Genomic DNA, 72089 nt, shown 5'->3' with positions numbered 1-72089 from the left:
ACCCCCGCTATCAGTGCTTGGACACAAATCATTCTTCCATTTGTGTCTTTAACTTGTTTGATCAATGAAAACTGAATATTTCTTTTGATAATTACCCCATTGTGAGCAGTTGAATGAGAGCTGGGAAAAATATTTCCTACCCAGCCTGTTTTAAACTTGGACTCTTCCCCCTCATTTAGGTGAGTTTCCTGAAGAAATATTGTGTCTGCTTGATTTGCCCTTAAATAAGACAGTATTTTGTGCCTTTTAGTTGGATTTCCACATCCATAATATTCCAGGATGTAAATTTTATATATTTCCCAGTCATTACAGATTACCAATTGATGCATGTTTTAAGCCTGTAACCACACAGTTTTAAACAAATATTGCTGTGTCCCTGTCCCCTAAACAAAAACTTACACTTTAAGTGCACCCAGCCAAAATAAAAGCAATTTACATGGGTGATGTATATTCCCATCACGTAAACGAAAAGACGACCTTATCAGGTCCGTGGAACACTGCGTCGCTCCCTCTGTGATGACAGGTGGCGGGGGATCCGTCCTCCGACAGTCAAACACAGCATCCATTGTGGGGCTCCTGGAAATCACATCAGTTGGTTGTATTTGGGATCTCCTCCTGCTGCTCATTCTCCTCTTGATTCTCCTCGTTGAAAAACTTCTCTGCTGCCTTCACTGAGCTGAAGTTTACATTTTTGCCCTTCCACCTCACACGCAGTGTCACTGGAAATGACAGGGTGTATTTAACGTTGCGCTCCTGCAGCTTTCTTTTCACAGCTGTGAAAGCCTTCCTCTTCTCCGCCAACTCTGTAGTCATATTCGGAAACACTGACAGCCTACAGCCCCGCCACACAAACCCGGGTTTCTCCTTAGTACCCACAATAACTTTATCCCTCGCTGCCTGCCTCAGGAACCGGATGAGCACCGGCCTCGGGGCTTGGTTAGGAGCAGGAAGCAACGCGAGGGCCCGATGGGCTCGCTCAATTTCAAACTCGGCATCATCTCGAATTCCGAGCCCCTCGGTCAGCATCTTCCGCACACGGCTCAAAAGTGTCCCATCAGTAACAAAAGTCTCTTTCAACCCAATAAATCTCACATTATTCCTCTTACTGTGGTTTTCGAGGACTTGCACGCGGTCCCACATAGCTTCCATCAGCTTACTTCTCTCGCCATCTGCTGTGTGCAGCCGCTCCGAGGTGTCTTCCAAGCGGGAGATACGTGTCTCCGTTAGCCTTTCCTGTATTGCTGCCACTGCTGTATTCAGTTCCGACATCGTCTGCTTTATTGTAGAAACATCCACAGCCACATTTTGTAGCACATTACACATTTTGACAACTTCAGCAAACAGACTCGCCAGATTAGGAGGAGGAGGTGTTTCTCCCTGTTCTTCCTCCTGTGGAGGGCTGCTACGGGTAGTTATGTGGCCTGTACCCTTGGGGTGCTTCAAGGTGGCCACTGCAGGATTAAATTACTTAAGAAAAAAGCCAACAAACCAATAATACTACCTCACTAAAGGAGAATGACACTTAAAAGGAGCCTCTTATGCAGTCTTGTCAACTAGTTACATGTCGTGTACGGAGAGCACCTAACCAGCTGCCATCTTGTTCGGCGTGCCCACGTGACTCCTCAGTAACATTCATTCTTAATCCAGAGGCTTTAATATGATGTGGGCCCACGCTGTGCTGCTGTAACAGCTTCAGCTCTTCTGGGAAGGCTTTCCACAGTTTTAGGAGTGTTTATGGGAATTTTTGACCATTCTTCTAGAAGCATGTCTGTCTTCCAGGTATACTTCCAGCAGCAGCTTCTGATGCTGCACACTGTGTGGATGAAATCAGTTATTTCATAAATCTGTCTTCAGATCAGCACAAATCAAATTCATTTTCTTCTTCTGAACAAAATTGTCCATGTTGAGCATTTCCTCTGGAAACATTTGTATCCATGCTGCAGGGTTCCTGTAAATACAGCCGTTTCATTGACTTCTTCCATTTAAGTATTTCTGCACTCCATCAGATTTGTTGGAGTTTAATTAAGCCCTGATGCATGTGTGTGTTCTTTTACACAAAAAGGATTCAAACGACAATGGAATAAAAATCAATAACTTGAATTTAATCAGCCAAGACTCACACAAGTGACAGACCGGTCTGGGTGAGACTTGCAACCTATCTGAGCCAATACAAATCAGCTGGTTCAGGGCATGAAGTCTGAACCCCTCTCTGGCTAGACCCAGACATATAATTTTTGGTAATCCCATTATATTACATCATTAAAAAAATGTCTGAAATATGCTGTAGTGTCTGAAATGCCTATGTGAAACTGCATGTATGTTGTCTCCTAAACATATAGGAACATTCCAGCAAGGGGCCTCTCAGTTTGGGAGCTCATCTTCACTCTTTATCTTTACCAGGAAAGTTGTAAAACCGAGGATTCTCTGACCCCCCAAGAAAGCTGGTTTGAACCAGTCTGTGTGGCAGCGTGTCTACCATATGTTAAAGCCTATATAAGGCTGTAAGTTTCTTTGTTCGGTGTGCAGAAGATCATTGGCTTTCTCTCACCCAGATGTCTCGAGCATCTGTTTTGACATTGTCTTTTTTGTAATAAACCTTATGTTGTTCATTGAGACTGTGTCGGCGAAGGATTTCTTCAACACAAAACCAGAACAACACGCAACAACAATGCAATGGTGGTTCAGGCTGGTTCCCATCAGCTGCTGGTTTTGGGGACCTTGGATGTTCCCATTATCGTTCTGTTTGTCTCCTCAGGCGCCTCAGTCGGCCTTTGCTGCCTTGGCCAGCACTTTCTGGACTCTGTTATGACAAACACAGAGACACAGAAGGCCCAGCCTGTCTGTGCTACCAAAGAAACACAAAATGTACTTCTTCTGTGGTGATTAGCAACACTTTCTTCATTTCTCTCTTCTAAGGCAGTTTAATACATTTAAATCAGCAAAGGCAGAAATGCATAAAATAATTATATTTGGGATTTTCATAAAATTACTTCCTTCAACACATAGGCGACACTCATCCTGGAGTATCCTCCATCACCGAGGCTTATCGCATACAAAGAGATTAAAGAGGCAAAACAATATAATTTATATATCAATTATAGCGCTATAATCAGAGGTTACCGTGGGCCGAGTGCCGATATCATCAGTACAGAAAGTCAAATGCCTCTGAAACCTCACAGGTTAAGAACAGTATTCCCTGTCTTATGTCCGGCCTAATAATCAGCTATAAACATAGCATGCTGCTATCGCCATGGCAGCTGTAAACTCACACAAAGTTTGCTTCATGTTTTCAAATCTGCTCTCCAAATGGTAGATTCTATATTTGTCATTAGGATGGTCTTTTTCAGCAGGATGAATAAAGCATTGATCTTTCTTTGTATCGATCAAATAAACTCAAAGTTCAAAGGTCACAGATCAGTAGTTTCTAATGCCTTACTGTAAGCATGGCAGAGCCCCACAGACGGGCAGAGGGAACTACCAGCATGAGCACTGCTATCTTCTTAAACACTAAGGATTGCTCAAAAGCCTTTAATCATTACAGATATGTAGGTGTACAGCTGTCACACACTTTGATCATTTAGCACACTGAAGGAGACGTTTCTGTATTGTCCCACCTTCCATTCAACACTCCTGTGTTTGATTGAATCCCAGGTCCTGATGGTTCATCCTCGCTTTGTTTTGGACAAATAAACTTCAACCATCTTTGTACTTAATGAGCAGAATCACTGCTTTATTTTTCCTCCTGAAAGGATCCATATCAGCTTTCATCACCATAGCTTAGATCTTCTTACTGGTGCCAAAAGAAAGCCTCTAAAGTCAGAGCAGAAAGATCCACTGGGAACATCACAGGTTAAAATATTGATTTTATGCTCCACACTAAAACTGAGCCTCTTCTTCTTCTCGGCATTGTTGTGTTTACCTTCATAAGGAGCTGAGGAGGGAGAGTGGCTCCATTGGAGCTGCTAGGCAGGAGAAACAAGAGGAAGACCTCAGAGTAGGTTCATGGATTTGGTGAAGAAGAAGAATACGAGCCACAGGCTGATATAGATGTGATAGAGATACAGATCTGCTGCAGACAAGAAGGCGGAGCCAGCCCTGAGCTCCACCCCTGAGCTCCACAGAGGAAGTTGTTCTTCTTGGTGTGATTATTCTGCGTGATGTAGTCGCAGATTTCAGAGCCAATTTTCCATTTTGAGTTCATTCCAGCTTCAAGTCTTTTAACAACCTTCTGCAGTTTGCAGATCTTCTAAGTTCTCAGCTGGGAGACAAAAGCTGCAAATTCCCTTAAATGAGTCATTTTGAATTGATGTTCAAATGAAGATTCAAATGTTGTTCCAGTGTGAAAACAATGTGTAACTGGAAGATCCTGTGAAGCACTGCTGAAAGACAAAGAGCCCAACACGTGGACATCCTCTGTTCTAAAATCATTTCAGCTGTTGGGTTAAATCCTCGTGACTTTTGTGTCTTTCTGACTGTATAAACGACACTCCGAGACAAAAACAGGCCGAGGAAAACAATCTGATGGTGCTGCAGACTAATCCACAGGATCTGATCTCCTTGATTGATGGATCATTTTCCTATACTTGTCATATTCAAAGGTCAGACATCTTCAAGTGTGTGTGTGCCTCCGAAGCACAGCTGTGACTCTGTCACTTCTTTTCCTCTACTTAATGATGGAGAAGAAGTTTGATGAGACCAGTGCTGCATTTGAATGCTTTCTTTCTCATCAACAACATCCAGACTGAAAGCTTCAAAGAATGAACTCCAAAGTGTTCAAACAGGCTCCCACTGGCCATCACTGCCTCTGCCTGTAGCCGGGTCAGACCTGCAGCTGCAGGGTTTTGATGCTGATCTGAGAACAGTTCAATGATCCAGTCATCCCTCGTGGTGCTCACAGCTTCACTTTCATTGGCCCTAAAGGGAAATTAGCTGTGCAGCTGAGCAAGAACAAAAACATGTAGAAAACAGAGACGCAGACACTCAGAGGAAGACAGGAAATAACCTCTGACCCCCCTCTTCCTTTCAGGGCAGAGCCTGTGGACTGTCCTGCTGGCACTCTGTCCTTCTACAGAGTCTCCTCTCACACTCTGATCCACCTCCACACCTTCAACTCCACATTCACTGAACCTCTTTATCCTGGGTTTGGAGTCTGGTCTCCTGGTTCATCAGTGTGTCTGTGCTGAGCTGAGTGTAAAGAGCGTCCTCCTGTTAGAGAAACACTCTGACTGTTGAACAGATAGTTCAGTCTGTACATGTCTGTCTCTTTCACTCACAAACACGTTTTCACATTCATGGATTCAATCAGTTGATGTTTGAAACTGTTCTCAATGATTCCTTGTAAACTTCTTCCTCTTCAGTCCTTTAAAGATGGAAGCTGTGATTATTCCAGGATCCACATGTTGTTTTTCTGTCTGTTTCCACTCAAAGCTTCACAGTGAATATCAGGATGTTGTGTTTCTCTGAAGCTCACTTCACAACCAGCTCCTCTGCATTTTCAACAAGTCTGAGCGCATTCAAATCAATCCAAATCTTTGATTTCTCTTTCTTAATGGCATTTTTCCAACCTCTCCACATGCTCTTACTGTTTGACTCCTTTTTGGAAGCTGTGATGGAAGCAGGACAGGAAGGAAGCTCTCAGCAGGAGCACTTTTTCACAATAAGTTTTTCTAATTGGACTGCTGACTGCTGTTAACCACACTGAGACCAACACTGATGTCTTCAACACAAACATTGATGTGGATGAACAGTCACTAAAGACTATTAATGTATATTTGTGTCTTTAACTTCTTTCTGTTTTTCACAGAGAAACTCTGGATTTGATTTCTGGATCTTTGCTCTTTTCCCTGCAGTTCGTTCCCACAATGACTCCATGATGGAAATCTCTAATAAACTCATCAAATGAACAGCATGTCTCCCAGTTTTTGTGTGTCCTTTCTGCTCTTCTCCTTGTATCCAGTCTCTGCTGCTGTGTGCTGTGCTGCACTCACTCACAGATCAGAGTACATGTACAGTTATCCCACCGACACCAGGAGGAGACAAATGTTTGGCTTCATTTACAAACAGCAATCTCAGCTATGGATTCAAACAGCAGCAAATATGGAAATGAATCCTATTCAAGCTCCACCTTTGACCTTTTCTTTTCCTTGCAAAGATCGGAGCACTGGGAAGCGTAATGTTGGCTTTATTAAAAATCAGCAGCTTGAAGCTGTCAGGGAGAGTCTCAGGGTCAGGGTGCTGTCTCACTGCAGAGTCTTCAGGCTGAATCCTCCTGAGCTCACACACACAATTATTTCTAGATTATATTTAGCTGATATTTTAAAAACAAAGCTCCACTGGAGTGAACAGAGATGAGGCCACTCTGACTGTTTGAGATCTCTGCAGTTGTTCCAACTTCCAGCTGATCTGAGAGCAGTGAAAGCAGAGCAGCAGCAGCTTGTCTCACACGCTGGTCTCCATCAAAGACTGCAGGTTTATCCACAATGAACAAACAACCAGAGAAAAGCTGCTCCACCCAACAAGCTCCAGCCACCTCCAGCTTCTTAACAGCACACACACACTGAAGCTTCAGTGACAATAGCCAACTGTGGCCACAAGACAGCAGTAATGTAAAGGATGGATGCAAACAGGTGAGGGTGCTGTGGGAGTCAGGTGACTGAAAGCAGGAGGAGAGTGTGAGGACACCTGGTGGCTGGATGGAGAGTGAAGAGGTGAAAACAGCACAGGCCTGAGACAGGAACACAGACAGGGGGCGCTACTAGACGGGGATCTGACCCCAAACAGAGCAGAGACTTCATGTGGGTCTGAGGATGGCCTCACGCTGGAGAAGGATGAAAGAGTCTGACCTCTGACCCCCTTCACCTGTTTTCTAACTGCTATGCTCCCTGTTTCACACCAACCTAATCATAGCATCAATATAAGGAATCATAATCTCTGCAAAGCTCTGCAAAGACCCCCTGCAGAGTCTGAATCAAGCCTCAGAGTCTGGTTGTGGTGGAAGGCCTTTCAGATCAGAGCCTCCTCACCTCTCTGAAGCTGAGAAAAAGGGAGAACTTGGCAGCAGTCGGCAGTGGTGGACCTGAGGCCTGAGCTGCAGAGTGAGCTCAGAATAGTTTATGTTTCTGTTAGCTGGATTAATTTAACCTAACATGGAGTCAGGTGAAGCGGGCTGTCAGCTCCCTCAGTGAACCCGTTTAAAGTTTGGACTCTCTGAGGTCTGAGAGCAAAGATTCAGTCTAAAAACAGCATTCAAACACAGGATCAGTCTGCGTGTGGATCTGATCTCAGGTCAGCAGTGTAGCTGTCCTGTTTCAGGATCGTGTGACTGAAGAACAGAAACCTGCAGCCAAACAGCAACACTGTGTCTGAGAATGTGTCTATTGTGCTGAGAATCTACCTTGTTGATGCCAGGTCAGAGGTGAAAGGTCAGGCTGCTCTGAGCTGATATAAAGTCAACAGTAATTCAAATACCACTCATTGTAACCAAGGTATGCAGAAGAGCATCTCTGAGCACACGTCAAACATTGAAGCAGACTGGCTGCAGCAGCAGAAGACCACACCGGGTACCACTGCTGTCAGCTAAGAACAGGAAACTGAGGCTACAGTTCACACAGACTCACTAAAAGTGGAAAACAGAAGGTTGGAAAAATGTTTCCTGGTCTGATGAGTCTCAGTTTGTGCTGCAACATTCAGATGGTAGGGTCAGACTGTGGCATCAATAACATGAAAGCATGGATCCATCCTGCTTGTATCAGAGGTTCAGGCTGCTGGTGTTGGTGTGATGATGTGGGGATATTTTCTTGGTACCCTCTGGGCCCCTCAGTACCAGCTGAGCATCATTGAAACACCACAGCCTACCTGAGTGTTGTTGCTGACCATGTCCATCCCTTTATGACCACAGCGTACCATCTTCTGATGCTGCTTCCAGCAGGATAACACACCGTGTCACAAAGCTCAGATCATCTCAAACTGCTTTACTGAACCTGACTCTGAGTTCATTGCAGTCAAACGGCCTCCACAGTCACTAGATCTCAATCCAACAGAGCACCTTTGGGATGTGGAAGAACGGGAGAGTCTCATCGTGGATACGCAGCCAACAAATCTGCAGCAACTGTGTGATGCTGTCAATATGGACCAAAATCTCTGAGGACCTAATAAAGTGGCAGTCAGTGCAGATTAAACAGAAGTTGATAACAAAGGAACAACTCTGAGCAAGTAAAACAAAAACCAGCATTAAAACCACAACTTTAAGAAATTATTTCAGTATAATTGAAAGGAAGCCTGTTCAGTGTGAGTGGAGAGCAGCCAAGTCTCCTCCTCTGATAAACCTCCATCTGTGCCACTGAAAACAGTTCATCTGACTGCAAACATGTTTCCATTTGGCACTTCAGTCTTTACTCTGAAATTCAGCCTTCTTACCAGAACTTGTAAAACAGAACATCTCTCCTCTGTTCTGGGCTCCCTTCACTGGCTTCCTGTGTTTTAGGATTCATTTTAAGATTTTATTCTATGTTTATAAAATCTCTTAATGGGTTGGCTCCATCATATCTGGCTGAACTAACACCTTATGACCCCTCAGGGTCACTGAGATCAACTGACCTGCTCCTCCTCAGTGTTCCTAAACCTAGATTTAAGAACGGGGGGGTGCGGGGTGTCGAGCTTTCTCAGCCGCGGCCCCTAAACTGTCGAATGAGCTGCGCCCTCATGTTAGGTCAGCTCCACTCTGCATGTTTTTAAAGTTCACCTTAAATCTCATTTTTATTCTTTGGCTTTACGCTGGAGTGAGAGCTATTTGAGGCTTTTATATTATCTTTGATATTTTTGGGACTTCTTACATATATTTATTGATGTGTGTCCTTGGTAATTTTATTTTACCATGCCCATCACTTTGGTCAACCTTGTTTTAAATGTGCTTTATAAATAAAATTGAAATGGAAGTGACATCATGGCTCAAATGATTAAACTGTTTCTTTTCATTTTAAATATTTTTATTTAACCTTTGCAGGATTTGACAACACAAACAATGAAACAGCAACAAGATGAGGATAAAACAGATTCAGTACAAACTAGGGTTTAAGCCCGGGATCCGGGATTCCCGGGAAATGCGATCAGAACCATTTCCCGTTTCCCGGGAAACGTAAGACGGGAAACCGGGAAAAAAGTCGCGCACGTCGATTTGTTGTCATACGGTAACATTGATGGGGTGATGAGTCAACAGTACTTACGGTATTGCGGTAACTCAGCAGAAGCGAGGCGCATACAGGCAATGATGTCTACGAACAGTTTTGTGTGGGGGCATTTTACAAAAATAGATAATGACAGCGCCAAATGTATGTTGTGTGACCGAGTCGTCAAATGTTCTGGTGGATCAACAAGCGGACTACGCAGACATTTAGAGTCCAAACATGACAAACACGAAGAAAGGCCATCATGTTCAAAACGTGCTAAAATGCTGGATGGCTACTTTAGCCGAGTTAGCAGCAAGTCTCTTGAAGAAATACTAGCGGAGATGGCAGCTTTTGATGGATTCTCCTTTAATAGTATGGCGAAATGTGAGTATCTGAGATCAGCACTCAAGAGGGATGGCTACACTCTCCCAAAGAATCCCACAGAAATCTCCAAGCAGGTTAGAGTGTTTGCGAACGAGGAGAAAATTAAACTGGCCGAAATGTTCCAAGACATGGTGAAGAAAGGGTTGCGTTTTTCGTTGACCATTGACGAATACACTTCTTCCCAACATAAGCGGTACATGAGCATAAATGTGCACGGTGCGCAAACTTACTGGAATTTAGGTGTCATACATGTCCGTGGAACAATGCCAGCAGAAAAAGTGAAAGCATTGGTTGACGATCAGCTTCAATGTTTCAAGCTTGACATGAACCAACACATTGTGTGCTGCACTATGGATGGAGCATCAGTGATGGTGAAGTTTGGGAGACTGGTGCTGCCGGAATTACAGCTGTGCTATGCCCACGCAGTTCACCTGGCTGTCACAGATGTGCTCTACCACCGTGCCACCTCTGATGGAGAGAGCAAAGCAAGTGAAGAAGAGGAGGAGAGCAGTGAAGACTCTGATGACGAGTTAGCTGTGTGCGAGGATGGGTATCGGTCAGTGAGAGAGGACATGTACAGGAGCGTGGAGCGAGTGCGTAAAATTGCGAGGCACTTCCACAAATCCCCAGTCAGCAACGACAAGCTGAGGGAATGTGTCAAACAAGACCAGGGGAAAGAGTTGGCACTCATCTTGGATTGTCGCACCAGATGGAACAGTTTGGCTGACATGCTGGACCGCTACATTGCACTACACAGACCAGTGACGAAGACCCTCGTTGATATCAACAATGCACTAATCATCACCAACGAAGAGCTTGCACTCATTCAGCAACTCAGCTCCTGCTTAAAGCCGGTGAAGATGGGAGTCGAATCGCTTTGTAACCGTGACACCACCCTCGTTAAAGCTGATGGGATTTTCATCTTCATGATTGACCAGTTGACAAAGCAGGACACCCCCCTGAGCCTTGAAATGAGGGATGCGATTGAGAGGAGATTCATGGAACGGAGACAGAAGAACTTGGTATCTTTGTATAGGTGAGCATTATTATTATTATTATTATTATTATAGTAGTAGTAGTAGTAGTAGTAGTAGTAGTAACGTAGCCTATTAATTTTGTGATCGGAGAATGAGGCCTTGGTCAATCCGCTCATTTTCATTACTATATTTTTTGGCAGGTACCTTCTGGATCCCGGTGTTCTAGTCGCACCAGCACCAAGGCCCACTGAGATTTTCACCATGCCATCAAGACAGATGCTGATACGGACGGCTAAGGGACTTGTGGAGCGTCTTTTCCTCGGCCGTTTCTCCGAAGAGAGCGCGAGCGAGGGTGATGCAGATGCCAGACCTACATCACCGACTGAAGACGTCTCAACTGAAGGGAACCTCAACCTAGCATTGGATCTGCAGCAGGCCATTTCAATGACCACTACGCCGGCGTCAGATGAAATCAAAGAGGGTGACCTCATGAAAGTTCTGACCAAAGAGTTTTCTCTGTTCGAAGCTACAAACAGGAGACCGCCCCACCTGCAGCAGTTGTTTGATGCCCTGCATTCTGTTCAGGCTACATCCGTGGAGGCGGGAGAGAGCATTTTCTATCTGCGGCCAATCTGTCACTAAACTCCGAAATCGCTTAAGCGCAGAATCTCTCGATGCTCTCTGCTTCTTAAAAGCACACTTTCAGAAAAAAAGAAAGCTTCCGAATGTTAAAGTTAAGGAAATATTGACAGAAGGGTTCGTTTAATGCGAAAGCATTACTTTTCATTTCAGGCACGTTCAGCCTCCGTTTCAAGCGTTTTAATACACAGTTGTACTTCTTTCCTCTTTAATTTGTTGTTAATTTTATATTATTATATATTGTTATCTTGCATTATATAGCCTATAGTATATGCCTGAACAATAAAGAAATATCTGTTAACTTCGAGTGTTTCTTTTCCTCGTTTGCAGCCACTTACTAACAATCATGAATTAGAATACGGGCCTAATGTGTGAAGAAGGTCTCATGAAATAGATTACTTAAACATATTTCGCTTTTAAAATGGAGTTGAGTAAAATATCTACAATATCAAAATAGGTTAAGCCAGACACAGGCTACAGAAGGCCTAATTAAAATAAAAATAAATAAAACCCACTTTTTCCCGGGATTCCCGGGAAATTGCTCGTCTTTTCCTGGGATTTGATTCATGCCATTTTCGGGAAAAATATTAAACCCTAGTACAAACTAACATGTAAGATAAGAACTGATTTTTAATCTGACTGCTGGAGAAAAGCTTATCACTAACACGAACTCTAACAGCTAAAACACTTTAAATCCAGGAAAAAGGTTTCCTCAAACATTTCAATCTTATGGATCTTTTGTCTCAGATGTGTTAAATTCAGGGTTGTCAAACATAAGGCCTGAGGCCCACCAAAATATTTCTGTCAAATGCTCCCACACCTTTGACAGTCTGTTTCCATTTTCTCCACCCTCCTCTCTGTTCCACTAGGGGTGGGACTCGATTAAAAAAAATTTAAAAAGTAATCTAATTAATTAGGAGCTTTGTAATTAATTAATCGAAATTAATCGCATTTTAATCACATTTAAATATTTAACATGATAAATATTAATTTAAGTTTGGTTGAAGAATGAATCAATATACATAAGGTTAAGCTTCAAAATTTTGTTTATTTGTTTATTCCCATTATTGCGCTCTTCTGAACAGAGATCTCGGATGTTGTTCTAGGAATCTGCTGGAGCCACTCTCCCAGTTTGGGGGTCACTGCCCCGGGTGTTCCGATTACCATGGGGACCACAGTTACTTTCATCTTCCACATCCTTTCAGCTCCTCTCTGAGCCCTTGGTAGTTGTTGAGCTTCTTGTGTTCTTTCTTCTTGGTGTTCCCGTCACTTGGTATTGTCTATCACCATGACTTTCTCCTTTGTTTGTTCACCACTACAATGTCCGGTTGGTTAGCCACCACAAGTTTGTCTGTCTGTATCTGGAAGTCCCACAGGATCTTAGCTCTGTTGTTCTCAGCCACCCTTGGGGGCGTGTCCCATTTTGAGCTCGGGACTTCCAGGTCATACTCGGCACAGATGTTCCTGTATACTATGCCGGCCACTTGGTTATGGCGTTCCATGTATGCCCTGCCTGCTAGCATCTTGTACCCTGCTGTTATGTGCTGAATTGTCTCAGGAGCATCTCTGCACGGCCTGCACCTGGGGTCTTGCCTGGTGTGGTAGACCCCAGCCTCTATTGATCTTGTACTTAGAGCTTGCTCTTGTGCTGCCATGATTAGTGCCTCTGTGCTGTCTGTCAGTCCAGCCTTGTCCAGCCATTGGTAGGATTTCTCTATGTCGGCCACTTCTTCTATCTGCCGGTAGTACATGCCGTGCAGAGGCCTGTCCTTCCATGATGGTTCCTGTCCTTCCATGATGGTTCCTGTTCTTCGTCCTCTTCTTTCTCAGGTTCCTGCTGCCACTAAGCACATAATCCTTTGTGGCCATCTTCCTGATGTATTCATGGATCTTCATTGTTTCATCTAGGACAGTGGTTCTGACACTCACCAGTCCTCAGCCACCTTCCTTCCGTTTAGCGTACAGTCTCAGGGTGCTGGATTTGGGGCGAAACCCCCCCCCCCCCCATGCATGGTAAGGAGCTTTACTTGTCTTAACATCAGTGGCTTCCATCTCCTCCTTTGGCCAGCTTATTATCCCAGCAGGGTATCTGACAATTGGCAGGCCATAGGTGTTGATAGCCCGGATCTTGTTCTTCCCATTCAGCTGACTCTTCAGGACTTGCCTTACTCTCTGCAGGTACTTGGAGGTTGCAGCTTTCCTAGCAGCCTCTTCATGGTTCCCATTTGCCTGTGGGATTTCAAGGTACTAGCTGTCCTCGATGTCTGCAATGTTGCCTTCTGATAGCCAAGCCAAGCCAAGCCAAGTTTATTTATAAAGCACTTTAAAAACAGTAACCACTGACCAAAGTGCTGTACATAAAACATATCAGGACAAGAGAAGATAAAATTTAAAAATGTAATTAAAAAAATGATAGTGTAATCCCCTCAGTTCTGACTACTTTTCCCCTCTCTTAGTTACCATCCGAATAAACTTCTTCAGTCCGAATTCGATTCCAATATCATTGCTGTAGATCCTGGTGGTGTGGATCAGTGAATCGACATCTCATTCACTCGTAGCATACAGCTTGATGTCATCCATGTACAGGAGGTAATTTGAAGTTCATCTCTAGTGTTGTTCTCCACATACCCATTGAGTTCTTGATGAAGGCTCTTAGGGTCCTGTTGATCTCATACAGTTCTAGACCACTAGACCACTGCTACAGCACGATAAGCGGGGCTTATCACGCACTCGGCCTCTCTGACCACGACATGATCCACCTGATCCCCGCGTACAGACAGAGGCTGAAGCTCTCAAAACCTGTGGTGAGGACAACAAAGCAGTGGACCCGTGAGGCTGTGGAGGAGCTCCGCACATGCTTCGAAACTACAGACTGGGACTCAATGAGGGCTGCCTGTGACATTCTGGATGACTACACGGACACTGTAACCTCGTATATCCACTTCTGCGAGGACAGCATTGTGCCATCACGCACCAGGGTGTGTTATAACAGTGACAAACCCTGGTTTACTCCCAAACTGAAGCAGCTGTGGATAGAGAAGAGGGAGGCTTTTAAAAGTGGGGACAAAGACTGCTACAAAGAGGCCAAGTACAGGTTTAGCAAGGAAGTGGCCACTGCTAGATCACATCACTCTGAGAATATACAGCAGCAGATCTCAGAGAACGACGCGGCCTCTGTATGGAAAGGTTTTAGGCAGATTACCAACTACAAGCCTAAAACCCCCCCACTCCACAGACGACCTACAAACGGCAAATAGACTGAACGAGTTCTATTGTCGTTTTGATGATCAGTTCAGCAGCCTTCACACCTCCACCAGTCCCAACTACAATACAGCCAACACAAATATTCACCCCCCAACCTCCCCCACTCCCCACACCTCAGAGAAGCCCACATCATCAAGGACTCCCACCCCAGAGTCCCCCTCCTCCCCCACCCCCACAGTCTTTTGTATTCAGGAGGACCAGGTGCTAAAGCAGTCCAGGAGTGTCAAAGCTCGCAAAGCTCCAGGTCCAGATGGTGTCTCACCTGCCACACTGAGACACTGTGCTAACGAGCTTGCCCCATTGTTCACGAACATCTTCAACTCCTCACTGGAGGCTTGCCACGTGCCTGTCTGCTTTAAAACCGCTACCATTGTTCCTGTCCCCAAGAAGCCAAGGATCACTGGACTAAATGACTACAGACCTGTGGCACTGACTTCTGTGGTCATGAAGTCATTTGAGCGTCTGGTGCTGTCCCACCTCAAGTCCCTCACAGCCCCGCTTCTGGACCCCTGCAGTTTGCCTACAGAGCCAACAGGTCTGTGGACGACGCCATCAACCTGACTCTGCACTTCATCCTACAGCATCTGGACTCCCAGGGAACCTACGCCAGGATCCTGTTTGTGGACTTCAGCTCTGCCTTCAACACCATCATCCCTGATCTCCTCCAAGACAAGCTGTCCCAGATGAACGTGCCAGATCCCATCTGCAGGTGGATCATTGACTTCCTGATGAACAGGAAGCAGCACGTGAGGCTGGGGAAGAATGTCTCGGACTCCCGGACCATCAGCACCGGCACTCCTCAGGGCTGTGTCCTCTCTCCTCTGCTCTTCTCCCTGTATACCAACTGCTGCACCTCTGACCACCAGTCTGTCAAGCTTATTAAGTTTGCAGACGACATGACTCTCATCGGACTCATCTCAGACGGGGACGAGTCGGCCTACAGGATGGAGGTCAAACGTCTGGCGTCCTGGTGCAGCCACAATAACCTGGTACTGAACGCCCAGAAGACAGTGGAGATTATAGTGGACTTTAGGAAGCACACAGCCCCTCTACCCTCCATCATCCTGACTGACACCCCCATCACCACAGTGGACTCTTTTCGCTTCCTGGGAACTACCATCACCCAGGACCTCAAGTGGGAGCCCACCATCACCTCTGTCATCAAAAAGGCCCAGCAGAGGATGTACTTCCTGCGGCAGTTGAAGAAATTCAACTTGCCAGCAAGGACCATGGTGCAGTTCTATACTGCCATCATTGAGTCCATCCTCACCTCCTCCATCACTGTGTGGTACGCTGGAGCCACCACTAGGGACAAACAGAGACTACAGCGCGTTGTGCACTCTGCTGAGAAGGTGATTGGCTGTAACCTCCCATCTCTCCAGGACCTGTACACCTCCAGGACACTGGGGCGTGCAGGTCGGATCACAGCCGACCACTCTCACCCTGGGCACAGACTTTTTGACCCTCTCCCCTCAGGCAGGAGGCTACGGTCCATACGGACCAGAACCTCCCGCCATAAGAACAGTTTCTTCCCCTCTGCTGTTGGACTCATGAACAATTACCCTAAGACTGTTACCACCACCCTCCACAAACGCTGATGACCCTATGTCTATGCACCTGTCTGACTGCACTGATGTACATATTAGTGGAATATAGTCTACATTTTTTTATCTTTTAATTAGTCTCTGCACTGTATATTTGTAATTTTGTAATATTGTGCTATAGTTATAGCTCTAATATCTCTGTATATTTGCAATTTGTATACTTGTATATTGTCTTATAGTTTTTATACTTATTTGTTTTTTTTCTGTAAGCACGAAGTACCGCAGCAATTTCCTAATGCTGTGAACCTGTTCACCCATATGACAATAAAACCTTCTGATTCTGATTCTGATTCTGATTCTGATTCTGATTCCAGGCATTCCAGGATCCATGTGTGCAGCATTGAGTCATAGGCTTTCTTGTAGTCAATCCAGGCAATGCACAGGTTGGTCAGTCGGGTCTTGCAGTCTCGAGTGACTGCTATATCTACTAGTAGCTGGTTTTTTGCTCCCCTGGTCTCTCTGCCTATCCCTTTTTGGGCCTCACTCATATATTGTGCCACATGCCTACTCATCTTAGCTGCTATGATGCCTGAGAGGAGTTTCCATGTTGCAGGTTATGGGCCGGTAGTTGGATGGGACTGGTCTCTTCTGGGGGGGGGGTCTTTGGGGATCAGGACTGTCCAGCCCTCATTCAGCCATTCTGGGTGTGTCTTAGCCTCTAGCAGCTGGTTCATTTGGAATGTTTAGCCAGTAGGTGTGAATCATATCAGGGCCTGGTGCTGTCCAGCTCTCATGTGTGAGACTCTTTCTTGGATATCTGCCACTGTGATGGTTACTGGGGCCTATTTCCATATGCTCTTCCAGGATTGCTCCGTCTCCAGCCTTGGTGGGGGTGCTGTTATCATATTGTTCCCCTGCCACTGAGAGTAATTTGACGGACACACAGTTACGTCACATCAGCGGGCCAACCCAGTAAACGAGGCGTCTACGTATATATGTCTATTGTTGAGACTAGCAAGTCATTGGCACCTCGTCATGGGAAAATGTAAATTTTCACAACTTTGACTCGATGGCCCGGCATTCAAAGACTGGCTCAACCCTCTGGAGTCCACGGACACGCTGGGATGTCAAAATGACAGTGCCGTTTTGAGATGACGTAGCATCGGGATGCTGCATCTCCGAGTCTCGATTTCAACATGAATCAAAAGTGCAGACTTCAAATTACGTACCAGTTTTTTAAATTACGTTGATAAGCCAAGTAAAACTGGAGTTATGCCCAATGAGTTATGCCCAATAATTTATGCCGTTCTTTTTCCTGTATATTGTCCTCACTTTCGATGCACGTTTTGTGCAGAAATAAACAGCAAAAACATGAGTTTCGCTAACAGGAAGTGTCTGCTAATAAAAACAAAACAGAACAAAACAAAATAATTCCCAACAACCTCTTTCCTATTGGTGGAAAAATGCACCATATCGACCAATCAGAAAATTATGCGGTAACACGATGCATTTGGGTGCATTTGGCTGCTGTGGAGCAGGTGAAAAAAGTGGTAAATAAGACAACATTACTGGCAAGTTTTGCCTATGATGGGCCTCTCAGTCTTTTGGAGGACAGAAACAGTTTTCTGAGGTGGCATAAATAATTTGTGTAGCATCTTAATGTGAGTCCTGATTGCTCTGCAGATATTTATACAGAAAACGCCAGAGGCCTTTCCTGTATTTAATGTGAATGGTTGTATATAACTTCATTATTTACAATATTTTTACACAAGTTTTGAAAATTTACAACTTATATTTGCATTTTAAGTTGTAAAAATAATTATTTAAGCATGTTTGTGATTTTTACAGTAAATAAAAAATCAAACTTTTTTCTACTCTGATTTATGTTTTTATGTGATTATAAGTCCAATGTGTTAATACAGTATGTCAAAATGAAAGAATAACTATACAGTGGTGATAAAAATATGATATCAATATGATACCAAACAAGGCAAGGTTTGGTATCAAACCTTAGTTTTGACCTTAGTTTCTGAGGTCAACTATGAAGCTAAAAACAAAAGTAGTCAAAAATGGCCAAATATACCTGGACCCAGAGTTAAGCCGGTCAAGGGGAATGATCGAGAGGCATTTTGTAAAGTGTGCAGAAAAAAATATAAATTTGATCTGTAACGGTGTGACAGCAATCAAATCACACCGAGCATCCACCGTTCACCAGCAGTGGATTCGTGCGCGGGGAGCAGATCCCTATTTTGTTTTTTGGTGCTACACAAAGCACTGCAACTGCAACCTGAAGGTCAGCTACAAGCAGAAGTATTGCTGTCACACCTCAGCAGCAAACCAGTATTCTATTGGAAAATAAATCATCAGCTTGTGAAACTTGAATTTCATTGCATTTTATTATATTCTTAAAAATGAATTTCCTGTGTCTTCTTGAAATGCGTTTTGAATATTAATGTGTATGAGGTCGTAGTCAAGATAAAGTTTGTCTTAGGTGAGAGATGGGCTATCATCTTAGGGCTGTAAATCCACCGCTACCCCCCAAAAGGATGCTGCTGCTCATTTTGTGCTGGTAAAAAAAGGTAATAATTGAATCTAGGATTCCTGTATTAACCTTGCATTTAAAGTTTAAAGCTGCATTTCCCCAAAAAGAATAAACTATAATCATGAAGATGAAGAAGAATTTAAAAATGTCTACCAGTGTCAACACAGCCTGCAGCATCAAAGCCAGAAGGAAAGCTGGTAAAAAGTGTTGAATGTGTGAGTTAAAGGCCCCATCATTAAAGCTGTAGGTTTTTTCAAACAGCAAACTTCACAAAGTCAGAAAAAAACACACAACACAATCACTGAGTCACATCTGTCCTCTGTTATCTCCGTCCCACAGAATTGGGAGGTTATTTCTGCTCTCATGCATTTTTTTTATTTGTGAAGAATTCATTTCAATTCAATTCAATCAATTTTATTTATATAGCGCCAATCACAACACTGTCGCCTCAAGTGCTTTGTATTGTGGTAAAGACCCTACAATAATACAGAAAACCCAACATCCAAACGACCCCCTATGAGCAAGCACTTGTGACAGGTGGAAGGAAAACTCCCTTTTAACAGGAAGAAACCTCCAGCAACCAGCTCAGGGAGGGGCTCATCTGCCGCGACCGTTGGGCTGAGGGAAGAAAGACATGCTGTTGGAAGAGAGCCGATATTAATAACAATTAATGATTAATGCAGTATTGAGTATAAACAAAGTAAATAAGGTGAATGAGAAACAGTGCATTAGTGAACCCCCCACTAGACTAGCCTATAGCAGCATAACTAAGGGATGGTTTCAGGTCACCTGATCCAGCCCTAACTATAAGCTTTATCCTAAAGGAAAGTTTTAAGCCTAATCTTAAAAATAGAGAGGGTGTCTGTCTCCCGAATCCAAGCTGGAAGCTGGTTCCACAGAAGAGGCTGAAAGCTGAGCTCTGCCTCCCTTCTACTCTTAAGTATCGTAGGAACCACAGTAAGCCACAGTCTCAGAGCGAAGTGCTCTATTGGGTGATGTGTGGGACTATGAGGTCTTTGAGATAAGATGGGCCTGATTTTCAAGACCTTGTTCTGTGAGGAGGATTTTAAATTCTATTCTAGATTTAACAGGGAGCCAATAAGAAGCCAATATGGAGAAATCTGCTCTCTCTTTCTAGTCCCTGTCAGTACTCTAGCTGCAGCATTTTGGATCAGCTGAAGGCTTTTCAGGAGCTTTAGGACAGCCTGATAATAATGAATTACAATAGTCCACCTAGAAGTAATAAATGCATGAATTAGCTTTTCAGCATCACTCTGAGAAAGGATGTTTCTAATTTTAGAAATATTCGCAAATGCAAAAAGCGTCCTACATATTTGTTTAATATGTGCATTGAAGACATATCCTGGTCAAAATGACTCCAAGATTTCTCACAGATCGTTACTGGAGGCCAAAGTAATGCCATCCAGAGTAAGTATCTGGTTAGACACCATTTTTCTAAGATTTGTGGGGGCCGAGAACAAGAATTTCAGTTTTATCTGAATTTAGAAGCAGGAAATTAGAGGTCATCCAGGCCTTAATATCTTTAATACATCCTGCAGTTTAACTAATTGATGTGTTCATCTGGCTTCATTGATAGTAAGCTTAGTATCATCTGCATAACAATGAAAATTGTGCAGTGCTTTCTAATAATACTGCCTAGGGAAGCATGTATAATGTAATAAATTGGTCCTGGCACGAAACCCTGTGGAACTCCATAATTAACCTTAGTGTGTGAAGAAGACTCCCCATTTACATGAACACAATTGGGAGTCTATGAGATAAATATGATTCAAACACTGCAGTGCAGTACCTTTAATACCTATAGCAAGCTCTAAATGTCTGTAATAAAAATGTTATGGTCAACATATCAAAACCTGCACTGAGGTCCAACAGGACAAGACAGAGAGAGTCCACTGTCAGAGGCTCTAAGAAGATCATTGGTACCTTCACTAATGCTTTTTCTGTACTGCGATGAATTCTGAAACCTGACTGAAACTCTTCAAATAAACCGTTCCTCTGCAGATGATCAGTTTGCTGTTTTACAACAACCTTTCAAGAATCTTTGAGAGAAAGGAAGGTTGGAGATTGGCCTATAATTAGCTAGACAGCTGGGTCAGTGATGGCTTTTTAAGTAGAGGTTTACCCCTTAACTGGCAGCAAAAAAATCACCTGACAAAACTACATAACCCCTCTGGTTATTATTGGCTCTGAACAACCATTTCATAGCCTATTAACTGGCGCGTCTGGTCCGCCGGCCGAATGAGTGCATTTATATGGCAGGCTAGACCCGCCCATTTTTTTTTTTTTTTTTTTTTAGCTGACAGGCTGCAGAAGAGGAAAATAAAGAGAAGAAAAAGGGAGAGAAAGGGAGCAAAAAAAAAAAAAAAAGGGGAAAGAGCACAAGTCTATTAATCAGATACTTCATCACTTTAACATATAAAAAATACTATCATACTTGCAAAAAAAATTTGTGTGTGAAAAACAAACTAACAAAGCATTTACGCACACCAACAATTTTGTTGAGTTTGGTTGAGTGGGCGTTTGTGTCTGTCATGTTTTGTGTCTGTGTCATGGAACGTACTTACCAATGAGGGCAAAACGCTGCAGCTCCACCCATCAGAAGCCAGAGGCAGTACGGAAAGCCCCCAACCCCAGCCACCAGCAGCCCACAAGAGCCAGGAAGACCCCCGGCCACTCAGTCCAAAGACACCGCACACCTACCCCAGCAGACGGGTGAGGTGGTCTCAGACGGAGCCCCCCCAGTCGAGGAGCGAGGGCTCTCAGGGAACCCAAGGCGATGAGAACCAGCCCCCCCCCAGCGGCCAGCCCCCTGCACTGGCCGGCGGCAGGGCTCCCGGGCCCACGGCACCCAGGACCGCCCGACCCTCCACAGAGCCCCCCCCCACGCCGAAGAAGCCAACGCAGCCCCGCACCGCACCCCCAAGTGTCAGGCCAGTACCCACGCCAGAACACCCAGCCCCACCCAGGAACCCCGAGGCACCCCCATCCCAGGGGGGTAGGAGCAACCAGCAAGGAGTGCCAGGAGGCAAGGCACAAGGCCCAGACCCAGGTCCCCATCATACATACAAACACACCCAGACACCCGTGTACACATTTATACACAGATACTCATACATGCCCATACATACTTACCACACACAGATATGCCATACATACACATTCACTCACCCACCCATACTCACGGAGACGGTGACAACACAAGACACACATTCATCCATCGCTACCCACCCTCTGAAGGCGGGGCAAGTGGAAACCACCCCAGGGCCAACAGCGACCCCAGGACGCCACCAGCCCGGTCCCCAAGGAACCACCCGACCCCCCCCCCGGGCGAGACGCAAGAAATCGGGGTGTAAGATGACCCATCCACCCCTCCTCCTCCCCAACTTGTAGGTCTATGTGTTAATGTTTGTGAGTGAATGAGGTGTATAGGGTGCAGTTAAAATTGAGGGGACAGTTATGCCACAAGCGCCAACTGTTGGTCGTCAGCGCTTGCCCACACTGCCCCCCAAAACCCTCCATGTCTAAAGTGCAAATAAAATTTGGAGACAGACAGTGACGAGGATCCGAGTGGGGCCGCCTCAGCGGCCCATCTCATCAACCTCTGAGTAACATGCCTGCCCCAAAGGTCCTATGTGTATCAGGGTGTAAGTGTGTATGTGTTGTGAGTTATAATGACTAAAGTGCAATTAAAACGGAGAGGCAAGTGGTGGTGCAGCTCTCCACGTGGCCTCTCCATCCTACATCTGTGAGTGATTTGTATTCTGTGTGTGTGTGTGTGTGTGTTTGTGTATGGGGAGGGGGAGGGGGGGGGGGGGGGAATATACCAGGAAAAATCCTGGAAGAAGAGAGCCAGCTGTCCGCTGGCTCAATAGGCACCCCGACCTCCCACACCCCAGCAGGGCAGGGGGAGGTGAGCCCGGGGCCGCGGTGACAGCATCCCGGAGCACTGCAGCACCCGAGGTTGGCGCCCTCGCCCCCACCGCAGAGGGCGGCCCGCTCCTCCTAGATGCCCATTCACTCAACAATAGACACAAACAGGCGACAGGACATACTGGCCTGGGCATGGAAATGCAGTGCCCAGTCCCCCCCAACCACCCCACCGCGGCCCATCCCCCACCCCACCCCCTGCAATGCAGGCACCCCAGGGCCCCAAAAGCGTAGACCGGACATCCCGACGTCAGGCCAACCCACCCCACCCGGCGGCGCGGCTGGTTTGGAGGAAGTAACTGTTGAAGTTAACTCTGAAAGATCAACTGGAGCAAAAGAGTCTAAACAAATACCAGCAGTGCTGAAAGCAGCCGAACATGAAGAATAATCTTTGAGATGGTTATGAATAATTTTTTCTCTAATGTCTAAAATTTTATTTGTAAAGAAATCCATGAAGTCACTACTAGTTAACGTGAAAGGAATACTCGGCTCTACAGAGCTCTGACTCTTTGTCAGCCTGGCTACAGTGCTGAAAAGAAACCTGGGGTTGTTCTTATTTTCTGCAATCAATGATGAATAGTAAGATGTCCTAGCTGTAGCCCCTTAACTGGCAAGGGCCCGGTGACGGGCCGTTTGTAGTCCCTTTTATATGGCAGGCTAGACCCTCCCATTTTTATTGACACGTCATTCGGCCAATCATGTAACTGGCTGCACCAAATCACCTGACAAAGCTACGTGACGCCCTCTGAGTATTATTGGCTCTGGGAAACCCATTTCTTAACATTATTGGCCGAATGAGGTGTCAGTCAAAATGGGCGGGTCTAGCCTGCCATATAAATGCACTTCATTCGGCCCGCGGACCAGACGCAGCCGATTAATAGGCTATGAAATGGGTTGTTCAGAGCCAATAATGACCAGAAGGCGTTATGTAGTTTTTGTCAGGTGATTTTTTTGCTGCCAGTTAAGGGGTTAAGGAGGGCTTTTTTATAGAGCAACAAACTCTTTTTCCAGGCTAAATGAGCATCTTCTAATTTAGTGAGACGCCATTCCCTCTCCAGCTTTTGGGTTATCTGCTTTAAGCTGTGCATTTGTGAATTATACCACGTAGTCAAGGAAGGAGAAGGAAGACACCTAAAACACTTTAATTAAAAAATTAAGACATTTAATATATTAAAGAATCACAATAATTACGTGTACACGGGCAATGGGTTCAGGCAGACACAGACCTTCCCAGCAGCTGCCTGTGCTCCCCTCCCCACAGAGTGAAGCCTCTAAGCCAGACATAACAATTTTCTAATACATGCACTATCAACAAGCACTATCAATTCAAAAACAGATGGAGAGAGCCGTGGTTTAGACTTGGCCGTCTCAGATTGGTTCATCCAGTGGTTGGTTCGTGCATCATGGCACAAGCTTCTCCAATCAGCAATAATAGCTCTGTAAAAGAAATGCATACCTTCCTGTCCTCACATGTCCTTAATCATGACTCAGCAATGTTATTCTGCTTAGCAACGGTGAGCGATGACCTATAAACACTCTTCTTAGACATACATGTTTTGGCAAAACCTTTAAGGATAAGATAAACATATCAAAAATAAGAAAAAAAAAAACCAACATTACAACACACAACAGCTGTCCTTCTGTCTTTGTTCCAAACAAGTTTCCGACCTACTGTTTCTAGATGCCCACCCTAACATAGCCGGCTAGAACCGGCCGTATCCCACAAAAGTGTCTAAATCCAAATCCAGCCTTAAAGGGCTCATTCCCCCAAACAGTGCAGTGTGGTAGCTTCTAATACAGATCTGTTCTCCTGCAGCTGATTATCAGGAGGAGGAGAGTCTGACGGAGCAGCAGAGGAACATTTTCAGCCTCTACAGAGGAAACAATGAGTTCAACACAACAGGTGAGAAAAATATCATTGTTACACTATTATTGAAACTGTGTGACTTCATCAGCTGCTGTTGGTTTGTTTTATTATGGTCTCAATTAGCACTGAAGTTACAACAAGACAAAATAAAAAGGTCACATTTTAACAGGACACTGAAACAAAGACAATAATCAAGATTCAGATCAAACCCACAATTATCATACAATACATCATTTTCATTGAGCAGTATTTGATCTATAATGTCTTTTTCATTACTGTTATAATTACACATTTCATATTTTCATAGCACTTTTCCACTCTCTCCTCATTAGATCTCATTGTTTTCCAACCAGTTTGATTCCAGTTCTTACTGGTTTGGAAATGCTGTACCAGTAGCTGTTGACGTTGCTGTTGTGGTGATCCCCAGAGTCTCTCATCCCGTGGTTCAACACACTCCAACTCCACTGTGTTGGACTGCAGCTGGTGGCAGTAGTCCTTGTTCTGCTCTGAAGATCTGCTTCAAGCTTTAGGGTCACTCTAAGCAGAAGCTGCAGAAGGTGGAGAGCTGCTTCATGTGCTGCTACACCAAACACAGAGGCTGCAGAGCAGAACAACAACTACCATCACAAACTGCAGTTCAACACTGTGGAGTTGTCTGTCAGTATGATCAGAAACTCAGTGAGAGAGAGCTCATATTTGCTTTGTTATTTGTTAGAAAATATATTCATACAGTACTTGGAAAAAGTGTGTGTTTGCTGTCCTTTTATGGCATTCATGTGGCCTGCAGTAGTCCTGTGAGGAATCTTGGATTCATCTTTGACCAGGATGTGTCTGTAAGCTCACAGATAAAACAAATTTCCAGGATGGCTTTCATCCATTTGCAGTGTTGTCCCATTTTTGGCATTTTGAAGCTGGACTGTTATGATTCTTTATAACCAGGATGTCCAATTAATGCTTTGAAATCATTTTACATAAATTTACGTTTCCTGTTCTTTTCCTTTGTACACAGGGGTGAAAGTAGCTTTAAATTCTTGCCGGTACTATATATATATATATATATGAAATCTCTCATCATAAGCAGTGTTTTTGAGCTGTGCTGTATTGTTGAAATTGAGCAAAATAACATGAAACACAATTAGTTAATCTCTATTTTCTTCTAATTGAGATAGTTTGTAACAAGCAGACCGACATTACACGTAGTGGTGAACGTTTTAACCTGTTAACTAGCCAAACCAAAATCACCTGAAAAAACTTCACCCTTATTATTGGCTCTGGAAAACCCATGTCGTTGCCCGTTAAGTGGCCGTGTCCTGTCCTCCGGGATGTAGTGCATTTTATATGAAAGGCTAGACCCTCACATTTTGATTGACACCTCATTCGGCCAATCATATTAAGAAATGGGTTTTCCAGAGCCAATACTAACCAGGGGGTGTCCCGTAGCTTTTCGGTTGATTTTGGTGCAGCCAATTACATGATTGGCCGAACGAGGTGTCAATCAAAATAGGAGGGTCTAGCCTGCCATATAAAATGCACTGCATCCTTCCGTAAGCGGAACGGATGCAGTGCATTTTATGTGGCTGTCCTCGATCTCTGAGGGGAGAGAGCTAGAGATTTGAGGCACCAGCACAGCACGAACAGTTCAGAAACTATTTGAAATGAGAAAAAAAAGCAATTTATTAACTGATTACATCGTGTTTTAGACTGCTTATTGCTAGCGGATTTATTCTGACCCAAAGTACAGCCGTGACCGGTTGTGAATGACGGCTTTACAGTAGACAGCCGCCCCAACTTTTGCCGGTACTAAGTTCCGGCGCAGAATCTTTTAGTGGTACACAGTACCGGACCATACCGGCTAACTTTCACCCCTGCTTGTACATGGCTGCATGTAATGTGCTACTTTCACCAGTAGGTGGAGGTAATAGTCCTAATAGATCTTTGGAGGCTCCAAAAAAACTCTAGTGTTAATAGAGTTTGAAGTTTGCGTTTGTTCCACGACTGCATTTCACTCACTGCCTCTGTTTGTATCTCTGTCACTGCAGGACCAACATGGAGTGACAAGTCAGCGCTCTCAGGATGCTGACAAACCTCACAGAAGGAAGGGAGACAAAAAATACACCTGTGATCAGTGTGGGAAGGATTTTTCCAGGTCAAAACATTAAAAATGCACCAAGTCATCCACACTGGAGAGAGACGATTCAGCTGTCACTTGTGTGGAAAGTCTTTTACCCAGGCTCGAAGCTTAAAAAAACACCAACTCATCCACAGTGGAGAGAAGCCGTACAGCTGTGATCAGTGTGGCAGAGCTTTTAATCGCAGTAGCAGCTTAAAGAGGCATCAAGTCACCCACTCTGGAATTAAGGCATACAGCTGTGACTATTGTGGAAAAACTTTCAGCCGCATAGAGAACAGAAATATACACCTACGCATTCACACTGGACATGATGTGTACTGCTGTGATCAGTGTGGCAAACTGTTTGGAAGAGACTCACACTTACAACGCCACATGTTTTCCCACACTGAGGAGAGACCTTATCAATGTGACCTGTGCAATAAGACTTTTAAACTTCCACAGCACCTGAGAGCACACCAACAGATCCACAGCAGAAAGAGACTCTACAAGTGCAGTTACTGTGAGGTATGTGTTTTTATTTTGATCTTGTAACTTTAGCCTTCTTCAGTCAGGTGTATATACAATAAAAAAATTTAGTGTTATAAAAAATTAATTAGAAAATATACAACCACAGAACAAATTATCGAAACGTTTCTGTTTAAATCCTTGCTTTGGGGCATAAATTCTTCTCTCTCCAGGTAAAAACCATTTACATTGTTTGTCTTTGACTCACCTGGTTTCCTGTTGCTGTGTGTGTGGGCGGAGCTTCCTGGGTGGTGTAACCTCTTCCTACCATATATAGGTCCATGTTTACATTTGCCATTATGGCTGCTGGAGTTTGGCAAGTGTCCCTAAAGAACACAATAAGCTTAAATTCAAACTGATGACTCCTTCTAGAAGTGAGTCCTGTTACTTTGCAAGCCATATTGAAAACACACTGGAGCACTTACAGTTATTTTGAAGCATATCTAAATTAACTTTCATTACAAAGATCAACGGGACATAAAAACTTCATGCACAGAATATTAGCAGATCTGATAACATCAGCTAAAGTTTTCTGACTTTGTACACAATAAGATTTTAACAGCTTCTCTCCTGGTAGTTATACTTCCACCATCTTTCTATCTAATATTTAGTCAGAAATTTCAGTTCAGAGTGAGCTCCATGTCTCTCTCTCATAATGTCTCTGCTGCTACCAGGACCTAACCCTAGCAGTGACCAAGGATCCCCACAGTCTGCCCTGCAGCAGTCCAACAGAGTTCATCACTGTAAACTGACCACAACACTGCAAACTACCCAGTTTAGCCTGCACTTACTGTTCCACCTATAACTTTGAATAACATGAATTATCATTTCATTTGCTTTCAGAAAACTTCTAGAAGATGAAACATCATGTACAGATCCAATATCTGACTAAAACTCTCAAATGAATGATAACGTTACCTGTAAGCTTTAAATTAGTAGTTTATCAAAGGACACTTGCTGAGCAAGTCTTTACCTTAGAAAGGAGTCTCATCTTCCTCTCATGTCCTCTCTTTGTTCCACCGTTCTCCAGCTCAAGAGTCAAAGTGTGACTTGATTTGAAGGCTGCAGGAGAAGTCTGTATGAAATGGAGCCGTATGAAAAATGAACCAAGACACAGCTGTGTCCAAAATCACTCACTGCTCACTTATAGTGAGTCCCACAGTTTGTTGTGCTCTATGAATGTACTCTGGTGGTGATATATAGCATTACATTAGCAGTATTGTGGTATTACTGTGGTATTCTGGTACTATATAAACATTATAGTATTACATTGATGTTATTGCACATTTACAGTAGTGGTAATGCAGTAATACAATATTATTGTAGTCTTAGATTAGTATTTTTTTTAGGTGGACATTATATTGTGCCACTACAAACATTAAGGTTATTAAAGTATTAAATGACTATTATTGTAGTATTTTGGTGGTCGTATTGTAGTTTTTGTATCCAGTAAGCTGAGTGTTGTAATGTAAACAGTTAAAATGTAATTGGACGTTGGCAGAGATGCTCTTTATTCCAGGCGACGTATACAGGATAAAAATGTGAAGGAATTCCCTGACTTACACTGTCTTGTGTCTTTGTTTGAAGCAGAGCCACACAGATGGATCCAGTTCTCAGCCCTGTCATCGCTGTGGTGGTGGGAAAGCGTTTCGCTGTGACCTTTGTGGGAAAACTTTCAATCATCAAATGAGCCTAAAAATACATAATCGTAGACACACTGGACACAAACTGAAGTACTGCAAAGAATGTGGGAGGAGCTTCCTCACAACAAGTGATTTAAAAAAACATATACTCTTCCACAGTGGGGTTAAAAAGCACCTCTGTGACCAGTGTGGGTCATCCTTCATCACTGCAAGTCAGCTTAAAGTGCATAAACGAGTCCACACAGGAGAGAAACCATACAAGTGCAGACACTGTGACAAAAGCTTCTCACGATCAGGTACTCGTAACCTTCATGAAAGTACACACACTGAACACACTGAAGGGAACTACAAGCTGTGACCAGTGTGACAAGAGCTTCAGGAATCTCACTTCATACTCCCGACACAAACGATCCCACGCTGCAAAGAAACTGTTTCACTGTTACCAATGTGCAAAAACATTCACTAAATTATCTGCTCTGTGCAAACATCAGCGTGATCATGCAGGCCTGAAATCATTCCAGTCATTGGATCACAATGAATCTGCAGACACACAAAGATCCTCTTCTGGTCAAACTTAAAAACCTTGAGATCCGGCTCCACAGAATTCTGATGGAATCTCCTGTAAAGATCTGATGAGGGAGCTGTGAAACAGTAGCTGTAGGCCAGTAGTACTTTCAGTCTCATTGTACATTGTATATAGTGACAAAAGCATTCTGTTCTATTCTAGCATTTAGTTATTTGTATTTAGCTGCAGTATTTGTAATTTGTAACCTTCTTTCAGTGTTTTAGCTGTTAGTTCATGTTAGTGATTAGCATTTCTGCAGCAGTCAGAAAACAATCAGTTCTTATCTTATTTTTGTTAGTTTGTACTGAATGATTTTGATCCTCATGTTTTTGCTGTTTTATTGTTGAGTTTGTGTTGCAAGTCCTTCAACCGTTAAATAAAAATTTTATGAATCTTAAATAAATAATCACAAATAATTTGAGCCATGAAATCACTTCCTGTATCTCAGAGTAAAGACTGAAGTGCCAAATGGAAACATGTTTGCAGTCAGATGAACTGTTTTCAGTGGCACAGATGGAGGTTTATCATAGGAGGAGACTTGGCTGCTCTGCACTCACACTGAACAGGCTTCCTGCAGCTTATTAAAAACTCTGACATTAACAGGAAGAAAAATAAGGCCTTAAAATGTTTCATGTTTCCAAATATTTGCTGATTATTTCAATTATATTGAAATAATTTGTTAAAGTTGTGGTTTTAATGCTGGTTTTGGTTTTACTTGCTCAGAGTTGTTCCTTTATTAACAGCTTCTCTTTAATCTGCACTGACTGCCACTTTATTAGGTCCTCAGAGATTTTGGTCCATATTGACAGCATCACACAGTTGCTGCAGATTTGTTGGCTGTGTATCCATGATGAGACCCTCCGGTTCCACCACATCCCAAAGGTGCTCTGTTGGATTGAGATCTGGTGACTGTGGAGGCCTTTTGACTGCAATGAACTCAGAGTCAGGTTCAGTAAAGCAGTTTGAGATGATCTGAGCTTTGTGACACAGTGTGTTATCCTGCTGGAAGCAGCATCAGAAGATGGTACGCTGTGGTCATAAAGGGATGAACATGGTCAGCAACAACACTCAGGAAAATGGACCCCCCGTATATCTCTGACAGTGGTTTGGTCCACTGCCTGCCATTCCCTCCCTGTGTTACTCTCTAAACCAAAGGACATGTAAGACATTTTTTATTTGTGTAACTCGGTGAAAACAAACAGATTTACAGTTGGAACCAGACTTCATTGTGTTTGCAAAGATAAATTCTATCTGGATAACTGGAGGTCAGTTAGTTTATTAAATAATGATGCAAAAGTATCTCTGCCCTGATCTCTGTAAAGGTCTAATACCACTTCAGACTGGGTCAGAGTAAAGTTCACTTGTTAACATGAAACCTCGTTGTAGCTGCCAGTGTGACACACTGATCCCAGCTCAGCTCTGACAGGCACACTGTTTGCTTTCAGGAGGAGCAGGAAACAGGCGTGCTGATGGATGAGGGCATCGGGTGACTGGAAACACAGTGAGGCCAACTACAGGACAAGTGGGGAACAGCAGGGATCTGAAATCAAAGAGATTTTAGTGAGAAATTTCACAGTGACTGCAGATGACTGTGAGTGATAAAGAGAAGAAAAATCCATTTTGTAAAGTTCAGCTTCTTCTGATCAATGTTTTTATCATGTGAACATTTAGAGCTGATTACAGGATCACTGAAGGGCTGCAAACATCTTTAATAGTGTCACATGTGACGAGTTTGTCATTGATCAAACTGGACAAACACTGTAATGATGTTTAAAGATGGATTATTGATGAGGCTCAGCAGAGCTCTAATATAACTAACGTAGTTGCCATTAACTGTGAAGGAGTTTGTAGCGCCATTGAAGCTGATTTGTTGCCCTCTGCTGGTGAGAAGACAAACTGCAGGAGATGCTCCTGCTGCTGCTGATGGAGATGATGCTGTGTCTGTGATGAAGCTGCAATTCAGCACTCACTGAGACAGGCTGAGCTGCTCCTGGATCAGTGGCCCACGCTAACATCAGTGATTATATTAATAAAGGGCTCAAAGAGCTGAGCAGAACACTCTGTGCGTTACAGCTTTCAGCTGCTTTACAGAAAACAAAGAGGCTTCACTTGGAGCATCAGTTAATGTCTCCTAACTTCAGCAGCTTTCTCTTCTCACTGATCTTGAAGTGTTGCTGCAGTACCCGCTCATGTTCCTGTCCTCTGTTTAGATGGAGCATGCTCACATGAGGCCTGAGCCCTGAGCAGGCTAAAGGTCAAAGAGCCCAGAGGTGGATAAAGAGGGGATGGAGGAGGATGTCTGGGACTTCCTCGTCTTCTAGCCTCCAGCACGGTGCCAGTGGCCCGCTCAGGTGATCCAGCCTACGTACCCAGGTGTGACCCTCAGGTGTCACCGTCTGTCTCCATGAACACAGCCCTGACGTCCAGGCTCCTGCTCCCCGGCGCTCCTCAGACTCTGAGCTAACTCTCCCTGCTACACCCACTGCTAATGACCATGTAACTGTGCAAATGTCATTTTCAGCACAAAACCCAAACAGTTTTCTTGGTTTCCTGATTCTGTTTGAGCTTCATATGAACACCAGCCACGGTAAACCAGACCAGTTCATCCACCCCAGGTGTTACTAACAGGCAGTTTGGTTGGACGCTGCTCAGACAGGTGCAACGTGCACTCCTCCAAAGCTGCAGCTGAATAAATGACCACTTTATTTCTCCCTCTGCAGAAAGTGGAGTCAGCTGATCTGAGTACAGTTTCTCAGAGATGAACTTGGATATTTAGCATGGTGAAAATGCATGAATGTAAATTTGTGTTGCAGCTGTGAGCTGAAATAAATACAGTCTGCTGTGTGGGAAATAATCAGCTGCAGTTTATTCCATCGGCTCATTGCAGGGACACAACAGGTTGTGTCCATGAACACACAAACAGAGACTGCTTTGACACTTTGACTGTGTGTCAGATACACTCCCCTTCATCGGTGTGACACTCTGACAGACACACAATCCAACATGACCTTTGATGTGTGTGAGTGTCACTCTAAGGTGAGTGTGTCCCTTCATGGCTCTGCCTTTAGCAGCAGTGCATTAATGATGCAGCTGCTTCACTTTAGATCCTGTTGCTGCTTTTTAGAGCCAAACTGCTCGGACACGCTTCAGGAAAAACAGCTCAGAGAGAAGAAATGTCCAAGGACTTTTTGTGCGTCTCAACAACCAAACTTGTGGCTGTGACTCAACCAAAGTTGTATTGCTAAAAGGTGAACAAAGACTCGTGTACATTTGCACCTTTGTTAGACAGATGAGCAGAGTCATACTCCACTAACAGGCCCACTCATGATGGACGACAGCAAAATGTCTCAGTGTGACCACAAAGCCTTCAAATCACTTTGCTTTACAAATGCAACCACACAACATTTACACACACTCACATCCACTCAGTCACAATAATCGTGGTGTTAATAATTACACTGCTACTACTACTATTTAAGGGAGCACATTCAGTCCTATCATTTCATTTGGATCATAGCGGGAGGATTAGATTTAAAAACTAAACGTCAGCAAATGTAGAAATACAGCACTGTGGCAAAAGTCCTGAGCCACCCTTCATTCCTCTCCAATGCAAGTGTTGGAGCATGAATGTGTGTGAATGTTAGACAATAGAAGCACTTAGCTTAGTTATATATGGAAGTGCTTGTATGAATGGGTGGAATGGGTAAATGTAAACATGTTACTTTGAGTGCTCAGATGGAAAAGAGTCTATAAGAAACTATTTAGAAAGGAAAGTTTGAAGCTGATCTTAAAAATAGAGGGGTGTCTGTCTCCTGAATCCAAACTGCTTCCACAGAGGAGGGGCCTGAAAGCTGAAGCTCCGCCTCCCAGTCAGGAAACTGAAACAGTGTTTGTTTTGTTGCTCCTACAATTCTGTGAGCTGTGCTCTTCAACAACATTTGCTGCTCCAACAATGAGCACACATTTAGCTTGTGTGATGTTTGCCAGAGTAAGAATGGAGAAATGGAAAGATGGAGCTCAACACTGAACTATTTCATAGCTTTCAGACTGTTTGCTCAGGTGTCCCACAGCACTTACAGGCTGCTAATATCTGAATATTTGTGCGGACTTTGTGTAAACATACAGGTGTGAGACTGGAGCTGCAGACACAGGATGAAAGACAGCAGCCAGAAGCAGCACCTGTCACTGTTGTCTAATCAGTGTGTGAGTCTTTAAGTCCTCCTCCAGCTTAAAGACAACATCCAGGTGAGGTGGATCAGTGGATACACCTGTCAGCGCTTTATCCTGGCTGCACCTGGGTGGTTCTCCGCTCCATCAGAGTTGTGTCCAACATTTGAACGAGATCAGAGCTGCAGCAGCAGCATGAAGGCAGGGTGCAGTCTAAACTCTGCTTTATGAATATGAACATACGCTCTGACATCAATCATCAGTCGCTTTATGAAGACAAACTTACAGGATTCAGAAGAAGAAGAACTTTATTGATCCCAAAGGGAAGTTCATGTGTCTGAAGCTCAGCTGCTGTTTGTATGAGCAGTGAAAAGCCTGACGGCTGTGGGTACCAATGATTTCCTGGATCTCTGCGTTTCACAGCAGAGAGAGAGAGGGGAGGCTTCCAGCACTGATGCTGAAGCGGCTGATCATAATAAGCTCTGCTCACAAACACTGATGTCTCAGAAAGAAGCCGAGCTGCTCACATTTGTCATTAAAGTTGGATTTCAGAGAAGTGTGAGTTTCACATTGTGTCTCTGATCCCAGAGTTTGATGAGACTGTTTCCTTCCTCTGCCCTGTGACAGCTGGGAGAAAGTCTCATGATCATTGGAGCTCAGCAGACTTCAGTCAGATCTGAGCTAAACAGTGGATACAGGCTGAAACTGGATCCCAGCTTCATCTGTGCATCCTCACAAACAGACAGCTGCTGTTTAAAAACAGCTGCACACACACATCACTGCTCCATGTGCTTTTTGGAGACACTTCCAGATCAGAGTGACGCAGCCTAGTCTCATAATGAGCTCACTAAAATGTGTCTGTATGAGATCTCTATGAGAGAAGAGAGAAGAGCAAAGATGATGTCCAAGGAAACAGGAAGAAAGAACTAAACTAAAGCTTTGGAAACAAGATCTGGGCTGCAGGTGCTCCTCAAAATAGAAACCAGAGCTCAGCTGTTTGGAGGAACACACCCTAGCATGCAGTAATATGACACAGCTCCAGACAGCACACATTTCAGAGCTTTTCCTCAGTGTTTGGATCGTGGCAGTGAACACACATGTTGCTTTAAAGCCACATGCAGTGTGTGAGCATGACTGGCAGCCTGTGCACTGAGACCATGAACGCAGCTGCTTCCCTGAAGCAGCTTCTTCTTCTTCTCTGCATCAAAGTTGCAGAAAGAGCCCAGGCTGCTGTGATCTACCAAAAGGAGGAGGAAGAACATGTGAGGGGAAATCACTCAGATATATCCAGGAATTCAATGCATCGTCTCAGGGAGCTCAGTCTGTCACAGCTGCTGAGATCAGCTCACTACAGGAACACTCACAGTGTCAGGGAGCTCCTGTCTGGGAACCAGTGCTTTTTATGTCTCTGACCATTTCACTTCCATCATCCATTTAACTCAGGGAGGTCAAAGGTCAGCTTGGTGCAGGCTGCTGAGTTTAGGAGAACGAGCATTTGTTCCTCTGCTGTCATTGGCTCAATGATGTGCTTCTTTCTGTGGCTGGGCTGTATCTGGGCTTATGTCGTACCTATCCCATGTCAGGCTCAGTGAGGTTCTCAGAGGAACCCGCCGTGTTTAGGAGGCCGTGAACATGGGTGGGAGAACGTCTGTGGCTGTGCAGGCTGCAGCTTTGTTGCTGCTCTCTTTACCCCACTGCTTTGGAGGGTGGAAATACCCCCACTAGTTAGCTTTGGCTGCTTAGGTAATGGGACAGGGGGGGTGTCACCCATTAAACTTTAAACTCCACTTTAATGGTGAGATATAAAAACAATCATCATGGACACATGAGCTTCATAAGGTCGGCCATCTTTATATTTGATATTCATTTCTATGTGAAGAAGCAGAATCAGACTCTTCAATGGTCGAGCTCTCAGTGATCTAAGCAGCTGTTTCACATCTGTTCTTATTGTTGTATCTTCATGTTTCTGCTGCTTCTGTCTCCAGATCTCTGTGGGAAACGGGCTCATTAATCTCAGTGCTTCTTCCTGAACAGCTTCAACAAGGTTACAGATGCTTCATGGCTCAATAACAGCTGCTGCTGTCTGATAGTGTCAGCGAGACCTGAAGCAGCGGCTGACGAGGATAATGAGGAACACAACAATCTGCAGAGATCCTCCATGTGCAGTCAGCACAGCGGCTGCATTAGTGGCTCTTTGAGTTTCCTTCCATCTGCTGTGAAGCTGCAGCACAACAAACACAAAAACACATCTTTGGCAAATCTGGGATCTTAATTCCAAATGTGTCCTAATCAAAGTGTCACTGCTTAGTGGCAACGAGCATCAGGACCCAGAAAGCTCTGAGATGAAGTCCAGCAGCTCAGATATAGTGTGATGATCAGAAGATCAAAGCTGTCAAAGCTGCTTAAAGTCACATTTTTGTAACTGTGAATCAGTTCAAAGAAGTGAGCTTTTCTCTTTGTGTTAAACACCAACAGCAGCTTCTCAGACCGAGCTTCACTGAAGCACAACCAGAAACTGAGTGGCAGCAACCGTCCCTCCAAATGTCTCATGATAACAAGAAAAACAGCCTTTCAGTTCACGCCCTCAAACATTTCTTCCTCCACTTCTTCTGAATGTGCTCTGCTGTGAATAGAATAGAATAGAATGCCTTTATTGTCATTATACAGGATGTACAATGAGATGGAGGGCCACTCCTGTTCAGTGCCATGCAACAGAAAATCAAACTTACTAAAATAAAAATAAAAATATTATAATAAAGAATATACAGAAAATAAACAATGTGTAAAATATACAAAAATAGAATGTATAAAAATATATACATACATACCTACATTGGTGCATCTGTACATTGTAAGAAAAGTAAAAAGTGTATACATATAATAATGAAGATGATGAGTATTGCATTAGTGAATGAATACTGGATATTACACAATGTGGGAATGCTAGATATTGTTCAGTATGAATAATATAATATTGCACAGAGATGTGGGTGTTGCACAGTTACAGTGGGTGAGTGTGTGAGTTCAGGGTGGTGATTGCTCTGGTGAAGAAACTGTTCTTGAGTCTGTTTGTTCTGGCTTTGATGCACCTGTAGCGCCTGCCAGAGGGCAGCAGGTTAAACAGGTCAAAGCCAGGGTATGAGCTGTCCTTGATGATGTTCCTGGCTCTGCTGATGCAGCGGGAGGTGTAGATGTCCATCAGGGAGGGGAGAGGGCAGCCAACGATTCTTTGTGCTGTCTTGACTACCCTCTGAAGCCTGACCCTGTCTGCCTCAGTGCAGCTGCCGTACCATACTGTGATACAGTACGTCAGCAGGCTCTCAATGGATGAGCGGTAGAAGGTCAGCAGCAGGTTTGAGTCCAAGTGTTCTTCCTGAGGACCTCAGGAAGTGAAGTCGCTGCAGAACCTTCTTGATAACAGCTGTGATGTTATGTCGTGTATTTTTATCTTGATGACATCAGTATTTTCTATCAATATTTTTATATCATGTATTGTATATATATATTAATCACACACTCTAATTAATGGTCACATTATGTATTATTTGTCACCCTATATTGTCACTCACACACTGAAGCTCTGCATGCTGTAGACAGGTAAAAATGCTGAGGCCTGCTCTGCAGGCAACCTGGGATTTTTTCCATTAAGTAATGCTAGCCCCACCTTTGTGAGGAGCTTCACCTTTTACACAGTGCACTTTGGACCCAGCTTCTCCCGAGGGGAGGGGCAGAGGCGCACCTGGACTTCGGAACGTGGGAAAGTTGGGTGTTTTGCTAGCTCCCGTGACCGATGTATAGAACTGTTGCCTGAGGAGCATGCTACTATGTCCCCTCCCCTGATAACAGCTGGAGGAGGTGTGAGATTGGGCTATATAAGGGCATGGCAAACTTGGGAGGGAGCGCTCTTCTTTGCTCTTCCTCTCACCCGTGTTTGCAGCGGCTGCAGGCTCTCACTCCCGAGAGGGCTTCTGTTTTTATATTCTGTTAAACTCTGGACGTTTATTTCTTTGCTTTTCTACCACCTTATAACAGCACCAAGGCACTCACTCTCGGGAGGCTTTTTGCTTTCTTGCATTTTGTTTAACTTTTGCTATCTTGTATTTTGTTTAACTTTTTGCTATCTCGAACTTCGTTTAACTTTGTGCTTCAATAAATCCTGGAAACGAAACCTGCTCATCTCCAGTGAGTTTCTGTGAAGTGTGGAGCTTTCTCAAGGTGCATTGCTTCCATTGGTCTCCCCTCCGCCTGGTAAGAGCAACAGGGGAGAGAGCCGCAAAAAAACCCGACAGTTATCTGACCAAGAGAGATCAGCAGAGATGAGGACACCAAGAAAGTGAAGGTGTGGACCCTCTCCACACGCTCGCCGTTGATGTAGAGGGGGGCTGGGTCAGTCCTGTGCTTCCTGAAGTCGATGAGTGTGTGTGTGGTGCTGTGAAGACAACATCAACAACAGAGGACGATCTTTGTGCTTGCAGCGTGCAGCTTGAATGTGCTGTGTAAGGGGGAAGAACAGCCACAGTTATGGACAGCAAACAATCCTCAAGTGTAACATTAAACATGGATTTAAAGATCATGTTTCCATGTGGTTCCTCTGCCGTGTCAGCAGGGCTGTACTCAGAGGTGGCAAAAGTACTGACATTCTGTACTTAAGTAGAAGTACAAGTACTTATGTTAAAAAATACTTTAGTAAAAGTCGAAGTACTGGTTCAACTTCTCTACTTAAGTAAAAGTAAAAAAGTACAGGCTCTGAAATGTACTCAAAGTAAGAAAGTAAAAGTAGTTCTTTGGAGGACGTTTCTACCTGCTATTTTGTGTAACACTAACCGAACCTCATTACATATTATTGTAATAATATAAAATAATATTACATGAGAATACAAATGTTATTCCAATCTAAATTTTAATTCTAATGAATGCTCTCAGCTTGAATCTGTTATGTAGGACACAAACTGTGAAAGGGAATTTAACCACAGCTCTATTCTCTGTGTCCTCCATAGTAGAGGGTGACTGTGCCTCCACCTAAACACCAACATGAGGATACTCAGGGATTACAGTGGGATTCAGAAGGTGGAGGAACCTAAGATCAGCTGTAGTGGCTCTGCATGGGGAGAAGAATCACAGCTTTCTATTGTGAGCTGCAGTAAATGATGTTGGTGTGCAGGCTGTGATCAGCTGACCTGCTGCTGCTGCTCTGAGGTTTACTGCCTCTGTGTGGATGAAGTGAACTCACAAAGATGTAACCCAGTATTTCACACAGCTCTCTGAGCTGATCTCCATCCCCTACAATGACAGCATACAGGCTGTAGTAATGTTGGATTCAGTGAATGAATCTCAGCATCAGCAGCTTTGATTCAAACTTCATCTCTGCTGCACTGATGTAACCTGTAACTCTGACCATGAACACAAAGTGCACCAACACAGAGCTTTACTGTAAATAAAGTACAACAAGCTAACCTAACTGCAGTATTTTCATAGAATCTTTGAATTACACAACGTCAGCATACTTCAGTTTATTTTCCAGTCCTTACTTTAATTCTAACCTCTCTTCTTCCTCTCCTGTCCTCTTTCTCCATCTCTGAGTGAACTTCTCTCTCTTTGCTCTCCCTGAAATACAGCAGCTCTTCTTTTAGCTAGCTGTGTAACAAACTGCACACACTTTGTGTGTTTGCTGATATTTGTTGAGCATTTAGAAACGTTGCATTTACCTGCCACACGTTACTCCCTTCGTGGCTCACTCCTCTTCAGTAGCGCTAGCTAAGCTGTTTATGTGCCGCAGCTTAACTTACGGACTCGGTCCGGCCCGCTGTAACCCCTGATTATAGCGCTATAAATGATACATTAATTATAGGGTTTGCGTATTTAATCCCTTGTACGAGATAAGCCCGGTGATGGAGGATACACCAGTACGATTGTCTCTTATGTGTTATTATTCCTCCGTTAGGCTCAGATCGTTTGATGTTTGACGGCGCACTGACCGGAAATGCAAACTTCTCTCTGACGTGTTAAAAGTAACGAGTCTGTTTGAAAATGTAAGAAGTAGAAAGTACAGATACTTGTGTAAAAATGTAGGGAGTAAAAGTAAAAAGTAGTCAGAAAAATAAATACTTAAGTAAAGTACAGATACCTGAAAAATCTACTTAAGTACAGTAACGAAGTATTTGTACTTCGTTACTTCCCACCTCTGGCTGTACTGTGCAGCCTCTGATTGATCTGTAAGGATCACTTCTGTAATATTAGCACAAACAGATGCGCTGATATCATTACAATATACACAGCAAGGATGATGACACTAAATTTACTGAACAGCTGGATGAACATAAAAATATCTCCATCATTTTATAGAGCCAGCAGAGTCATTAGAATCACAGTGAGCTAAAGGACGCTCTGAAACAAACTGCACTGGATGCTGCAGCTGAGGAGAAAAGAAAACTGCTTTGATCAAACTGCAGATTTGAACTCAGAGCTTCACCTGTGAGGACTTTCATATATGACCTTTGACATGCACAGCAGGAACAGCCATTTCTACCTGCAGAGCTTCATGTGTGGAAACCTTCACAATATTTCATAAAAACATGAGCAGCTAAACAGGAAAAAGCTGATTGTGAACCAAAAGTCCAACATCCAGTGAAGAAGAAAAGCTCAGAACAGTTGAAGGAAGAAAAAAGCAGAGAAACAGCTGTGAAGGAAAATGACATGAAATACTGATGACATCATTCAGCTGGATCAGCTCCAACCCTGTCATCCTTTATATTTTAGTGAGTTCTTACATATATTTATTGCTGTGTGCGTCATATGTATTTTATTGTGTTATCCCATTTTCATGTCCATCACTTTTGTCAAACTTTTATAAATAAAATTGAACTGGAAGTGACATCATGGCTCAAATGATTCATTATTAAACCGTTTAAATTTTTTAAATTTTTATTTAACCTCGGATTGTGGGATATGACAACAAAAACTCAACAATAAAACAGCAACAACATGAGGATAAAACAGATTCAGTACAAACTAACATGTAAGATAAGAACTGATTTTAATCTGACTGCTGGAGAAAAGCTAATCACTAACACGAACTCTAACAGCTAAAACACTTTAAATCCAGGAAGAAGGTTTCCTCAAACATTTCAATCTTATGGATCTTTTGTCTCAGATGTGTTAAATTCAGGGTTGTCAAACATAAGGCCTGAGGCCCACAAAAATATTCAATTAGTCCAATCCAGCCCACTGGATGGCAAACTTATAATACTGCTGCAATCTCACCTGAACACAACACACATTTCTGCAACTTTATAACAAAAATACTAAACTAAATACAAATAACTGCATGCTACTAATTTCTAGAAAAAATTAGGGGTGGGACTTTAACGCGTTAATTTCGATTAATTAATTATGGGGAAATTAACACGTTAAAACTTTTAACGCATCTTAATCGCACTTTGCACCGTGGAACGTTTCTCAGTGCGCGAGTTCCCGGCATACAGATTATATCGACGCACAATGTCCAATTAGGGGCCGCATCCTGCGAAGGACCGGCCCACGTCTTTCGCAGCCCACGAACACCACAAAGGCCGGAAGTGAGCGGCTAGCCTTCATATCAGCTGCCCTCACCTCTGCGTAGCTCATGTCGCCTAGCAACCGTGAGTGTGAAGCACAGCTGTGTAAAACAGCTGGTTAAACGGAGAACGAACTTTTTCTCCTTTTTGTGGTTTAATTTTAAGTCTTTAATTCAAAATAAGCTGTTAAAACAAGCATAACACATTTCAACATCAAGGAATACAGCTGAGAGAATGATTAATTTCCAACTATATTAAGTGAGACATTAATGTTGAATAAAACTATCCAGTTATGATGCTTAACTTTAATTTCAGGAGTTTGCTTATCACAGGAGCACTTCCACCCTTCATTGGTCTGTGTAGTAGACTGGTGGGAAAATAAACAAGATTTTGAAGTTTAAGCTTATGTATATTGATTCATTCATCAACCAAACTTAAATTAATATTTCTCAGTTAAATATTTAAATGCAATTAAAATGCGATTAATTTTGATTACAAAGCTTGTAATTAATTTGATTAATTTTTTTAATCGAGTCCCACCCTAGAAAAAATGTAACTACGGTAACATTTTCTTTCACAGCTCCCTCATCAGATCTTTACAGGAGATTACTTATTTTTCTTCCTGTTAATGTCAGAGTTTTTAATAAGCTGCAGGAAGCCTGTTCAGTGTGAGTGCAGAGCAGCCAAGTCTCCTCCTATGATAAACCTCCATCTGTGCCACTGAAAACAGTTCATCTGACTGCAAACATGTTTCCATTTGGCACTTCAGTCTTTACTCTGAGATACAGGAAGTGATTTCATGGCTCAAATTATTTGTGATTATTTATTTAAGATTCATAAAATTTTTATTTAACGGTTGAAGGACTTGCAACACAAACTCAACAATAAAACAGCAAAAACATGAGGATCAAAATCATTCAGTACAAACTAACAAAAATAAGATAAGAACTGATTGTTTTCTGACTGCTGCAGAAATGCTAATCACTAACATGAACTAACAGCTAAAACACTGAAAGAAGGTTACAAATTACAAATACTGCAGCTAAATACAAATAACTAAATGCTAGAATAGAACAGAATGCTTTTGTCACTATATACAATGTACAATGAGACTGAAAGTACTACTGGCCTACAGCTACTGTTTCACAGCTCCCTCATCAGATCTTTACAGGAGATTCCATCAGAATTCTGTGGAGCCGGATCTCAAGGTTTTTAAGTTTGACCAGAAGAGGATCTTTGTGTGTCTGCAGATTCATTGTGATCCAATGATGGGAATGATTTCAGGCCTGCATGATCACGCTGATGTTTGCACAGAGCAGATAATGAAGAGAATGTTTTTGCACATTGGTAACAGTGAAACAGTTTCTTTGCAGCGTGGGATCGTTTGTGTTGGGAGTATGAAGTGAGATTCCTGAAGCTCTTGTCACACTGGTCACAGCTGTAGTTCCCTTCAATGTGTTCAGTGTGTGTACTTTCATGAACGTTACGAGTACCTGATCGTGAGAAGTTTCTGTCACAGTGTCTGCACTTGTACGGTTTCTCTCCTGTGTGGACTCGTTTATGCACTTTAAGGTGAGCTGCAGTGATGAAGGATGACCCACACTGGTCACAGAGGTGCTTTTTAACCCCACTGTGGAAGAGTTCATGGTGTTTTAATTCACTTGGTGTGGGGAAGCTTCTCCCACATTCTTGCAGTCCTTCAGTTTGTGTCCAGTGTGTCTACGCTGATGTCTTTTAGGCTCTCTTGCTGATTGAAAGTTTTCCCACAAAGGTCACAGAGAAACGCTTTCCCACCACCACAGCGATGACAGGGTTGAGAACTGGATCCATCTGTGTGGCTCTGCTTCTAAACAAAGACACAAAGACAGTGTAAGTCAGGGAATTCCTTCAACATTTTATCCTGTACATCGCCTGGAATAAAGAGCATCTCTGCCAACGTCCAATTACATTTTACTGTTACATTACAACACTCAGCTTACTGGGATACAATAACTACAATACTACCACCAAAATACTACAATAATACTCATTTAATACTGTAACAACCTTAATGTTGTAGTCTCACACTAATAATGTCACACTATAATACTAATGTAATACTACAATAAAATTATAGTACTACATTACCACCACTGTAAATGTGCAAGAATATCAGTCTAACACTATAATGTTTATATAGCACTAGAATTCCACAGTAATGCTACAATATTGCTAATGATCTACTATATACCACCACCATACTATACAGAGTACATTCATAGAGCACAACAAACTGTGGGACTCACTATAAGTGAGCAGGGAGTGATTTTGGACACAGCTGTGTCTGTTCATTTTTCATACAGCTCATTTCATACAGACTTTCTCCTGCAGCCTTCAAACAAGTCACACTTTGACTCTGTGAGCTGGAGAACGGTGGAACAAAGAGAGGACATGAGAGGAAGATGAGACTCTTTCTAAGGTAACGAGTCAAAGACAAACAATGTAAATGGTTTTAAAGGCCCACTTCCAGCTCTGCTGTGGAAACATTAACGTAAACAAGCCAAATATAAGACAAAAAGTGGCATCACAAGCAAACAGCAGAGCAGGCAGCCTGTTAAAGACTGACTCCCTGTGACAAATATTTAAACTGTTTGTAGTTTGGCTCTGTTTCCTCTGTGCTAACAAAGCTTACAGGTGTTTTTACCTGCAGAGAGAAGAATTTGGGCTTCAAAGCAAAGAATTAAACAGAAATGTTTTGATCATTTGTTCTATGGTTGTATTTTATAATTTATTTTTTTAAAACAATAAAATTATTTTCATTCTATATACACCTGACTGAAGAAGGAGCCACTATAAACCAACATAAAGACACATATATGCAGAAATAATAATACCATGATATACCAGGAAACTGGTGTATCATAAATAATACAGTGATATAAATGTTTGTCACTACAAAAAGTAATAATTTAGTTTCTTATGATCATAGAAGCAAAAATCATAACTGAACAGTTGTTCCCAACAGTCAGGCTAAAGTTACAAGATCAAAATAAAAACACATACCTCACAGTAACTGCACTTGTAGAGTCTCTTTCTGCTGTGGGTCTGTTGGTGTGCTCTCAGGTGCCGTGGAGTTTTAAAACTCTTATCACACAGGTCACATTTATGAGGTCTCTCCTCAGTGTGGGTAAACATGTGGCGTTGTAAGTGTGAGTCTGATCCAAACTTTTTGCCACACTGATCACAGCAGTACACATCATGTCCAGTGTGAATGCGTAGGTGTCTATTTCTGCTCCCTATGTGACTGAAAGTTTTTCCACAATAGTCACAGCTGTATGCCTTAATTCCAGAGTGGGTGACTTGATGCTTCTTTAAGCTGCTACTGTGATTAAAAGCTCTGCCACACTGATCACAGCTGTACGGCTTCTCTCCACTGTGGATGAGTTGGTGTGTTTTTAAATTTCCAGTCAGGGTAAAAGACTTTCCACACAATTCACATCTGAATGGCTTTTCTCCAGTGTGGATGAGTTCGTGCGTATTTAGGTTACTCTTCGAGGTAAAATCCTTCCCACACTGATCACAGGTGTATTTTTTTCCTCCCTTCCTTCTGTGAGGTTTGTCAGCCTCCTGAGAGCGCTGACTTCTTGCTCCATGTTGGTCCTGCAGTGACAGAGATACAAACAGAGGCAGTGAGTGAAATGCAGTCGTGGAACAAACTTCAAACTCCATTAATATTAGAGTTTTTTTGGTAGCCTCCAAAGATCTACTAGGTCTATTACCTCCATCTACTGGTGAAAGTAGCACATTACATGCAGCCATGTACAAGGGAAAAAAGAGGAAACATAAATTTATGTAAAATGATTTCAAAGCATTAATTGGACATCCTGGTTATAAAGAATCATAACAGTCCAGCTTCAAAATGCCAAAGGATGGGACAACACTGCAAATGGATGAAAGCCATCCTGGAAACTTGTTTTATCTGTGAGCTAACAGACACATCCTGGTCAAAGATGAATCCAAGATTCCTCACAGGACTACTGCAGGCCACATGAATGCCATAAAAGGGCAGCAAACACACACTTTTTCAAGTACTGTATGCATATATTTTCTAATAAATAACAAAGCAAATATGAGCTCTCTCTCACTGAGTTTCTGATCACACTGACAGACAAACTCCACAGTGTTGAACTGCAGTTTGTGATGGTAGTTGTTGTTCTGCTCTGCAGCCTCTGTGAGTTTGGTGTAGCAGCACATGAAGCAGCTCTCCACCTTCTGCAGCTTCTGCTTAGAGTGACCCTAAAGCTTGAAGCAGATCTTCAGAGCAGAACAAGGACTACTGCCACCAGCTGCAGTCCAACACAGTGGAGTTGGAGTGTGTTGAACCACAGGATGAGAGACTCTGGGGATCACCACAACATCAACGTCAACAGCTACTGGTACAGCATTTCCAAACCAGTAAGAACTGGAATCAAACTGGTTGGAAAACAATGAGATCTAATGAGGAGAGAGTGGAAAAGTGCTATGAAAATATGAAATGTGTAATTATAACAGTAATGAAAATGACATTATAGATCAAATACTGCTCAATGAAAATGATGTATTGTATGATAAATTGTGGGTTTGATCTGAATCTTGATTATTAATGTCTTTGTTTCAGTGTCCTGTTAAAATGTGACCTTTTTATTTTGTCTTGTTGTAACTTCAGTGCTAATTGGGACCATAATAAAACAAACCAACAGCAGCTGATGAAGTCACACAGTTTCAATAATAGTGTAACACTGATATTTTTCTCACCTGTTGTGTTGAACTCATTGTTTCCTCTGTGGAGGCTGAAAATGTTCCTCTGCTGCTCCGTCAGACTCTCCTCCTCCTGATGATCAGCTGCAGGAGAACAGATCTGTATTAGACAGAGGTGGCAAAAGTACTGACATTCTGTACTTAAGTAGAAGTACAAGTACTTGTGTTAAAAAATACTTTGGTAAAAGTCGAAGTACTGGTTCAACTTCTTTACTTAAGTAAAAGTAAAAAAGTACAGGCTCTGAAATTTACTCAAAGTAAGAAAGTAAAAGTAGCTCTTTGGAGGACGTTTCTACCTGCTATTTTGTGTAAAGCTAACTGAACCTTATTACATATTACTGTAATAATATAAAATAATACATGAGAACACAAACGTTATTCCAATCTAAATTTGAATTCTAATGAATGTACTCAGCTTGAATCACAAACTGTTAAAGGGAATTTAAACACAGCTCTGTTCTCTGTGTCCTCCATAGCAGAGGGTGACTGTGCCTCCACCTAAACACCAACATGAGGATACTCAGGGGTTACAGTGGGATTCAGAAGGTGGAGGAATCCTAAGATCAGCTGTAGTGGCTCTGCATGGGGAGAAGAATCACAGCTTTCTATTGTGAGCTGCAGTAAATGATGTTGGTGTGCAGGCTGTGATCAGCTGACCTGCTGCTGCTGCTGCTCTGAGGTTTACTGCTCTGTGTGGATGAAGTGAACTCACAAAGATGTAACCCAGTATTTCACAGCTATCTGAGCTGATCTCCATCCCCTACACTGACAGCATACAGGCTGTAGAAATGTTGGACTCAGTGAATGAATCTCAGCATCAGCAGCTTTGATTCAAACTCATCTCTGCTGCACTGATGTAACCTGTAACTCTGACCATGAACACAAAGTGCACCAACACAGAGCGTTACTGTAAATACAGTACAACAAGATAACCTGTTTATTACACACTAAACTGCAGTATTTTCATACAATCTTTGAATAACACAAAGTCAGCATACTTCTGTTTATTTTCCAGTCCTTACCTTTAACTCTAACCTCTCTTCTTCCTCTTCTGTCCCCTTTCTCCATCTCTGAGTGAACTTCTCTCTCTTTGCTCTCCCTGAAATGCAGCAGCTCTTCTTTTAGCTAGCAGTCACACTGTGTGACAAACTGCACACACTTTGTGTGTTTGCTGATATTTGTTGAGCATTTAAAAACGTTGCATTTACCTGCCACACGTTACTCCCTTCATGCTCGCTCCTCTTCAGTAGCGCTAGCTAAGCTGTTTATGTCCCGCGAGCACAACTTACGGACTCGGTCCGGCCCGCTGTGACCCCTGATTATAGCGCTATAAATGAGACATTAATTATATGGGTTTGTGTATTTAATCCCTTTGTACCCGATAAGCCCCGGTGATGGAGGATACGCCAGTACGATTGTCTCTTATATGTTAATATTCCTCCGTTTAGGCTCAGATCGTTTGATGACTGACGGCGCACTGACCGGAAACGCAAACTTCTCCCTGACGTGTTAAAAAGTAACGAGTCTGTTTTGAAAATGTAAGAAGTAGAAAGTACCGATACTTGTGTAAAAATGTAGGGAGTAAAAGTAAAAAGTACTCAGAAAAATAAATACTCAAGTAAAGTACAGGTACCTAAAAAATCTACTTAAGTACAGTAACGAAGTATTAGTACTTCGTTACTTCCCACCTCTGGTATTAGAAGCTACCACACTGCACTGTTTGGGGGAATGAGCCCTTTAAGGCTGGATTTGGATTGATACACTTTTGTGGGATACGGCCGGTTCTGGCCGGCTATTTTAGGGTGGGCATCTAGAAACAGTAGGTGGGAAACTTGTTTGAAACAAAGACAGAAGGTCTGAACAGCCGACTAGTAACCCACAGGTTTGTGGTTGGAGTCCCTGTTCATGTGCTGACATCAATGAGAAGACTGTTTGTATTTGGTCCCTGACAAAAAGAAGCAGAGCAAACAAAAACCTGAGCACAGCAACATTTAGAAGATTCATTTGTTCCAGCAGCTACAGGATGGTTTCTACAGGCTGAAGAACATCAGTCAGTGCAGGAATCAACATCTGCACAGTGATTTTCTATCAAAGGAACAAAGTGAATGCAGACACACACAGAGACAGACTCTCTCCAAACCCTCAGAACAAAAGCTGTCCAGCTTTGTGTGTCTGTCAAAATGCTTTTTACACATTCTGCTGGAATCAGTGTTGTTGCAGCTGCAGTCAAAGCAAGATGGAAACCATCAAGAAGGAAAGTTCAGATCCACTCAGACTAAATGTCTTCAGTCAGTCTCCAGTTGCTGAGAAACTGCAGTTTGGTGCTCCATTTGAACCTCATGAGACTTTAAGCACAAAGTGAAAAACAACAGAAAATCAGCATCATTGTTCCTGGAAGGAGAGCTGAGAGTGAGCTTTGGATTCTACTCTGCTGGGAACAAAGACAACTGAAGACACCACAGCCGAGTAGCTCCTCCTGTTCTGCTTCATCAGGTTCACCACCTGGGGCGCATGTGTAGTTGGTGCATCCATAAAGTCTCTGCAGAGGAGTCAGTGCGGTCATAAAAAGCTGGCAGGTGCACACAGACTCACACTGACTTTCTGATGATGAATTCTAAGTCAATCTGACCCAATTAGGTAGTTGTTTTCTACAACTACCTAATTGACTTGAGTCTACTCAGTTTTGTTTGTTTTTGATTACATTTGAGTACCGCGTTAGCAAAGCAGCCTGAAAGTCCTGTGATTCATTTGTGTGTAACACCAACACAAAGGTGACTTCAATGAGCTAGCTCTAGATTCTGTTGTCAGCCACCGAGCACAAAAAAGTCTGTGTTGGTTAGTGTGGAGCCAATTCCCTCGTTGCTGCCTTGGTTTATGATTCGCGTTATAGAGTCGTTCTCATGACTCATCTAGTGACATCACGGTCTGACATGCAGTCTACTGACATCACATCTTCAGCTGAACTAAACCAACTGGAACCCTGGCTGAGTAGGTGCTGAAAAACTACCTGATACCAGGTACTACCATCTGATGGAAAACCCTAAAAACCGAGCAGAGTAGGCACTAATGGAAAAGGGCCAACAGCTACACAAACAATACACATGCTTAACAATGGATACACACTGCTGTGTTAAATTTGTACTGTAGGTATATGGTAACTACAAACCGTACTGAAACTCTACACCATAACCTGACTTGTGCCTTTCTAGAAATGTAACTATAATTAGACTATAAATAAATATAAAACATATACTTCTACAACCTATTTTACTGTTACAATGTTTGTACTGAAACATTCAAAGGGAGCATCAAAAGGAATGATAAAGTGACTACAGGTGTGTTTCTGTTAACAAAGGTAAAGTTAAAATAAATCTCCATGGATTTTAGATTTAAGATTGTTGAGTTTCCGAGGTGCGCCTAAAGGCACCGTGAAGTCCTCACTTCCACACACTCAATCGTTCATAACGATGTAGATGCGCACAGTATTTTGCAGCCAGGTGTAGCTGCAGTGAGCGCGGTCGCTGCTGCGTGTCTTTAGCTTTTTGTCTCCTGCACTTTGTGTTTTGTCCTGTGTGTTGCTGCTGGGATCTCTATGCTCCTCTTTTCTCTCCCCTCACCGCCCAGCTGCTCTCTGAACATCATTTTAGGAGTTCACTTCCTCTCACGTGTTCATCACAGCAGCTGGACAATAAAGTTTATTGTGACCCTGATACTGCAGCAGATCGCTCTCATCCATTTCCTGTTCTCCCTTCAAATAGAAATGAGGCTGTAGAGGTTTGGAGCAGGCAGAAAAACAGAGTTTCTGCTCCACCTTCTCCCAGCATGCTGAGCTAATGATTAGCTGGCGTTTGTCTCCAAACACTCTCTCACTCTCCTCTCAGCGTGTTCACAATAAAGTGAACAGACACCGAGGAGAGCAGCAGAAGACCTCATTCAGGAGCTCAGCTCCAGATTAACTGAACTCACATTAAAGTTAGCTCCTGCTTACCTTTAGATGACAAGCTGCGGGATGAAGCTGCAACTCTTTCCAAACACACAAAGAAGTCAGCGAGCACACACATGCGCGCTTCAAGGCAGACACATCCCACTTCCGGTCAATCCCACTGAACAGGAAGTGGCTGCGATTGAGCCGGGAGCGCAGCAGGGGGCGCTCCAGAGTCGAGTCTGAGCTACCAAAGAAATGAGTCCAAATCCGTCCTTCCTCCTTTTCCTGATCACTTTACCTTCATGTGGATGGAAAACGTCATGAGGTGAAGGAAAGGAGTGAAGGAGAGTGAAGGAAACTCCAAAGTCCTGAAGATGGACTCTTAGATGTTTGTCCAGCGTGTTGTTGCAGTGTTGTTTCATGCAGCTCATATAAAAGCAGAGCAGCAGCAGGAACATCTGCCTTCATCACTGAGGCTGTCATTGGAGAGAAAAAGGAGCAGGAAGCCCATAAAGTCACATTCAATGTTGGTCACATTGTGAGTCGCTGCTCATTCTGTGCGCTCATATTTCCTCTTCCTGTTGCAGAGATGATCCAGTGTAACTATTAACAATATAGTCATTCTTATCAAAGTGTCTTGAATAGGAATCAAATAAACACAAAAAAGAACTTTAATCATATAATATATATCTTTCAAATAAAAAGTGCACTTAACGTCGACTTCAAAAACACAGCTTGAACATAACAAATGCCACAACAATGTGGTCTTATAGTAGAAAACTTCAGTGTTTTGCAAACTCTAATTCTGTCTCATTCTATTACCAGGAATAACACAACACAACAATACATGAGATAGAGGCAAGCTCACAGCTAATGCCAGTTTAATATCATCATCATACATAAGTCCCCGTACAGTGTTTTAATGGATGAAGGTTATCAACCCTATACCACCGAACATGTCATAATCGGCTCAGTGTACTTCAAAAGTGCCGCCGTTCGCGGAGTTGTGGCAACAATTTGCGTAATAACGCCGTAATAATACCCTATTGTGAAGTGCAGTTTCTCAGCTTTCAGAAACCGTTTGAATTTTTCCGATAGTACAGTAACTCAAAGTTCCTTTGATCAGCCGCTCCTCAGGCTCTGTGCTAACCAGCTGTTCGGCCGGTAGCGGCGATCGCCCGGCAGTATAGTGTTATAATAAGTATGCTGTGTGTGCGTTTCAGATGGCTCTCATGTTGCAAAACTACCGCTGTAAACTGTCGGTCTGGGCATTCAGCCGGTGCTTTGCGCCTCCAGTTTGTTGCTGTTGGGTTTTAAAAACGGTTGTGGTGAAGGAGTCGCTCTCTCGCCTCTGCTAGTGACGATACTCCCTGGCCAATCAGTGGCATGCTGTACTCCGCGTCATATTTTTGTATCGCCTTGGATCGCTTAGAACCTCGGGTTAGTGAGTACGGAAAAAGGACCAGCAAAGTGTACCTGATTCTAATGGAGATGCCGTCAAATCGCGGTGAGTCGTTCCGTATGGAAACACTGCTTTATTCTCTTGTCTCTGTGTACAATGCAATTTGCTACCTGCTGCTATCTAGTCTAGTGATATGGAAGAGTATTACATGATTATGCTCCAGTCACAACTACAGCAGAGACACTCGTGGCATATTACGTGAAACTGGATAATTTCCCGAGGCACACCTGACGATCTCCCACGGCACACTGGTTGAAAAACACTGTTTTAAATGCTTTTAAACCTCTAGTTTGAACTCCTGATTTAGCTTTAGTTTGTTTTCTGTAACCCTGAAGTCTCATGTAAGTGTGCTGAGAGGAAAAAATAAAAATACAACTCTATCTTTGAACAGCTCAGACTTTATTAAGGTTCAATTCAATTCAATTCAATTCAATTCAATTCAATTCAATTCAATTCAATTCAATTCAATTCAATTCAATTTTATTAATATAGAGCCAAATCACAACAAACATCCACCTCAAGGCGCTTAAGGTCTGTGGTTAATTAGGCACCTGTATTTGTCTGTTGTTGTTTTGCAAAGTAGTGAGGACAGCTCAGTTTGTACAGACTCTGGCTCCTCACTCTGCTCTTTTTCATAAGAGCCATGGCTGGGTTAGGGTTAACCCTAACCCTAACCCTAACCCTAACCCTAACCCATGGCAGCAGATTCCTCAGGCCTGACCCAATGTTTGTGGGCCGCTACATTACAGGAGCTCTAAAACTCTCTGTGTGCAGCAGACTATTGGTCTGCTCTGCTGTGAAATGAGTGATATGTGGCTCTGATGAGCAAAAATGTTTCTTTATGCCATAGAAACTGTGTTAATGAGAAAAGTATAGAAGTTTGCTTTATGGCCAATGTGTCATTTTGACTTGCAAACAAAAGGATTTTTATTAAAGCAAACACATCATGACCGAGAACAAGAAGAAGATCAGGCTCAGTTTTAGTGCGCTGCAGAAAAACAGTGTTTTAAGTTGTGATGTTTCCACCGTGTCTTTCTGTTCTGACTTCAGACTCTTTCTGTTGGCAGCAGTTAGAGGATATTTGCTATGGTGCTGAAAGCTGGTACAGATCCTTTCAGGAAAAAATATCCGATGATCATCCTAATTTAGTGAAAAAGTAGTTTAGGTTTATTTATCCTACGCAAAGATAGGCTTAACCATCAAACTGTGGAGAAACCAAAGTAGCTCAGACCCTGCTAGTTAGGATGCATCATCAATGTGTGTGTGACTGTGAGGCCTTTTCTTTATGAATAAAAACATTTTACACCTCACATGACAGAGACTTTGGTTTTTTAGCTGATTATTAGGCTGTACACTATACAGGTGATACTATTCTTAACCTGTGATGTTTTAAAGCTGTTTCACTTTCTGTTCTGACTTTATTGAGTCAAACTTATAACACACTTAGAAAAGGATGTGAAGAAGCTGCTGCAATAATGCTTTGACAGAGCCAAAGGGATTATTGAATAAAAACAAGCAGGGTATTCAGAAGTTTTAACTTTGGACTTTAAAACACAAACTAAAGTAGCTCAGACTCTGATACTGGGTTGATTGTCAAAGTGTATGTGTGGCTGTGGGGACTTAGATCACCTAATGGAGCTCATGTGAGTGCAGATCCCTTTGGTCTCTTTGTCTTTGTGGCTGCAAAATAGTGGCAGCTGCTGTTTGACGGAAATGCAGATGTGATAACAGAAATACAGGAGAGCTGTAAGAACTCTTTTGTCCCCTTAGAGAGGAAAATACACACCTACTGCTTTAACCACAGTTTTGCTTGGATATAGCATGTAAGTATTGTTTTGAATGATAAGGTGATTAAATATATTTTGAAGTGACACAGTCTCCTTTAGTAGGATGTGATGGTTTTTGTTCATGCTTTCCTGTACATGATGGATTATTTTATGCACACTGTTTTTCTGTGATCACTGTGATACATGCATGACTAGATTGTGGGTTAACACGGGTTTTTATTTCAACAGCATAAAAAAGCAAAATACAGAGAATGCATCACACACATAATCTATGTTTGCCACTAGTTTTCCATCATGACAATGTAACCCAGGTTACAAATATTGCAGTAATGCAATAGAAAATTGTCACACTAAATTACATTAAATATTAAGTTTTAATTATATGATTTATGTTGCAAATAACTTGTAAAAGAAGGTTCAAACATTAGTATTAAGTTCACCAAACAAAAAGTGAGTTGTGGGTATGCCCCCTTTAACGTGCCCTTCCCCCCTCTTCCCGTGAGCATAGTGTTGGAGGGAAAAACAGTCAGCGATACCAGAGAGGTGATGTAGCTGTGTGCATCAAGAACATTTTCCCTGGAAATACGGAGGTTTTCTGATCCAAAGGGAAATCAGTGACTATTGAGAGCCTAGGAACAATAACCAGAGAAGTTTTGGCCAGGTTTTTTAGTGTGTGCTTCAGTTGTCGGGAAGAGCTTTCTGGGTGTCGGATGAGGCCTGGATCTCCCTCTCCCTTTTCTTCATGTGGTGGCTGCAGACGACCCGCACACACACAGGATATTGGATGGCAAGCCTGACCCATGAGACTCGAGCTTAAAGACAGGCAGCAACCGGATCAACAGAATACGGTTTGATATCGCTCATAGAGAGAGACAGTTTTGTGTGCTCCTGTTTGCTGCTTTATGGTAGCAGGATTCTGGATTTCCCCCTTTCTGAACTAAATCGAACTATTGAACTGAACTGAATCAATCGAACTATTGAACTGAACTGAATCAATCTGAACTGTTGGACTGAATCCAAGTTATTATATTGAACACTGTTATATTTCATGCTGTTGTTGTGTTAAAGTGGATTCTATTCATACTCAATAAGGATCCTGAGCTAAGTGCGGTCTATTTGACGTTAGTTGTGAATGTTTCTGTTTAATGCTTTTTGTTTTATTAAAAGTGCCGGCTTTCCATTTAAGGGTCTCTGGTTCTGGTCTCTTCACTGTGCTTTGCTCCACCGCTCCTGCGAACCTAGAACTGGTCCAGTAGCTCATACATCTGTCTGATAGTGACACAAGTGCTACAACAAGCTCTGTGGGTGTATTGTCATAATTAAACTCTCAAATCAAAGAGCAGAACAGCTCATGTGTTGTCATGTTAATGTTTAATGATCCATGTGAAATCCTTACGTGTATCGCCACAAGAAGAGTCGTATGGCTGGTATGAAGCGATCCATCCTCAGTGTTTTCATCACCTCATCGTGATGATCACGGTAGAAGAAATAAGACAACCCATGCAAACAGTTGTGTTGATCGTTGATACGGTGATTGATTTGGCATTTGTGACACCTTTCTTTAAGGTGTGTATCCAGGACTTTAGATAATAGGCGTAGTGTGGTGAGCTTAACGGCCTTCACACTGCGCTCCGTCAGATCCTCATCAGGTCATTGTAGAGATGCAGGAGCTGAAGAAGAAGGGGAGTTAGGGGGGTCTGTACATGTGATGGGGATGAGACACGTGAACCCTCTTTGCATGTATCAACATCTAAAAAAAAAAGAATATCAAATGTAATATATATATATTAATATTAATTAATATATATTAATATTATATATATTAATATATTAATATTAATATAATATTAGGTTTTATATATATATATATAACTTAATATTATTTATTTATGTAACAGTACATTTGTTGTAATACACACAGACGCGCCATTTTATTTTCTCTTCCAAGCATGTGTAACATCATCAAAACAAAAGACATTTTCTGACATACTGAAAAGCTGAGCATGAGTATGAGCACTGAATAAAAAAAGATTAACCTCTGAATTATTTTCTGCTTGCTAGAAATCACACACATCATTACTTTCACACCAGTAAGTTTAACTGTATACACCTATCCAGTAAGGGTTTTGTATTCTAATTTAAACTCAGTCTCTCAACATCTCTTATTGTGTTCAGGTTCATTGTGTTGCTCATCTAGTGACATACTTATGAAATCGGCGTTGGTTAAGGTGAAGATGCAGCGGTGATGTGGCTGAAGAAATAAACATAGGACATTTCCTTATATGCCATTGCACCGAAAACACAACCCACTAGGAGGAGCCACAGCTGACCAGTGGCATCGTGTCAGATAGTGATACACACGTGCATGAGGACGCACATGACCAGCACGTACATAATGGGTGCTGATGCAGAATGTGTGGTTTGTACTGATGTTGCAGCAGGTGGGACTCATCTTCTCTTAAAACAAACGTAGACTCAACAAACAGAATCAGGCTTGGATGTAGCACGTAAGTGTTGTTTGGAATGATAAGGTGATTAAAGGTGGTGGTGGTGCCCTGGGAGGAGCAAAGTGATTATTGTTACATTGTTATATGGATAGTAGACTGTTGTGGCTTCCTGATGGGAAATGATGGTTTGGATGAAGCTCTCATAATTGTGAACATTTGTGATATTTGTCCAAAGCTCAAAGTTCTTTAATGATCACAGCTTTTTGTCCTTCAGCTGCTCCTGTAACTTTGATCTTGCACTTTGATCCATGTTGATTGAATGTGGTTTTGTCTCCTTAGTATTGGTGCTTGGGGTGTTGTGTCTGCATGTTTCTTTGTCAGAGGCTCATTTGTGTCTGCATTGGTTCCTTTCAGCTTCTTTCTTTGTCTTGGAAGCTCCTTTTTTGCTTCCTGACATCTTTGAGCTGCTTGACTTTGTCACACAGCTTGTGTTTAAGGGCCTTCGTGATTGAGCAGCTCTGCAGTAATCAGGCCTGAGTGTGGCAGTGAGACTGAAGTCAGCTTTCCAACAATCTGCTTCATCACAGTTCATTGATCATTGAAGACGAGGGGAAATGAGTTTTTCCCACAGGGCAGGTAGGTTTGGATGACTTTGTTCCCTTAATGCATGAAATGATTGAAAAAGTGCAGTTTGTATTTACTCAGGTTATTGATGATTAATATGAATTGATGATGATTTCCCTCCTCTTTGTTTCTTTGTTGCTCTTTTTCGTGTCTTTATAAGTTGCTGCTGTTGCAGAGAATTTCCAGCAAACGTGATATCTGAGCGCAGCGGAGTCACGTGACCGCGCAGCAACAAACCACAGCAGAGCAGGAAGGAGGGGGCGGAGCAAAGTGCGGCTGCGTGGTTGGAGCGGAGCACAGAGAGAGAGCTGCTTTTTCCTGGAGGAAACCAAGTGAACTTAGAGGAGAAACAAACTAAAGCATCGATCCAACATCACTACCAACGTTTGTATTGAAACACAGGAGAGGAAGTGCAAAGAAGTGCGCTCCCTCCCAACTTTGCCTCTGCCTTTTATAGACCAACCTCACACCTCCTCCAGCTGTTATCAGGCGGAGGGGACATATTAAGATGCTCCTTAGACAACAGTTTTATGAATTGTTCTCGGGGGCTAGCAAGACACCCAACTTTCCCACGGAAAACACCTCCCAAAGTCCAGGTGCGCCTCTACCCCTCCCTTCCAGGACACACTCCTCGCTACTCGCCCTCCCCTCGGGAGAAGCTGGGTCAAAAGTGCACTGTGTAAAAGGTGAAGCTCCTCACAAAGGTGGGGGCTAGCATTACTTCCAATGGAAAAATCCCAGGCCTAGGGCAGAGCAGCCCTCAGCCCTTTTCCACCCACCTATGCAGTGTTCCAGTGTGTGAGTGACAATATAAGTGACAAATAATATATAATGTGACCATTAATTAGAGTGTGTGATTAATATATATAACAATACATGATAGAAAAATATTGATAGAAAATACTGATGTCGAATGATAAAAATACACGACAAGCTCAAAGTTCTTTAATGATCACAGCTTTTTGTCCTTCAGCTGCTCCTGTAACTTTGATCTTGCACTTTAAGAAGAAGAAGAAGAAACAGCCTTTATTGTCCCACAGAGGGGAAATTTGGGTGTAACAGCAGCCGCAGTTATTATAAATATAAATATAATAATTTACACTATTAAGAATATATATAATTAACCTTAATACTACTAATAATAACACTATATACAATGTACATGATGTGCCTGTGTGTTAAACCTTAACAGGCCGGACTATTTACAGTATATTATATATTATCCTACATTGTGTAGGCTATTGTGGTTTTTGTTGGGAGCAGTGATGGTTATAAAGTCTTACAGCTGCTGGGAGGAAGGATCTGCGGTAACGCTCCTTTGTGCATTTAGGATGCAGCAGTCTGTCACTGAAGGAGCTCTCCAGCTCGGCAACAGCTTCATGCATGGGGTGGGAGACTTTGTCCATCAGTGATGTTATTTTGGTCAGAGTCCTTCTGTCTCCCACCACCTGCCGAGAGGACATCCTAGGACATCCTAGGACAGAGCTGGCTTTTCTGATGAGCTTGTGTATCCTCTTCCTCTCAGCTGTAGACAAGCTGTAGACAAGCTGCTGTAGCTGTAGACAAGCTGCTGCTCCAACATACTGCTGCATAGAAGATGGCTGATGCCACTACAGAGTCATAGAAGGTCTTCAGGAGTGCCCCCTGCACTCCAAAAGACCTCAGCCTTCTCAGCAGGTAGAGTCTGCTCTGGCCCTTCCTGTATAGCGCATCAGTGTTATGAGTCCAGTCCAGTTTATTGTTCAGGTGAACACCCAGGTACTTATAAGAGTCCACTATTTCAATGTCCACTCCCTGGATGTTCACCGGTGTCCGTGTGGTGGTTCTGCGCCTGCGGAAATCCACCACCAGCTCCTTGGTTTTAGCGGCGTTGATCAGGAGGGGGTTCCGCTGGCACCAGCCCACAAAGTCCTGAGTCCACTGTCTGTACTCTGAGTCATCCTCACCTGTGATGAGGCCAACTATGGCAGAGTCGTCAGAGAACTTCTGCAGATGGCAGCGTGGGGAGTTGATGGAGAAGTCTGCAGTGTAGAGGGTGAAGAGGAACGGTGCCAGCACAGTTCCCTGTGGGGCCCCCGTACTGCAGACCAGCCTGTCAGAGACACAGCCCTGTGTCCTCACGTACTGTGGGCGGTCAGTGAGGTAGTCCAGTATCCACTCGGAGATGTGGTGGTCCACTCCTGACAGTTCCAGCTTGTCTCTCAGAAGTCCTGGCTGGATGGTGTTAAAAGCACTGGAGAAATCAAAGAACATGATCCTCACAGTGCTTCCAGGCTTCTCCAGGTGGGTCAGAGCTCGGTGCAGGAGGTAGATGATGGCGTCATCCACCCCGATGCCAGGCCGGTAGGCGAACTGCAGCGGGTCCAACAAAGACGACACCATGAGGCGTAGATGGTTGAGGACCAGCCTCTCGAGGGTCTTCATTAGATGCGATGTCAGGGCTACCGGCCTGTAGCTGCTAAGATCCTTTGGATGTTTGGTCTTTGGTACCGGTACCACACAGGAGGTCTTCCACAGTTGTGGTACTTTCCCCAGCTTCAGGCTCAGGTTGAACATGTATCCCATGATGCCACACAGTTGATCTGCGCAGCACCTCAGGAGCCTGGAGCTGATGCCGTCTGGACCAGCAGCCTTTCGCACCTTGATTTTACATAGCTCCTTCCTCACATGATGAGTTGCGAGGGACAAGATGGAGGGGGGGGATGAGGGTTGTGAGATGGAGTCCTCAGAAGTGAAGGGGGTGGGTGATGGCTGAGAGCTGAGAGGTGTGAGGTCCCAAGAAGAAGAAAGGTTGGCAGTCATTAAAGATGGTGGGGCTGACAGCAGGGGGGACTGGGCTGGGGGAGGGGTGGGTGGCTGGTCAAACCTGTTAAAGAACTGGTTCAGGTTGTTCACACACTCTAAGTCTCCCACAACCCTAGGGCTTGGTTTGTGGCCTGAAATTGAGTTCAAACTCCTCCAAACCCCACTGATGTTGCTCTGCTGTAGCTGGTCCTCCATCTTCTTCCTGTAGATGTTTTTTCCATCCCTGATTTTCCTTCTCAGATCCTTCTGCACAGCTCTCAGCTCCTCCTTATTTCCTGATCTAAAGGCTCTCTTCTTCTCCTTCAGGAGAGCCTTTATTTCAGAGTTGATCCAGGGTTTGTTGTTTGAAAAACACCGTACCCTCCTGGTGGGCACAGTGTTTTCCACGCAGAAATTGATGTAATCAGTGATGCAGTCCGTGATGCTGTCGATGTCCTCCCCATGAGGGGCACAAAGCTCTTCCCACACAGTGGAGCTAAAGCAGTCTCTCAGAGCTTCTTCAGTCTCCTCAGACCATTTCTTCACTGTGTGTGTCACAACTGGTTCTCTGTGTACCAAGGGTTTGTACACAGGCTGGAGATGAACCAGGTTGTGATCTGAGCCCCCCAGGGGAGGCAGAGGTGATGAGCTGTATGCCTCCTTGATGTTGGCATACAGTAGATCCAGTGTGTTGGTATTTCTGGTGTGGCAGGTGACATACTGGGTGAAGGTGGGGAGAGCGGAGGACAGGGAGACGTGGTTAAAGTCCCCTGAGATCAGAAAGAGGGCCTGTGGGTGCTGTGTTTGGAGTCTGCTGGTGGTAGCATGGAGGACATCGCAGGCTGCAGCAGCGTTAGCAGAGGGCGGCACATACACAGTTATCACAATAACATGTGAAAACTTCAGAGGAAGATAGTACGGCCTCATACTAACAGCGAGCAGTTCAATGTCCTTACTGCAGAGCTTCTCTTTGATGGTTAGATGTCTGGAGTTGCACCATCTATCGTTCACAAACACAGCCAGACCCCCGCCCCTCTTCTTACCACTCTCCCTGGTTCTGTCGGCACGGATTAAATGAAAGCCGTCCATGTTTATGTGTGAGTCCGGGGTTAGCTCGGTTAGCCACGTCTCCATCAGGCACATGAGGCTGCTCTCCCGGTAGCTCCTTTGATGTCGCGTTAGCGCCGCCAGCTCATCCACTTTGTTGGGAAGAGATCTCACGTTTCCCATGATGATGGACGGGATGACGGGCCTGTACCTTCTCCCCTGGCAACGACCTATGCCCGCACGTCTCCCGCATCTCTTCCTTCTCAGTTAGCGGGGAATATCAAGTCGTTCTGCAGGAGTAGGCACAGCGGAGCTCCCGATGGAGATCAGCTGGTCCCGAGAGTAAACAATAGGAGCGTGGCCACTCTCGCAGTCTCCAAACATAAACACCATAAAAAGGGTACATAAAAACAAAGTTTTCCAGAAAAAGGTCCGCTCCATCATGAGGAAAAAGAGCAGAAGATACAGAAACACAAAAACACATCTAATACTAAACAAAATGAGAAAAAACACGGAATTAGTGCGGAGCTGCTGAAACTGGCTGCCTGCTCGCGTGGCGCCGGAAGCAGACACCACTTTGATCCATGTTGATTGAATGTGGTTTTGTCTCCTTAGTATTGGTGCTTGTGGTGTTGTGTCTGCATGTTTCTTTGTCAGAGGCTCATTTGTGTCTGCATTGGTTCCTTTCAGCTTCTTTCTTTGTCTTGGAAGCTCCTTTTTTGCTTCCTGACATCTTTGAGCTGCTTGACTTTGTCACACAGCTTGTGTTTAAGGGCCTTCGTGATTGAGCAGCTCTGCAGTAATCAGGCCTGAGTGTGGCAGTGAGACTGAAGTCAGCTTTCCAACAATCTGCTTCATCACAGTTCATTGATCATTGAAGACGAGGGGAAATGAGTTTTTCCCACAGGGCAGGTAGGTTTGGAAAAACTGCAGTTTGTATTTACTCAGGTTATTGATGATTAATGTGAACTGATGATGATTTCACTCCTCTTTGTTTCTGTGTTGCTTTTTTTCGTGTCTTTATAAGTTGCTGCTGTTGCAGAGAATTTCCAGCAAACGTGATATCTGAGCGCCGCGGAGTCACGTGACCGCGAAGCAACAAACCACAGCAGAGCAGGAAGGAGGGGGCGGAGCAAAGTGCGGCTGCGTGTTTGGAGCAGAGCACAGAGAGAGAGCTGCTTTTTCCTGGAGGAAAAGAAGTGAACTTAGAGGAGAAACAAACTAAAGCATCGATCCAACATCACTACCAACGTTTGTATCGATACTATTGATACTTGGATCGATCCGCACACCCTGATCTCCTGGATCTGACCTGAGAACAGCGTTAGTCTCTGTCTGTGGGCTCAGCTAAAGGTAAGCATCGAGCTAACTTTAGTAGCTTAGTAGAAAACTGCTGTGGATGAACACATGAGAGGAAGTGAACTCCTAAAAAGTCTCATTTGAATGACTCACTGCTATAAACTAATGCAGAGGAAGATGTTAACAAACACTGATGAAAGTAAACAGAGTTCATATCTGAAATCACTGAGAATAAAAACATATTGTGGTGCTTCATGTGCAGCTCTTGGTGATTTGGGACAAGAAGAATGTTTTAATCATGTTGTGGATTAAATGTTGGATTTTATTTTGTCTACAGAAGCCAGAAGTTTGTCCACTTGTGATCAATCAGATTGATTGATTTTTCTTGTGTATTGTTGGGTTCACTTGAACATTTGAAAGCTAAAAGCTGGTAAAAAGTGTTGAATGTGTGAGTTAAAAGGCCCCATCATTAAAGCTCAGGTAGATCTGACTATGATTACAATTGTTCCTTCTATCAAATGAATGTTTAGCACAGAGTGAATTCAGATGTTCTCCTGTTTTATTTCTATATTTGCTTTCTACTGGGATCCACTGTGTGGTAGATGATGGAGACACTGAGTCTGGTCCAGCTGCTTTGTGGGGGTTCTGTCTCTGAAAGAGTATTTACATCTCTCTCAACTATGGAGAGAGGCGTCATGGGGGGTGGAGAGACTTGTGAGGTGGTGAGCAGGTCCCTGTTGTAGTATGAATGGTGGAGGTGGTGGGACTGGCGTGGGGGGGGAGTAACAGGGCTGTCCCATTGTTGAAGCTACAGGAGAAGCTGTTCAGGCTGTTGGTGAGGTGTGAACTGCTGGTGCAGTGGGGGGGCTTTAGGCTTGTGGTTGGGTCACTGAGAACTTTCCAGACAGAAGCAGAGTCGTTCACTGAAAACTGGTTTTGGAGTTTCTCTCAGTTCACCTGTTTAGCCTCTCACTGCTTTGCTAAACCTGAACTTTGAAACTGCCTCTGTCTCCACTCTCAAACACTTCCTCCTTTTCCAGCCTCCTCAGCTTAGCTGTGAACTGTGAATCTGAAAAGTGTGGTGTGCAAAAGTATTCAGCCCCCTTTTCTCTGAGTGCAACCAATTGCATTCAGAAGTTGCCTGATGACTGCTAATGACTAAAAAGAGTCCACCTGTGTGTAATCTAATCTCAGTACAAATACAGCTTCTCCGTGACGGCCTCAGAGGCTGGTTAAGAGAATTTTGGGGAGTAAGCAGCATCATGAAGTCCAAAGAACACTGCGTACTTGAGACTGGGGCGGAGGTTCACCTTCCAGCAGGACAACGACCCTAAACATAAAGCCAGGGCTACAATGGAATGGTTTCAAACCAAACATATTCATGTGTTAGAACGGCCCAGTCAAGGTCCAGACCTAAACCCGATCGAGAATTTGTGGCAAGATCTGAAAACCGCTGTTCGCAAACGCTCTCCATCTAATCTGACTGAGCTTGAGCTGTTTTGCAAAGAAGAATGGGCAAAAATTTAATTTAATTAGCCATTTTCATACAATTTACAGATTAATCAGGGTCAGAATTGTATACCGTGCCCAGTGTGGTACTGGACATGACATGAAGTACTGACCCTCTCTTCTTCAGCTCAGGTTTTCATATAGTCAAAGCTTATCAATCTTGCTTACATCATATACAAAACAAGAAATGTGCAAGACAAAGGATTCCAGCAGCTGCGTCTTCACACGACCTCAGAGTTTCTGTTTATTGTTTGTTTGGTCTCCATCAGTGGCTGACCATTTCACCTGACAGAGTCCTGGCATCTGTTAGTTAGAGACATACCCAGAACAAACACACTGTTCTTGGCTGATCCCAAACATTATGAGCTTCTGTGTCATTAATCAGTTATGTTTATTTTCCAGTCAAACACAGATTTGTCAGGGAAATAAATGTAAAGATGGTAAGAGCAAACATGTACCATGAGTATATTTGAAACTTTATAAAAACTCATTTCCTTCAAGTCCAGATCCAACAGGGACTCCAACCACAAACCTGTGGGTTACTAGTCGGCTGTTCAGACCTTCTGTCTTTGTTTCAAACAAGTTTCCCACCTACTGTTTCTAGATGCCCACCCTAACATAGCCGGCCAGAACCGGCCGTATCCCACAAAAGTGTATAAATGCAAATCCAGCCTTAAAGGGCTCATTCCCCCAAACAGTGCAGTGTGGTAGCTTCTAATAACGATCTGTTCTCCTGCAGCTGATCATCAGGAGGAGGAGAGTCTGACGGAGCAGCAGAGGAACATTTTCAGCCTCTACAGAGGAAACAATGAGTTCAACACAACAGGTGAGAAAAATATCAGTGTTACACTATTATTGAAACTGTGTGACTTCATCAGCTGCTGTTGGTTTGTTTTATTATGGTCCCAATTAGCACTGAAGTTACAACAAGACAAAATAAAAAGGTCACATTTTAACAGGACACTGAAACAAAGACATTAATAATCAAGATTCAGATCAAACCCACAATTTATCATACAATACATCATTTTCATTGAGCAGTATTTGATCTATAATGTCATTTTCATTACTGTTATAATTACACATTTCATATTTTCATAGCACTTTTCCACTCTCTCCTCATTAGATCTCATTGTTTTCCAACCAGTTTGATTCCAGTTCTTACTGGTTTGGAAATGCTGTACCAGTAGCTGTTGATGTTGCGGTTGTGGTGATCCCCAGAGTCTCTCATCCTGTGGTTCAACACACTCCAACTCCACTGTGTTGGACTGCAGCTGGTGGCAGTAGTCCTTGTTCTGCTCTGAAGATCTGCTTCAAGCTTTAGGGTCACTCTAAGCAGAAGCTGCAGAAGGTGGAGAGCTGCTTCATGTGCTGCTACACCAAACTCACAGAGGCTGCAGAGCAGAACAACAACTACCATCACAAACTGCAGTTCAACACTGTGGAGTTTGTCTGTCAGTGTGATCAGAAACTCAGTGAGAGAGAGCTCATATTTGCTTTGTTATTTATGAGAAAATATATGCATACAGTACTTGAAAGTGTGTGTTTGCTGTCCTTTTATGGCATTCATGTGGCCTGCAGTAGTCCTGAGAGGAATCTTGGATTCATCTTTGACCAGGATGTGTCTGTTAGCTCACAGATAAAACAAGTTTCCAGGATGGCTTTCATCCATTTGCAGTGTTGTCCCATCCTTTGGCATTTTGAAGCTGGACTGTTATGATTCTTTATAACCAGGGTGCCCAATTAATGCTTTGAAATCATTTTACATAAATTTATGTTTCCTCTTTTTTTCACCAGTAGGTGGAGGTAATAGACCTAGTAGATCTTTGGAGGCGACCAAAAAACTCTAATATTAATGGAGTTTGAAGTTTGTTCCACGACTGCATTTCACTCACTGCCTCTGTTTGTATCTCTGTCACTGCAGGACCAACATGGAGCGAGAAGTCAGCGCTCTCAGGAGGCTGACAAACCTCACAGAAGGAAGGGAGGAAAAAAATACACCTGTGATCAGTGTGGGAAGGATTTTACTAATAAGGGTTTATTAAAAATACATAAAGTGATCCACACTGGAGAGAAGCCGTTCAGCTGTGACTTGTGTGGAAAGTCTTTTACCCGGGCTGGAAACTTAAAAACACACCAACTCATCCACAGTGGAGAGAAGCCGTACAGCTGTGATCAGTGTGGCAGAGCTTTTAATCACAGTAGCAGCTTAAAGAAGCATCAAGTCACCCACTCTGGAATTAAGGCATACAGCTGTGACTATTGTGGAAAAACTTTCAGTCACCTAAGAAGCAGAAATGCACACCTACGCATTCACACTGGACATGATGTGTACTGCTGTGATCAGTGTGGCGAAAAGTTTGGAACAGACCAACATTTACAATCCCACATGTTTACCCACACTGAGGAGAGACCTCATAAATGTGACCTGTGTGATAAGACTTTTAAAGCTCCACAGTACCTGAGAGCACACCAACAGATCCACAGCAGAGAGAGACTCTACAAGTGCAGTTACTGTGAGGTATGTGTTTTTATTTTGATCTTGTAACTTTAGCCTGACTGTTGGGAACAACTGTTCAGTTATGATTTTTGCTTCTATGATCATAAGAAACTAAATTATTATTTTTTGTGGTGACAAACATTTATATCACTGTATTATTTATGATACACCAGTTTCCTGGTATATCATGGTATTATTATTTCTGCATATATGGGTCTTTATGTTGGTTTACAGTGGCTCCTTCTTCAGTCAGGTGTATATAGAATAATAATAATTTTATTGTCATAAAAAATAAATTATAAAATACAACCAGAGAACAAATTATCAAAACATTTCTGTTTAATTCTTTGCTTTGAAGCCCAAATTCTTCTCTCTGCAGGTAAAAACACCTGTAAGCTTTGTTAGCACAGAGTAAACAGAGCCAAACTACAAACAGTTTAAATATTTGTCACAGGGAGTCGGTCCTTAACAGGTGCTGCTGCTGTTTGTTTGTGATGCCACTTTTTGTCGTATATTTGGCTCGTTTACATTAATGTTTCCACAGCAGAGCTGGAAGTGGGCCTTTAAAACCATTTACATTGTTTGTCTTTGACTCACCTGGTTTCCTGTTGCTGTGTGTGGGCGGAGCTTCCTGGGTGGTGTAACCTCTTCCTACCATATATAGGTCCATGTTAGATTTGCCATTATGGCTGCTGGAGTTTGGCAAGTGTCCCTAAAGAACACAATAAGCTTAAATTCAAACTGATGCCTCCTTCTAGAAGTGAGTCCTGTTACTTTGCAGCCATATTAAAACACACTGGAGCACTTACAGTTATTTTGAAGCATTATCTAAATTAACTTTCATTTCAAAGATCAACGGGACATAAAAACTTCATGCACAGAATATTCAGTCAGATCTGATAAAAGTTTCTTTGTACACAAATAAGATTTTAACAGCTTCTCTCCTGGTAGTTATACTTCCACCATCTTTCTATCTGATATTTCGTCATAAATTTCAGTTCAGAGTTGAGCTCCATGTCTCTCTCTCATAATGTCTCTGCTGCTACCAGGACCTAACCTAGCAGTGACCAAGGATCCCACAGTCTGCCCTGCAGCAATCCAACAGAGTTCATCACTGTAAACTGAACCACAACACTGCAAACTACCCAGTTTAGCCTGCACTTACTGTCCACTATAAACTTTGAATAACATGGAATTATCTTTTCATTTGCTTTCAGAAAACTTTCTAGAAGATGAAACATCATGTACAGATCCAATATCTGACTAAAACTCTAAAATGAATGATAACGTTACCTGTAAGCTTTAAATTAGTAGTTTAAAGCTTGCTGAGCAGTCTTTACCTTAGAAATAGTCTCATCTTCCTCTCATGTCCTCTCTTTGTTCCACCGTTCTCCAGCTCACAGAGTCGAAGTGTGACTTGTTTGAAGGCTGCAGGAGAAAGTCTGTATGAAATGAGCCGTATGAAAAATGAACAGACACAGCTGTGTCCAAAATCACTCACTGCTCACTTATAGTGAGTCCCACAGTTTGTTGTGCTCTATGAATGTACTCTGTATAACATGATGGTGGTATATAGTATTACATTAGCAGTATTGTAGTATTACTGGGGTCTTCTGGTCCTTTGTAAGCATTATAGTATTACATTGATGTTATTGCACATTTACAGTAGTGGCAATGCAGTACTACAATATTATTGCAGTATTACTTTAGTATTATTATAGTAAGACATTAATATTGTAGCACTACCACACTAAGGTTATTGTAGTATTAAATGAGTATTATTGTAGTATTATGGTGGTAGTATTGTAGTTGTTGTATCCCAGTAAGCTGAGTGTTGTAATGTAAACAGTAAAATGTAATTGGACGTTGGCAGAGATGCTCTTTATTCCAGGCGACGTCCAGGATAAAAATGTTGAAGGAATTCCCTGACTTACACTGTCTTTGTGTCTTTGTTTAGAAGCAGAGCCACACAGATGGATCCAGTTCTCAGCCCTGTCATCGCGGTGGTGGTGGGAAAGCGTTTCGCTGTGACCTTTGTGGGAAAACTTTCAATCATCAGCAGAACCTAAAAACACATCAGCGTAGACACACTGGACACAAACTGAAGTACTGCAAAGAATGTGGGAGAAGCTTCCCCACAACAGGTGAATTAAAACTACATGAACTCATCCACAGTGGAGTTAAAAAGCACCTCTGTGACCAGTGTGGGTCATCCTTCATCACTGCAGGTCAGCTTAAAAGGCATAAACGAGTCCACACAGGAGAGAAACCATACAAGTGCAGACACTGTGACAAAAGCTTCTCACATTCAGGTAATCGTAACCTTCATGAAAGTACACACACTGAACACACTGAAGGGAACTACAGCTGTGACCAGTGTGACAAGAGCTTCATGAATCTCACTTCATACTCCCGACACAAACGATGCCACGCTGCAAAGAAACTGTTTCACTGTTACCAATGTGCAAAAACATTCTCTTCATTATCTGCTCTGTACAAACATCAGCGTGATCATGCAGGCCTGAAATCATTCCCATCATTGGATCACAATGAATCTGCAGACACACAAAGATCCTCTTCTGGTCAAACTTAAAAACCTTGAGATCCGGCTCCACAGAATTCTGATGGAATCTCCTGTAAAGATCTGATGAGGGAGCTGTGAAAGAAAATGTTACCATAGTTACATTTTTTCTAGAAATTAGTAGCATGCAGTTATTTGTGTTTAGTTTTAGTATTTGTATTATAAAGTTGCAGAAATGTGTGTTGTGTTCAGGTGAGATTGCAGCAGTATTATAAGTTTGCCATCCAGTGGGCTGGATTGGACTAATTGAATGTTTTGGTGGGCCTCAGGCCTTATGTTTGACAACCCTGAATTTAACACATCTAAGACAAAAGATCCATAAGATTGAAATGTTTGAGGAAACCTTCTTCCTGGATTTAAAGTGTTTTATCTGTTAGAGTTCGTGTTAGTGATTAGCTTTTCTCCAGCAGTCAGAGTAAAAATCAGTTCTTATCTTACATGTTAGTTTGTACTGAATCTGTTTTATCTTAATGTTGTTGCTGTTTTATTGTTGAGTTTTTGTTGTCATATCCCACAAATCCAAGGTTAAATAAAAATTTTTTAAAATTTTAAACGGTTTAATAATGAATCATTTGAGCCATGATGTCACTTCCAATTAAATTTTATTCATAAAGCACATTTAAAACAAGTTTGACCAAAGTGATGGACATGAAAACGGGATAACACAATAAAATAAATTTAACACACACAGCAATAAATATATGTAAGAAATCACAAAAATATAAAGGATGACAGGGTTGGAGCTGATCCAGCTGAATGATGTCATCAATATTTCATGTCATTTTCCTTCACAGCTGTTTCTCTGCTTTTTTCTTCCTTCAACTGTTCTGAGCTTTTCTTCTTCACTGGATGTTGGACTTTTGGTTCGCAATCAGCTTTTTCCTGTTTAGCTGCTCATGTTTTTATTAAATATTGTGAAGGTTTCCACACATGAAGCTCTGCAGGTAGAAATGGCTGTTCCTGCTGTGCATGTCAAAGGTCATATATGAAAGTCCTCACAGGTGAAGCTCTGAGTTCAAATCTCCAGTTTGATCAAAGCAGTTTTCTTTTCTCCTCAGCTGCAACATCCAGTGCAGTTTGTTTCAGAGCATCCTTTAGCTCACTGTGATTCTAATGACTCTGCTGGCTCTATGAAATGATGGAGATATTTTTATGTTCTTCCAGCTGTTCAGTAAATTTAGTGTCATCATCCTTGCTGTGTATATTGTAATGATATCAGAGCATCTGTTTGTGCTCATATTACAGAAGTGATCCTTACAGATCAATCAGAGGCTGCACAGTACAGCCCTGCTGACACGGCAGAGGAACCACATGGAAACATGATCTTTAAATCCATGTTTAATGTTACACTTGAGGATTGTTTGCTGTCCGTCACTTTGGTTGTTCTTCCCCCTTACACAGCACATTCAAGCTGCACGCTGCAAACACAAAGATCCTCCTCTGTAGTTGTTGTTGTCTTCACAGCAGCACACACAGCAGAGCACATTCAGATGGCGCCACTGTGTACGGGCTGCCGTCAGCTGTTCTGTGTATTGTTTGCTGTCGCTCTGTTCCTGGTAGTCATCTGCCCAGATGTCTCCGCTTTGATCACTTACAATCGGCAGACACTTCTAAACCTCCAGTTTGTTTTGGTACCAGCATATACTGTAAAGAAAAACTCAACGATTTTTCCTCCACACCTATCGGATGTACCTGAGAATTTGCGCCGGCTGCCCAGTGCTCCGGTCCCCAACAAACGCCAGAGGAGACGCGGAAAGCGGGGAGGTATCGCGGTGCGGGTCAAAACTTACCTGAGACTCCTAGGTTTGTCTGTTCATTACCCCCTGGATGGTGGTCTTTGCCGCCTCAAGGCTGTTGGGCTGCCTGTGGATTTCGGGCGTCGCTGGATCAGGCCGATTGTCCCACCTGTCATCCTGGAGACTCGGCGTCCCTCGTCCTGGCGCAGGATGCGGGATCGTGGAGGCGGCGTAAACCATGCTAACCTTCGCCTGTTGAAGCGGGCCCCAGCCTCAGCTAACAAGGATCTGGTCATCCGAATGGCCCTACTAAATGCTAGATCGTTAGCCAACAAAACTTTCCTTCTCAATGACTTTTTCATCGCACAGCAGTTGGATTTTATGTTTGTGACTGAGACGTGGCTTCATGCTGGTGAGTCTGCACCTTTTTCCGAACTTTTACCTCCCGGCTGTTCTTTCTTCAGCTCCCCGCGGATCTCTGGAAAAGGTGGAGGACTTGCTTCAATATTTAAATGCAGTTTTCGCTGTCGTCAGGTCTCGGCAGACCTGTACGCCAGCTTTGAACTGCAGCTGTTGGAGATAAACTCTTCCCCCTCGGTGCTCTGCGCGGTGATTTACCGACCACCGAAGTGCACGAAGGACTTCATCGGTGACTTTGCTGACTTGCTGACGGGTCTCATACTAAAATATGACCGTATTTTAATTGTTGGCGACTTTAATATTCATGTGTGTTGTGAGAGTGGTCCACTGGTTAAAGAATTTGCCTCGCTTATTGACTCTTTTAACTTAACACAACTCGTGTGTGGTCCCACTCATGAAAAAGGTCTCACACACTGGATCTGGTGTTGTCTTATGGACTTAGAGTCTGCATCACAGGGATACGTGACTGTGGTATATCGGACCATTTTCCTGTTTTATTTACAGCAGCGCTCCCCAGCTCTGGGATAAATAGAGTATCCTCTACACGTCGTGTGCGCTTGGTTAACTCTTCATGCACTGCTGATTTTGCAGCTGCTTTTAAAAACTCTGACTTAAGCAATTTGGATTTTTGCTTGAGCCTGAATACCGAGGACTTCACTAACTCTTTTATATCTGCTTGCACTGCTGTACTGGACTGTATTGCCCCTTTTACAACCAAACGCACCAAACCTTCCTCCCAGCCCTGGCTGGATGAGACAGCCCGCGCGCTCAGACGTGAGTGCAGACGCGCCGAGAGAAGGTGGAAAAAGGATAAGCTCCATGTCTCCTTAGAGATCCTGCGTAACTGTTTATTGAAATACCAGAAAGCAGTAAAATATGCAAAGTCTGCTTATTTCTCTAACATTGTTTCAAGTAACAGTCACAGGCCTCATTTTCTTTTTAGTGTTTTTAATTCACTCGCTGATCCTCGCTGTAATGTAAACCAAGCCAAGGTCTGTCCTGCACTGTGCGAAAACTTTAAGAAATTTTTTGTGGAAAAAATTTCTGCCCTCAGGCCTTCATCACCTCAGCCTGAAACAGGCTCATCTGCACCTCCTCCCAGCAGAGCTGTCTTTGAGCAGTTTGAGCCTGTCACACTCTCCACACTAAAGGAGGTGATTCAAAATATGAGACCTGTAAACTCTCCCACAGACTGTGTTCCGTCTCGCCTTTTTAAAGAGGCTTTTGATTCAGTGGGACCAACTATCCTCACTCTGATTAACAGTGCGCTTGCATCTGGTTGTGTTCCAGCTGCCTTTAAACATGCAGTTGTACAGCCTCTAATCAAGAAGAAGAACCTTGACCCTGATGTTCTTTCAAATTACAGACCAATTTCTAAATTACCATTTTTATCCAAGGTTCTTGAAAAAGTTGTTTTTAAGCAACTTCAAGCATTTTTAAGTGAACATGGAATGTGGGAAAAGTTTCAGTCAGGTTTTAGAATGCGTCACAGCACAGAGACGGCTCTTTTAAGAGTTTTTAACGATCTGCTTTTAACTGTGGACTCTGGTAGTCCTGCAGTTTTAGTACTTCTAGATCTGTCAGCTGCCTTTGACACTGTGGACCACGAGATCCTTCTATCCCACCTAGAACATGAAATTGGCATTAAAGGCACGGTTCTGACTTGGTTCAGATCATATCTTACTGATAGAAGTTTCTCTGTCCATCTAGGAAACTGTTTTTCTACCACAGCAAAGCTTTCTTGTGGAGTGACTCAGGGGTCCATTCTGGGCCCAATTCTTTTCTCATTGTATATGTTGCCTCTAGGGTCGATTTTTAGGAAACATAATATTTGTTTCCACTGTTTTGCTGACGACATCCAGGTGTATATGCCCATCAAACTGAACAGCAGAGATCCATGGGAACCCCTGCTGAACTGTCTAAGTGACATCAAGTCCTGGATGAGAAACAATTTCCTAAATCTTAATGAAAGCAAAACCGAGGTCATATGCTTTGGTAAATTTGACCCCTCAAGCTACTCCTCTGGCACTCCGAGTCATTTGGCTCCTCACTGTCGTGATGCTGTGAAAAATCTGGGTGTCATTTTAGATAGTAGTTTTAAAATGGAGAAGCAAGTAAGTGCTGTTACCAAAATCAGTTTTTACCAACTCAGAGTCATTGCCAAGGTAAAACCTTATCTCCCACAGCAGGACCTGGAAAAAGTTATTCATGCTTTTATTACTTCCCGCCTGGACTACTGTAATTCTCTGTACTTTGGCATAGATCAATCATCTGTGCGCCGCCTGCAGGTAGTCCAGAAT

General features: G+C 43.1%; 3 protein-coding genes across 3 annotated transcripts; 2 read left to right on the top strand and 1 right to left on the bottom strand.

Moving 5' to 3' along the window:
- The first annotated feature begins 9505 nt into the window (after positions 1-9505).
- On the top strand, positions 9506-11167 carry LOC115775628 (uncharacterized). Its single transcript, XM_030723097.1, has 2 exons — positions 9506-10584; positions 10726-11167. Exons 1-2 carry the CDS (start codon positions 9506-9508, stop codon positions 11165-11167), a joined length of 1521 nt encoding a protein of 506 aa, XP_030578957.1.
- A 19369-nt stretch (positions 11168-30536) lies between these two features.
- Positions 30537-45685, bottom strand: LOC115775627 (zinc finger protein 239-like). Its single transcript, XM_030723096.1, has 4 exons — positions 45666-45685; positions 43935-44531; positions 42616-42738; positions 30537-30683 (listed from the first exon to the last, which is right to left on the bottom strand). The coding sequence occupies exons 1-4, from the start codon at positions 45681-45683 to the stop codon at positions 30537-30539; spliced, it is 885 nt and encodes a 294-aa protein (XP_030578956.1). The 5' UTR covers positions 45684-45685.
- Positions 45686-64554: 18869 nt separating this feature from the next.
- On the top strand, positions 64555-68975 carry LOC115775606 (zinc finger protein 492-like; the record flags this gene model as incomplete). The annotated part of the gene is made up of 2 exons (XM_030723072.1): positions 64555-65073; positions 68879-68975. Coding segments are annotated over 2 exons (525 nt in total), but the record flags the coding sequence as incomplete, so codon positions are not given.
- Between the last annotated feature and the right edge of the window lie 3114 nt (positions 68976-72089).

This window comes from Archocentrus centrarchus, unplaced genomic scaffold (genome assembly GCF_007364275.1).
Source record: "Archocentrus centrarchus isolate MPI-CPG fArcCen1 unplaced genomic scaffold, fArcCen1 scaffold_24_ctg1, whole genome shotgun sequence".
In the NCBI taxonomy this organism is placed as follows: Eukaryota; Metazoa; Chordata; class Actinopteri; order Cichliformes; family Cichlidae; genus Archocentrus; species Archocentrus centrarchus.
Note: the sequence above shows the minus strand (reverse complement) of the source record. Positions and strands in the feature narration are given on the sequence as shown.

Excerpts from the sequence above, each read along its gene's own strand:
- LOC115775628 (XM_030723097.1), top strand. The coding sequence starts at position 9,506 with ATGGCAGCTTTTGATGGATTCTCCTTTAATAGTATGGCGAAATGTGAG. Across the intron at positions 10,585-10,725 it reads AACTTGGTATCTTTGTATAG|GTACCTTCTGGATCCCGGTG; the intron begins GTGAGCATTATT and ends ATTTTTTGGCAG.
- LOC115775627 (XM_030723096.1), bottom strand. Across the intron at positions 42,739-43,934 it reads ACAAGTGCAGTTACTGTGAG|AAGCAGAGCCACACAGATGG; the intron begins GTATGTGTTTTT and ends GTCTTTGTTTAG. Across the intron at positions 30,684-42,615 it reads AGAGCCTAAAAGACATCAGC|TTGGCCTCACTGTGTTTCCA; the intron begins GTAGACACACTG and ends CTTGTCCTGTAG.